This window comes from Mobula birostris, chromosome X, assembly GCF_030028105.1.
Source record: "Mobula birostris isolate sMobBir1 chromosome X, sMobBir1.hap1, whole genome shotgun sequence".
Taxonomy (NCBI): Eukaryota; Metazoa; Chordata; class Chondrichthyes; order Myliobatiformes; family Myliobatidae; genus Mobula; species Mobula birostris.
In genome coordinates this window covers 40,659,396-40,731,484 of record NC_092402.1, presented here as the reverse complement: position 1 = coordinate 40,731,484, position 72,089 = coordinate 40,659,396, and the positions used below count along the sequence as shown (strand labels likewise).

General features: G+C 40.5%; 1 protein-coding gene across 1 annotated transcript; it reads left to right on the top strand.

Annotated features, from left to right (window-relative positions):
- The first annotated feature begins 43,493 nt into the window (after positions 1-43,493).
- Positions 43,494-70,652, top strand: vps25 (vacuolar protein sorting 25 homolog). The gene is made up of 6 exons (XM_072248583.1): positions 43,494-43,584; positions 58,803-58,948; positions 60,680-60,733; positions 61,288-61,376; positions 63,754-63,829; positions 68,256-70,652. The coding sequence occupies exons 1-6, from the start codon at positions 43,538-43,540 to the stop codon at positions 68,366-68,368; spliced, it is 525 nt and encodes a 174-aa protein (XP_072104684.1). The 5' UTR covers positions 43,494-43,537; the 3' UTR covers positions 68,369-70,652.
- Positions 70,653-72,089: the final 1,437 nt, after the last annotated feature.

Sequence of the window (72,089 nt, the reverse complement as noted above, 5' to 3'; positions counted from 1 at the left end):
GGACCATTTTTTGTTAAGATTAGTGAAGAAAGGAATTTTGGTCATGTTCCAACTGGTTAAGTAAATGCAGAACTTGATATGGGACCATAAAACTGTCAAGACATGTGTAGGGTAAGGCCATTATGGAACTTTATCCCTGAGTATATTGCTTTAGGATTGTAATTCACTCTGTAGACATTTAAGAAACCACTGTGGTTCTTATGAAATTTACGATGTCCTAGAAACTATTCAATTAAATTCCAACATTGTTACCTGCTGCTGTCACATATATATTCAATATTTATCGACTTGTGACCAATGTGGCTATCAATTTGCTTTGGTTCTTAAATTCAGCTCAAGTTTCAATTGGAAACTAAAAGAACAAGCCCAGGTTTAAAAAAAAGGAGATTGGAATGCATTTCTAATTATATTTTGACTGAATGGTGTTAATCAAAATTAGTATATTATTTTATTCAAAGGGATAAAATGCATCAATTCCACTGTAACTATAGGCCTTCTACCCAATGCACTATTCAAGCATGAGAGATTTAGTATTTGCATCTGGTGACACTCTTGCCTCTGAGATCAATGTCCGTGGACATCAGCCTTGCTCCAAGAGCTTCAGTGCAAAACTGAGCGGTGACTTCATTGTCACAGGACTCATCTGTCAAATGTAATGCTAAACAAAGTCCCTTTTCTAATCATTCAGGTTCCTGAGAAATATTCATGGTATTATATTATAATCAAACTAGAGCATATCCCTGACTAAGTCTATCCAGGGGAAACAAATCCACTCCTTCTACGCCCATGAAAAATGTAAATACGATTTACCTCCTGTACACCTTTTCCATTGCCAGGTTTCATGAGGGCTTGGAAAAATAGTGGTTAGTGTTGAGTGTGAAACACTGCTAAGCTTTTAACAAGGAATCTCATTACCCGTATTTTGGATGCTGCTTAATAGTCTGTCCACCTCCATTCAAACTAAAAGTGAGTGAACTTCAGGAAGATCGCATTTTGGGCGTTGGATTTTTACAATTGAACTCTTTCCAAGCCCACCAGTTTTCAGATGTTAAGGTACCACATTTTGCACCCAAGTTCTCTTGAATTTATAATGTAAATAAAATCCATTGTAGCTTTCAGAGTATTTTCCATTACATTAAGCTGGCCTCCCATGAAACTCAGGAATAAAGATTTCTGAAATTGTGAAAATGTTTAAATCTCATAGTATTTGAGATTTGAAACAGCATCAGACTTCACTTCATCACTGGATTTTTTTTTTTACTTCCCAGAGCTGTAATAATTTTGATGCAGTTAAGCACTAAAATAAGAAACTGACTTATCCAAGTAATCCTCTACTAAAATTCTATTTGTGCTGCAGGTGAAGGGAATCAGAATCAGCTTTATTATCCCAGACCTGTAAGGCATGAAATTTGTTGTTTTGCGGTAGCAGTACAGTGCAAAAACATAAACAATACTATAAATCGAGGATCCAATGGCAGAAGGATGTACGGATTTTGATGCTTGGCGATTAATACTGAAGGGATGATGGTGTTGAATGCCAAGCTCATGTATTCTGCTGTTGACTGGGTGCTTTAAAGCAGATTGGAGAGCCAGTGAGATTGTTTCCACTGTAGTCCTGTTGTGGCAGCAGGCAAATTTCAGTGAGTCTAGCTCCTTGCTCAGGCTGAAGTTAATTCAAGCCATAAACAACCTCTCAAACAACGTTCCCTCTAATTTTTTACAGCTGCGTGGACCAACCATTGCACTGAGCAGGCGATTTTTACATGGCCTGAAAACTACACAGCACTTCATATGTTTTTTGTAATATGCATTCTATGAATAATTAGAATGAAAATTGAAAGATAACATACTTTTTATTTTATTCATTAATTGAAGTATATAATGAAATACAGTACAACAAAGAAAGACTTTCACATTTCGCAAATTTTTTCTTGTCTGTCATTAATACAAATCCGTTGTATATAAGCACTGTCCAGATTAATTTTGCATCCAGATGAAAGATATGTCTTAATCCTCATTGGATCATCCAAATGTTTCTCTTCTAGTCTGTTCTGGATTCACATTTGATTGAATTCATAAGACTGAATACACACTCGCAGTCAGCGCTAGAAGCTTGAAGTGTTCCATTGATGTCAACAAGAATTCACAGTTCAGCAGACCGGTGGTTTACTAACAATGAGCTACCAACTTCCATTCTGGGTTTATTGTTACAATTTGCAACAGTGTTGTAACTTGAAACACTGACAATGTAAATAAGTTGAAGCTCTAAAATGTTTCAAAGTAAAGGTTGTGGTACATATTATTTAGAAAATTTATGTATTCTATTCATTACATAATTAGAGGATATTTCACAATTATATTAACATAGATTTCAAATTTTATCAGCATAATTTCAAACATATTATTATATAAAAGAAAATTCCAGCTGTGCGGCAACAAAAGCTATGTATGCAGGACTATCTCAGTTACTGCGCCTGCGCAGTTTAGAGGGAAAAGTGCTCTCAAAGTATTTTATCACAGTAGATGTGAGTCATAAATCTCTTCATTAATTTTTGTCTTAATTTAGCATTAATTCTAGCTATGTACACCAAATGGGAGCTACATAGTGTCCCCCACCCTCAAAAAGAGCACCAAATTGAGAAAATTTGCCTTTAAGAGTTTGTCAGGATGGCATTCACACAGAATGCCGCGATAAACCAGGCCATGAAATTATCTGTGGAGATTACAGTAGCTCCGCTGTTGCCTCCAGGTATGGTAAGAAGCATGTCACAACCTTAAAGAAATGTCTCCATTGCAGACAGAGCAGCTCTAGCAAAAGCTGCCACAGGCAGAGGGTAACGTGCAGGGGAGCAGACACACATGCCTTTAGTGTATATACACCCTTCATAGCCACACCCTGGAGTTACTGAGAAAGTTTGATTTCAGTGTGCTCAGAGCAAGAGGCCCCGAGCCACTAGGATGCAGGGGCTTCCTCCTCCGCAGAGATCACAGCAAGCACCTCTATTGTACACAGTTACAGTGAGTCTTGGGAGACCCAGTGATGATGTGTGAAATGTATATTGGAAAATCAGACAGACAGACACAAACAACAGAACACCCATGTCCCAGTACCCACCCTTTCATTTACATCTTTTTGCTGACTTCCTGTACAACTTTTTTTCTTGCTTTAAGCTTTAAATGAAGATTACAGTTGGTGTTACATTATTTATTTTTTAAAAAATCACATTTACAAATGAAACTGGGGAATAGCCAGCCACATCTGGGTAAAATGCATCCCATCATTCCCATCAAAACCATCATTCACTAATGGCAAGACTTCCACTGGAAGTCTCTCTTTTCTAGTCTGAACGATTCCAATAGGACTAATCTGATCATGTTGTATCTATTTAGTTACGGATTTACCCGTGGTACTGACTTCCCCATTAATTCAATACTAAGTTTTGCTCTCAGAAAGATAGAAGAGACTTACATTTTGATGGTAACTTTCATTATTTCTGACATCCCAAAGTACTTGGAAAGCAAAAAAACCACATATGCTGGAGACACTCTGCAGGTCAGGCAGCATCAGCGGAAAGAGATACAGGGTCAATGACCTTTCATCAGAAATGAAAAAGCTAGAAAGATGTGTTATAAATTACAGGGAGAGAGGTAGATGGGAAGACAAAAGGAATGTTTGTGATGAGGTAGAAATCAAGATGGAGCTGTGACACAAGTGTTGTTGGCGTTGCTTAAGGATGGTAAAGGTTTGATACTCTCAGCAGATTGAACTGAATGAGATACAGATAGAGGGGGTAGAATGAGGGCTGTAGGAAAAAAAATAAAAAACGATGCTGGAATTGTGTGCAATTGCTTGAAATCTGAAGTCAGAGAGAACACTAGAGATACTCACCAGACACAGCAGCATATATGGAAAAAGAAAATCTGAGTTAATGATTTGGGTGGGTGATCTTACCTCAGAACTGCCCAGTTCTTACACAAATGGGAAAGGCTGATTATCTGAAATGGTTGAATTCAACCTTGAGTCTGGTGTGCTTGAACATGTTGAGACACATAGTGCACGCCTCAGGATTCAGGTGTGATTAGCAGCATTCAGATTTGATCTGACAAATAGTGTGCTCTTTGCTCTTTATCTACATCTTTTCCTTAACAAAGGATCTTGAAAATTTACATTATACATTTACTCTATCATTCTGTTACACCAGAGGAAGCATAGATTCAAACAGTACACAATAATATCCTCTTCCGAGAAACCTCTGAACAGAGAGCCTATTTCAGTAGTGCCTTGCACGTGAACAATGTGACAATGATTATCTCTTAGAAGAGATACTGGTAAGTATTACTCCACCAGGGATTCTCAGTGGCTCTTCCTCTTGTCCATGCACAATCTCATACATGCTGACCTTAACTTCCTTGTTCAATGCTCGGCTATGTTGCAAGATTTTTACTATATTATATACCTTCCCATAACATTTAAGTACACAGGCTTTGTGCAGCGAAGGGCAGGAGTGTAATTAAATATTCTAATCAGCGTGTAATTAAATATTCTGCCCAGTTCATGATCCTGTGGAACACAGCTACACAGATGGATTAAACAGGCCTTGCCACTCAATAGTTAAATTTTCCAAGGTATAATTATTTGTTTTAACAAGCATTCTGATTCATGGATTGCAGGAAAAGAAAGCTGCGCCCTTGGTTACCCTTTGCTCAACAGATTAAAATAGTTTTCTTTCTGCTTTTTTAAATGTCTCAAGAAAATAATTCAAAGAATTCAATCCACTTAAACCTAATGCAGCTTGGCTCCATGGCAGCAATGATCAGGTCTGAAGTGCAATTGTGAATTGTTTAATTTCCAGTGAAGTGCATCAGTTGAAAAATAAACACATATACTTCTTATTTTTCTAAATTAACAGCGTGAAATAACAAACCAATAATAGGAGTCAATAACTCACCCAAGGCTTGGTGGCAACATATATCAAAGTTTAAATTATTCAATGGATGTAGTATTATTGTGCAGCACTCTGGAGTGGAGTTCATTGAGTAATTCCACTGTCAGTCAAACTCAGTGAGTGCCCTGCTGCCAATATTACTAGTTGATTTTCTGTACATAATTTATGAACAAATGTCCCTTACTGTATTTTCCTCAATAAATTATTGGGAAAAGTTGTTCCAGTTTCTGATCCCTCCACTCTTTGAAAGTACTCCATTTTCTGAGAAAATTACTGTTATTCAATGTAAAATACACTCAGTGGCCTCTTTATTAAGTACCTCCTGTACTTAATAATCTCCAAGAGGTCCACAACCATGTCATGGTTTGGAGGCTTGTGTGCTTCAATGACCTGGAGAGTTATGTTGGCTGGAGTTAAGGCTTCATGATAGGGTCATCCATGCCAAACAGGTCAAAGGGTAGAGGTCAGACTAAGGGTGGTCTACCGGTCCTACAGAGTCAGGGGTTCAGCTCAGAGCTAACAACCCTGACTGGTCAAACAAAACTGTTATGGAAACAGCAATGAAGAATCCTTCTACATCTGTGTGCAATGGTATTCCTGAGTCCTCACCCATGTTCTGCATGGCTGACTGTCGTGAAAACCAAGAGGATGCTACTGGCATGAAGGAAGGCCCTGAACACTGACAGGCAGAGCTGGAGAACCTTCATAGCTGCCCCAAACACCAGCAGGCGTAACAGGCTGAAAGTAAGTAAGTACTTAATAAAGTGGCCACTGAATGTTTGTCCATTGTCTCCTGATGTTGCAGCCCCCTACTTCAAGCTTTGACATGTTGTGCATTCAGAGGTGCTTTTCTGCACACCACTGCTGTAACTTGTGGTTATTTGAGTTACTGTTGCCTTCCTGTCAGCTTGAATCAGTCTGGCCATTCTCCTCTGACCCCTCTCACTAACAAGTGGCTTTCGTCCACAGAACTTCTATTCACAGGGGTGTTTTGATGTTTTACCTTCACCACTCTCTGTAAAAGCTGGAGACTGCTGTGCGTGTAATCCCAGAAGATCAGCAGTTTCTGAGGTATTCAAACCACCCCATCTGGCACCAACAATCATTGTCAAAGTTACTTAGATCACATTTTTCTTTATTCTGATGTTTGGTCTGGACAATAACCGAACCTCTTGCCCATGTCTGCACCAAGTTGCTGCCACACAATTGGCTGATTAGATATTAGCACTAATGAGCAGGTGTACAGGTGTACCTAATAAAGCAGGTGCTGAGTGTAAATCTCTTGCTATCAGTCATACACTCTGTTCCACCTTCAACTGATCAGCTGAAAGATGTTGCCATTATAATCCTATTCAATTTACGACCAAATTATGACCTATCATAGAATCATACGGCGCGGAAACAGGCCTTTCAAACCAACCAGTCCATGATGACCAAGATTCTCATCTAAGCTGTTCCCATTTGCCCATGTTTGACCCAAGTCCCTTGAAACCTTTCCTATCTGTGTACCTGTCCAAATGCCTTTTAAGTGCTGTTAACATCAGTACAACCGAGTGCTCTTTGAGTTAGCATGCTGTATATTCTGCTCAAATGCCTGAGTTTAAATATAGTTCAGACTTGCAGGCTGGGAGCCTCCTTTCTCTGCTGCCTATATCGCATTGCAATGAGGTTGGGTCTTCTTAATCAATAGTGGACCTATAGGACAATATTGTCTCTAAACTGGCTCTGTTGAAATTGTCATCTTTCAAATAAGGTATTAAGACCAAGCCATGTGTCTCCTCCTAAGGGAACATTAATGTTCCCAAGGAATTAACTCAAAGAATAACATAGGCACTATCCTTTGTTTGAGTGCCAGAGTTTCTCCTCCTGGTTTGATTGTCAAAGTTCAACCAGCTAACAATATTTTTAATAATGACTTGCCCAGAAATTGATTCATGTAGTGCCACATTTTGTGTTCTGTGTGAGTCAACTTTAATGAAAATAGAGCATAAAGTAAGACTAGGGATTTTGTATGCAAGACCCAAGATATCAGAACATTTCATACTTCAATCTTCTGTCGATCTGATACACTAATGTGTGCAAGAACCTGATCATGGCGCTTGTAAGGCTGGATTTAGCTTCACTCAGAAGGGTCCTGCCTAAGCAATTCTCAAGCCATGGAGTCCAGTGACAACTAGCTTATCTGAAGTAGGCCCCTGTCAAGTAATTAATCATCCTTCCCCTCCTCTCCCCACAACCCTGCCAGGGAACTATCTCTTGCTATCAAGCCTCACCTAAAGCCCCCTTAGCTATCAACTTGACACCATAACATCCAATCTGCCAACCACATTGCCCCCCATCTATTCAACTCCTTCGCAAGACAAATTTCCAGCATTTGCATTTTTCTCACATTTTGATATTACATTTCATCCTGAAGGAGAAATTATGTCACTGGAAGAAAAGGAACAGGATAATTCACCGCTCAGATTTGAGCTTGGTATATTGGATGTCTTGGTAGATACCATCAGATGCATGACTTTTCAGTTCCTATGCAGTAAGTAGTAAGAGGTCTTGATGGCAAACAGCCACGGAAAGGAAGTTAAGCAGTAATGAAGCCAATGTGAACAATGGCGAATTGGACACACAGAACACTTGGGCCTATACCACACTGGAGATCCCTGGGAGTAACAGTGGAAAGCAGAATGGCTTCAAAACAAATGAATGGCTGTGTGTTCAAAGTATCACCATGAGCAATGGCAGTTGCAAATTGACCAACTATGGGCCAAGGATGTACACTCAGTGGCCACTTTATTAGGTACACCTGCTCATTAATGCAAATATGTAATCAGCCAATTGTGTGGCACAACTCAATGTATAAAAGCATGCAGACATGGTCAAGAAGTTCGGTTGTTGCTCAGAACAAACATTGGAATGGGGAAGAAGTGTGATCCTAGTAACTTTGACCATGGAATGATTGTTGGTGCCAGACAGGGTGGTTTGAGTACCTCAACAACAACTGACCTCCTGGGAGTTTCACACGCAACAGCCTCTAGAATTTACAGAAAATTGTGCCAAAAACAAAAAAAAACATCCAGTGAGTAGCATTTCTATGGGTGAAAACACCTTGTTAATGAGAGAGGTCAGAGGAGAATGGCCAGACTGGTTCAAGTTTATAGGAAGGCAACTATAACACAAATAACCGTGTGCTACAACACTGGTGTGCAGAACAGTATCTCTGAATGCACAATACAGCGAACCTTGAAGTGGATGGGCTACTACAGCTAAAGACCATGAGCATACACTTAGTGATCATTTTATTTGGTACAGAAGGTACCTAATATTGATGCACAGAGATTCGCTCAAAAAAACTGAAGCTGGTCTGGAAAGAGCTGTTTAAAATTGATGCTTCATTTAGACAGATGTTGGGTAAAAGTATAGAGGAATGCTCAAGATATCTACACCGGTGTTGCTTATATCTACAAACAATCAGGTGTAAAACAAAGCTACCATGAGCTTCTACCTGCCCTATCCTCATTGAAGGACCAGTGGAGAAAACGTCTGATAAATTAGAATGGAATTCTAATGAGACAAACCAGAGTGAGTGGCCAATTGTAGTATTAGCTAAAATGGAGAAGATTGTCCAACAATGCAATGATCACAAAGTGACATTGAACCAAGCAGCTGACAACATGCTGTGCGCCCCTTGAAAGTTCAAAGTAAACTTGTTGTCAAAGTATGTTTATGTCCCCATATACTACCTTGAGATTCATTTTCTTGCAAGCAGTCACAGTGGAACAAAGAAATACAATAGAATCAATGAAAAATTACCCACCAAGACTGACAAAACAGTGAATATGCAAATGACAAGCTGCAAGTACAAAAAAAAAGCAAATAATAAGTAAGTAGATAAATAATACTAAGAACACTACTTGTCTACTTCAAAGGATTTATATGTATAGTTGACAGGATTGAAAGTTTTCACCTAACTAGATCTGTCTCATCTGTGAGAAAGGCAAAAATATATGCATATATGCACACATTAATGTGCTAAATACAATTTGTCATTGCAAACACTCAGGTGAACACGAACAAGAAAAGTCAATGGTATTTGACAATTAATACCCATAAGAGTCTTCACTACTGAATAATATTCCTTTATGCTATCAAATTACAACAGAAAATTGCTCACACTCTGATGGAACAAGTATAAGATATGTATCATCTATGCAAGAAAAATAATGTATTAAATAGCCAAAGTACAGAAGTTCTTTTTAATACCAGAGGAAATTTTCAGGAGGCTACCTGAACACAATGTAAAGTTCAAAAAAGCAAATGTGTATTTATCTTGTGCTAAAAATAGGTGCAAACAAATTACATCCAATCAAAGAAAAGGGGAAGCAATTGTGAATTCAGGGACACTGAAAAATTTTGTAGAATCCAAATTAGGCAGGGTACAGTGCAATACTAGATTTTTGCATGATCTTCCAAAAGTATTGATGCCATTCCATACACTTGTTGGTTGCAAACGTATTCAAACAAAGGGAATGAGCACTGCAATAACAGTGTTATCTGGTGCCAATAGCACAGAAGAGAGATTATTATGAACTTGGTTATAGCAATGACATTTCCTCCACAACCTCCATCAACACGGGTACACCACAATGCTGTGTGCTTACCTCCCTGCTCTACTTCCCAAAGTATACCATGCTCTATCAAGCAGTAGTAAATCAAGGCAACTGGACTTGCCGTGTTGTCTTCTCACCACTCATTCAAGGGTAGTAGTAGTAGTCGTCCTCTTCTTCTTTTTCTTCTTCCCAATTTAAAGGTGCATTACCATCACTGGAGTGTGGTGTAAAGAGTTGGAAAATAAAACCCCTACTAGTTCGTTATCAAATGAAAACTAGATTAACCCAAAAAGCCCAATAGATTTTAAATAATGAAAGGCAATATTGTGAATTAAATTAAAATCACTTCCATAACTTAGTAAAGTTTTTAAATGCAAACATTTAACCCCCAAAGCTAGTCGTGCAGTCTGCATTTGCTTTCTTTCACCCTTGGAGAGGCTTCTTCAGTAGTTTTCTGGTTTGTAAACTCTGCGAGTTGTTTAAGGGTATAGCAATCACATGATGGTTTATTAGGAATAGTAGAGGTAATGAGAGGGTCATTAGTCTTATCTTTGCATGAAAGGAGGTGTGAATTGGACTTTGATGATAACAATGTGCACATTTTGGACAGGGAGGACAGGCGGTTTGAAAGACGGATAAAGAAGCCACCTTCGTCAAACTGGAAAACCCATCCCTGAACAGAGTGGGCGCACTACGACACTTCCTATTAGCTATTTACAAAGTAGTCCAAACATCCTTACCCTGGTGTCTCCACAACAGATCACACCTCCATTCATCCAAAGATAAGGCTGATGACCCTCTCATTACCTCAATGACTCTTAACGACCCTCATAGAGTTTATAAGCCGGAAAACTACCCACCATGGATCAGAACTGAAGAGGCCTTTCGGACTGGTGGCAAAACGTCTTCTAGACAACACAGCAAGTCCAGTTGCTTTGATTTACTACTGCTTAGTATACAATGACCTGGATGTCTGAGAATCTCCATAGACATATTCCATACTCTACCATTACTGTTTAGAGATCTACGGATAACTTCCACCAATATTTTTGTCCTTTGCTGTTTCTTAGCTCCACTCGGCTGGGTTTCACTTCTTGTTTTCCTGAGCTATAATTGTTGTTCCCTCTTGCTTTTATGGTACTACTCCTCCTCCCCTTTCATTTGACTATCTCTTCATAAATTCTCACTGTCCTAAAGAGAATGAAGATGTATAGACACTTTGGCCCATCACAATCATGCCGATCTCTTCTCCCGTCTATGCCTACTGCATTTGCCTACATTAGGACCATATCCTTCAATGTCTTTAAAGTATCTGTCCAATAGCCTCTTAACATAATGACTGTGTCCTGAAAATGGATGTTAACTTTAATGTCACCTTAATGGCTGTTAGATCACATTTATACTTTCATTTTAATTAATAACTTGTAACTAATGCTGTACACATTCAGATAAAGAACCTTTGTGTTCTATCATTGTTAACTTGTTTATTGTGACTTGGATTGGAGAATTATTCTATTGTTTGCTCCATTCCTTCCTGACAGTCTTATTATCATTATCCGTTTTACCATCGTGTACAATGCCTTTGTCCTTTCTCTTTAACTTTCCAAGTGTTCCCTTACCTGAACTCTTCCCCAATCATGTTAGTTAAAATCTTATTTACAGCCTAACTGTTTGATTAGCCGGAGCATAGCTTGGAGCTTGATTCAAGATAATGATCTTGAAGAATTCATAAATAATGTACAAGCTGTCAACATTTTGGAGCCAAGCCGGTGAAGTTTTGCAGACTAACAATGAAAACTTTCCAAAGAATACACATTAATTATTGTGAGATGGAAATTGATAACTTTTTATTACTCACAAATTATCATTTGAATTGGATCACATTGAAATATATTGCATTCAGCACGTCCTTTTGACAAATTAACGTGCATTTTCTCATGTGATAGTCTACCAGAAGTACTAGTCCTGAATATGATCCTCAATTCCGTTCACTTCTATCCGAGTGTTCCACAAAACAAAATGACATGAAGCACACCACTTAGTGTACCACATCATCTGGTGTTAAATACTGTAGTACAGTAAGGAAATCTTTGGGAATTGCCAAAGAATTAATTGGAGGCTCAAGTTTAACAATAAGGCATTAATTAGCAAAGTTCTGCTAAATCACAGAATAACGCATTCTAGAATTACTCTGCAGTTGTGTTGTTAATGAATAGAAGACACAGAACATGATTAAACTTAGTTCAGGCAAGCCTCAAGGGGACAGTGGAAGAGAGGCAGTGGAGACAGAAATAAAGTAATGATCTGAGAAATGGGGAGAAAAAGTTCAAATGATAAGATTGAATTTGTGCATTACAGCCACCTGGCAAATCCGACATTCCAGAATGAGATGCTGGAATGATAATTGAAATATGCAGTATAATGACATATCTTGTGAAAACAGAACACTCAACAGTACAGCACAGGCCCTTTCACCCCCAATGTTGTGATGACCTATATGAACCTATTCCACACTCAAATGAACTCTTCCCTCTTACATAGCCCATGAACCTCCATTTTCTCTTTCATCCATGTGACACAATAAGCGATAAAAGTGAAAATGTAGAAGCAAAATATTTAAATTCTAGTAAGGAATATTTAAAAGAACAGTGAAGAGTTGAGTGTTCAAAAGTTCATCCTATGAGGACCGCAGAAGAAAAAAACAACACAAGAGTGCACTGAATTGAGTCAGACAATATCACGTTCTTCAAGCCAAGAAGTGAATACAATGTCACATGCTTCCTTGTGAAGAGCAAAGTGACTCTCACAAAAGCTGTGGCTAGGTTAAATCTGTGAATCACTCTTTCCAAAAAGGGGAAAGCAATTATATAAATGCAAGCCGTATGAGTAAAAGTAAAATCAAGTTAATTTTCATCGCATGATGTGAGTATGGTGTTGGGTCACTGAAGAATTGAATAAATCTGTTCTACAGCCCTTTGTGTCTCACGGAGTCAGAGTCATACAGCACGGAGACAGGCCCTTCAGCCCAAGTAGTCCATGCAAACCAAGATTCCCATCTACATTAGTCCCATTTATCCCATATACCTCTAAATCTTTTCTATCCATATACCTGCAAAGTGTTTTGTCTCATGTCTCCTTATGTTTCTCAACATGCTCAACATTGCTGGGTTTTAAGGTAAGAAATGCGTTAACGTGCACCATGCTCTACAGGATTCAAATGTGTTCAAAGTTACTTTATTATCAAAATACGTATATGTCACCCTGAGGTTCATTTTCTTGTGGGCGTTCACGGTAGAACAAAGAAATACAATAGAATCAATAATAAGCTACAAAGACAGACAAACAACCAATGGGCAAAAGAAGACAAACTGCAAATACAATAAATAAATAAATATTAGTGAGAACATGAGTTGTAGAGTCCTTGAAATTGAGCCCATAGGTTGTGGAATCAGTTCAGAGATGAGGTGAGTGAAGTTATTCATACTGGTTCAGGGGCCTGAAGGTTGAATGTAGGGCTGCTTTCCCAACCTGGGATCCTGGGAGATGGGAGCACAGATCAAAGATTGGATTCTAATGTAAATGGTTCAGTTCTTGAAAGTCTACAAATGCTTATATTTATATAATACCTCTCATATCCCTTTCGGAATGACTCAATATTTGGCAGGCAATGAAAAATGCTATGTGGGAAAGAGAGTTGCCGATTAGTGCTCAGTAGGCTTTCACAAGGAAACAGTGGCCAGGTTAATTTGTAGAAATACTTTTTGAAGGAGAAATATTGACTTCAGTGTCAGAGATAGCATCTGCACTCCGGTGCGAAGTTCATTGTGGAACAACAGGAGGAACAAATGTATGACCACATGATATTGTCCAGTACATGGGGTATTTATTGCAGCTCTCTTGGTGAAAATCACAAGTACAAGAGATTTGGCAGATGTATGTGTGTTTCCCTTGGTGAAAAGGATACGTTGTGGAATTTTAATGATTTATCTCCAATGCCCCAGTTTAAAACATGGAGAACATTATATAGGTTGCTAGGAGCACGTTATGGAAATTCAGATTTGCCAGTAAACCACAGCTGGGATTGTAAAAGACACCTTTATACTTTGCTATTCCACCCTTGGTCCAATATTTCTGTCCCTTCTCTTGCCTTGAATTCTGATGCTCCTAATCTTGTATCTGCATGGGAGTGATGGATTCTGGTGTTTAAATCCAAGGTTCATTTAAAAGTCCAGAATGAGTCATATAACTTGTTTGCTTCGTGATTGTTTTATTGAGTTGATAGAACAAAGAGAATGGGAACAGACAGTAAAGAAGAGAAAGAAACTGAAGAAGTTTAAGATGGCGCTGCTTTGTGTTTAGTTATTTTATACCCATAGAGATAAGAAAAATTCCTTTCAAGTTTATAGATAATAATGAACCAACTAAAAAGTACTTATTCAATACTGCAATACCAAATTAACCAATGAGAAAACACTGACATGAGAAAATCTGCAGACGCTGGAATTCCAAAGGGAACTCAGCAGGCCAGGCAGCATCTATGGAAAAAAGTGAACAGTCGACATTTCAGTGTTTCGATAAACAGTCTAATCTGAGAATTAAACAATTGGATCCAACAAGAGGGAGCCCAAGGCTTGATACTCCTCGGACAGGGAGACGCTGAGGGAATCCAAAATTAAATTTCCTTTGGGCTTGAACATTTGAACAAGCCTGCAACCTGTGCAAAATAAATCTAATGTCTGTCAGTTGGCAAGAAGTAAATCTAATTTCCACCTACCAAGAGGTGACACTAGGGCAGCATCTTGAAGAGGACTGTTTGTAGGCAGCATGGAATCCCAATCAGAGAAGCAGGCTGGTCAATGATCTAAGGACTAGGTTACTCATTAAGATGAAGATTATGAGTGTCTCTTGTTCTGTGGGAACTAGAAATGACCACCGGGACTCTGTGGCTAATATTGTGGAGATAGGGGAGTTGGGGAGGAGCAGTGAGAGTGGGTGGAAGGGTTACTTTGGTAGGTGGTGATGTAGTTCACTCCATTATGGGGAAATGGAAGAACACCTGAACAGAGGAACAAACTCTATGGCACACAGATGTAATTTATCCATCCCAGGGATAAATGCCAAAAATGAGAGGAGATTTCACACTGCCTATTGAAACATCCTACTTGGATCTTTGTTCCAAACCAGTCTGTTATTACATAAAGTCAGCCGAAGAGCTGCAAGAATCTGGCAGTTGTTTGTTGCCGGATATACTAACACCTCTGCCTGTAATTGCCTCCCCTCTTCCCTTCTAAATACTCTTATATGAATGGTAACAAATAGGCAAGCCTATCTATTCTTAGCTTCTTTTAATGGCAAACATCAAAGAAGTCACTGGGAAAGGCACTAAATGCAGCAAAGACAATCCTTTTCAAATGTGCAGCAATAAGATACCAGGTTGACTCACAGAACATCAAGTGGCAGAAGGTTATTGGCGATGAAATAAAGGAAATGACAAAATTGCACATTGCCAGTAGAAAAGAAATGGGCATCTATTTAGAATAAATCAAAACTAAAAGGAGCTCCAGTCTTCCAAAGGGGGGCAAAGGCTTTGGATTTAATTGTCAGCCTTTGCCAAGTGCAGAGGTCAAGAAACTAAAGAGGCCAATACGAAGGAGGAGCTGAAGAACACAGAGAATGGGGCAAGAAATGAAGCTGCAGGTTACCTGAAGATGTATCATCAATGTGAAAGCGGGCATCATTCATAAGTTAGGAATGGATTGTCCATTTCCAATTGCCACCAACTGGAATATATAATTAACAGTCAACCACAGTGGTTCTGCGGGTAGTGCTGCTTCCTCACAGCTCCAATGACCCAGGTTCAGTAATGGCCTCTGGTGCTGTCTGTGTGGAGTTTGCATGTTCTCGCTGCGCCTGCACGGATTTCCTCCGGATCCTTCCTCCCCCGTCCAGAGGTCAGTTAAATGGCTCTTGTAAATTACTGCTAATGTAGGTGGATGTGGGAGAATCAGGGGGGGTTAATGAAAACAGGTTGTAGGGAAATTAGTGGAGGAAGGGGATTGATGGAATCGCTCTGAGAAGGACTTACCTCCTTTCTTCTATATTGTTGAAACATATGAAACACAAAACATTGCTGTTGAATGGAATGATGTGCAAGTCAAAGCGGCTAAAGCTGGTAGATGGTCCTCCTCTGTAAGACATGAATAAACAAAGCCAGTTTATGCAAAAACCTGAAAATTAGATAGACCAGCTTACTAGCTATATTTCAAATTAGCAAGTGCTACGGGGGAATTTGCACCAATGACCCTAAATTGTTAGCCCAAGGTGTTGGGTATTCATGCTGATAATTTAACCACTGCACCACCAACATGATCACTTATGAAATGAAGTTTCCACTAAAAACAGAAGCGTGAAGGAAATAGATGTAGGTACAGGCAACGTGATCTCTTGTGATCGCTTAATTCAACAAGATCATGATTGACCTACAGCTTTACGTTGCTTTCCATCCATTCCATGTCTCCCAATCCCCTTTGTTGCTCAAGAATTTATCAATCTCAGCCCTGAATACAAGGAGAATCCACGACCTATGTTTTTTACTATTTTTATTCAAGGAACTTGGGCTTCCCAGGCCAAGAAGAATTTAATTGCCCACTCATAGGAGGTGTTGGTGAGCAGCTTTCTTGAACAACTACAGTCCATGCTGTTGAGGGGGTCGGGGGTGGTTCCAATGTTTTGACACAGAGACAGCGTGTTCACTTGTCTGTTTTTAGTGTCACCTTAATTTTGCGTGATCAAATAGGATTGTTGGTGGAGGTACAATAGTTAAATTATCAGCATGACTGGAAATTTACAGCCCTTTGAATAATGGATGTTCTCCTCCTCTCAGTCCCAAATGTCCAAACCCTTATCCTGAATACTTACCCCTTGTTCCTGGACTTCCCACTGAGAGGAAATAGCTTCTCAGCACCTATTTAGTCAATCTCCCTCATATGCCTCAATGAGACAACCTCTCTTTTTAAACTCACTGGAGTTTCTTCCACCCCTTTCACTAATCCCAGCAATCAATCTTGTAAATCTTCAGAATCAGAATCAAATTTATTGTCTCTGACATACAGTATGTTCTGAAAGTTGTTGTTTTGTGGCAGCAATACAGTGCAATACATACAAATACTACTGGTTACAATAAAAAATATAAAAAATAAGGAGTGCAAGAAGAGAGCAAACTAGTGAGATAGTGTTCAGAGTTCATAGACCGTTCAGAAATCTGATGGTGAATGGAAAGAAGTTGTTCCTAAAACATTGGGTGTGTGTCTTCAGGCTCCTGTACCTCATCCCTGACGGCAGTAATGAGAAGAGAGCATGCCCTGGATGGCAAACAAATCAAGCCAAGCATGGTATATCTTCCTCAGGTAAAGACGCCAAATAGAATAGGAAGAATTGACCGTTTAAAAATTTTGAAGAAGTAACAAAGAGTGTTGAAGAGGGTAGTGCAATAGAAGTGATTCATATGGACTTCAGTAAGGCTTCTTATGAGCTACCAAATGGGAGGCTGGTCCAAAAGGTTAGGCCTCATGGGATCCTGGTCAAGCAGGTAAATTGCATTCAAAATTGGCATGGCAGTCGTAAACACATAAGATTCTGCAGATGCCAGAAATCCAGAGCAGCACACACAAAATGCTGGAGGAACTCAGCAGGTCAATATTTTAGGATGAGAGTCTTCATCAAGAATGTGGGCCTGATGAAGGGTTTTGGCCTGAAACGTCGACTATTTATTCCTCTCCATAGATGGTGCCTGACCTGCTGAGGTCCTTCAGCATTTTGTGTGCTGCTTTGACATGGCAATCTAGGTAGAGAGAGATGGTGGAAACTTGTTCTTGTGCTTTGTTGCCTGTGATTCGTGGTGATCCACAGGGATCAGTGCTGTTTGTGATAACTTGGATGTGATGGTACGAGAAATGGCAGGTTAGTTTGCAGATGACACAAAGATTGATGAAGTGGTTGATAGTGTTTAGATAGTCTAAGACTATAGGGGGACATTAATGTGTTGGTGAAACATGCTGAGAAATGGCAGGTGGAGTTTAATCTGATAACTCTGAGATGCTGCATTTTGGGAGTATTATTGAGACTGATGAAGCAACTTCTGCAGTGAGAGAAAAAGTTAACACCTTTGGCTAATGACCTTTCAAAGGCATTGTAATTGCAGCTTCTGATTGTGGGAATCCATAGCAAACATTGAAGTTGTAAGGTTGTGTGAGTGCATAATACAAACAGCTAAAGCCTTGTTGAATAATAGTTCAACCCATTCTTTGTGTGAACTCTCCAAAAGAATCATTATTGTCACATGTACCAGGATGGTGTAAACATCACCAATAGCTTGCCTTGGTCCAACTACATCGATACTATGGCCCAGAGAGCACACCAGCTCCTCTACTTCCTCAGAAGGCTAAGGAAATTCAGCATGCCCACACTGACCCTCACCAATTTTTATAGATGCATCACTGAAAGCATCTTATCTGGATGACTCACAGCTCGGTATGGCAACTGCTCTGCTGAAGAACACAAGAAATCGCAAAGAGTTGCGGACATAGTTCAATCAATCGTAGAATCTAGCCTCTCCTCAGTGGACGCTGTCTACAGCCAGTGTTATCAGAGACCTCTCCCACCCCAGACATTCACTCCCCTCCCCCTTTCCATCAGGCAGAAGATACAAAAGATTGAAAATGTGTACCACCAGCCTCATGGACAGCTTCAGCTAGTTGTTATAAGACTCCTGACCAGACCTCACACTCCACCTCCCATGGATTTTCAATAGGTTTGAATAGGTACATTTAATGTCAGAGAAATATATACAATATACATCCTGAAATTCTTTCTCTTCACAAACATCTACAAAAACAGAGGAGTGCCCCAAAGAATGAATGACAGTTAAATGTTAGAACCCCAAATCGCCCCTCCCACACATAAGCAGCATCTCTATGCATGACATGCAAAACTAAGTTTTCCACTTTATCTTGGTACATGTAATAATATTAAAACGATTCCAATATACTACCTGAAGCAACAGTGGAGGCAGGTTTAAAATTTTGTAAAGGAAACTGTTTCTCTCACTTCAGAAGCAGCCCGGTATACCGAGCATTCCCTTTCTCATTTGCAATGACAGACGACAAAAAGTGGGCCGATTTGCCTCTTGCATTGTTACTCAACAAGACATCGGTTGCCAATTTGTTGTTTGTGTTAATAGTCACACAGCCTTGTGCCTTCAGTGCTTGCTATGGATTCCTGCACTCTCACCCATTGTAGTCAAGCTGCAATACAATGCTCTTGAAAGGCCATCAGCCTAAGCTGTTAGTACGAAGGGATGGTCGGCATGGACTCAGTAGATTAAAGGGTTTGTTGTCATTCTCGATTCTACGACTGAAAAAAGATTGCATAAATAAAAGGTACAACTGAAATGGTACTGTAAAACTGTTCAAAGGAATCTCACTGACCTTGTTGAACATTCCATTATAGCTGGGGGGGTTTTTCATCATATTCTGGATAAGTGAACAAGGTGAACCGTGTGGACACTTTGCGGTGTTTCATTTAAATGTGCTGTGACATTAAAATTGAATTTTGCATTTTGGTATAATTCACTTCTAAATAGTGCTGGAGCCCCCTCTAGTGGCCATTTGAATAATGACAGGAAATTCTTCTTGCAAATGGCTGGAACAGCATTTATTTTATTTTTATTCAGAGATTTCAGCAGTGGGAGCAGAGCACAGCGATGAGGTTTCTCGCAGGCCGGCGACGCGTGTTTAAATGGAGAGCTTTGCAGGCATACGGACTCATTCCAATGGCCCAATCAGCAGCGGGAGCAGAGCATAGCAAATTAAATAAAAGTACAGAAGGGACAAATGGGGCGGCCATTGTTGAGAGTAGGCCAGTGGTGAGAGTAGGAGTGTCAGGCTTTGGCTCAAAGGAGGCTTCGGCTTGAAAGGGGTGTTGGCTCTGGGTAACTTTCTGTTAAGGTTTCCTTTTTGTTTCCTCTTACTGTACCTAGTGTAGTAAATGGCCCTTGTGTGTTCTTCATGCCAGTTGTTGGAGTCCTGGGAGACCCAGAGTCTCTCAGGGAACTACATCTGTGTGCAGTGCATCCAGCTGCAGCTCTTTGAAGACCGTGTTAGGGATTTGGAGCAGCAGCTGGAAGATCTTCGGCTTGCATGGGAGAGACAGGAGATAATCGATCAGAGTTACAGGGAAGTAGTCACCCAAAAGTTGCAGGAGGTGAGTAGCTGGGTGACTGTCAGGAGAAATGGAAATGTGAATAGGCAGTTAGCTCAGAGCACCCCTGTGGCCATTCCATGTAATAATAAGTACACAATTTTGGATACTGTTGTGGGGGATGACCTCCCAGGGGAATGCCATGGAAAATGGGTTACTGGCACTGAGCATCGGTCCATGGTGCAGAAGGGAAAGAGGGAGAAGAGGGGAGCAAGTGGTAGTGATGGGGGACTCGACAGTCAGGGGAACAGACAGGAGATTCTGTGGACGTGAATGGGACACCAAATGGTATGTTGCTTCCCAGGTGCCAGGGTCAGGAATGTCTCGGATTATGTCCAATGCATTTGCTAGGTAGAAAGCTGAGAAGCAGGATCTCCAGGGTAGTAATTTCTGGATTGCTTCCTGTGCCAAGAGCCAGTGAGGGTAGAAACAGGATGATTTGGCAGATGAATGCATGGCTGAGAAGCTGGTGTAGGAGGCAGGGTTTCAGGTTCTAGGATCGTTGGGATCTCACCTGGGGGAGGAATGACCAGTACAAAAGTGACAGGTTGCAAGGGGAAGCAATATTCTCGTGGGCAGGTTTGTTAGAGCTGTTGGGGAGGGTTTAAACTAATTTGGCAGGAGGGTGGGAACCAGAGTGAAGGGACTCAGAATAGGACGGATGGTAAAAAAGTAAAGATAGCGTGCAATCAGATTGTCAGGAAGGGCAGGTAGGTGATGGGACATAGTTGCAGCCAACAGACTGTATCAAAACATTAGAGATGCAAAATCAAAAAAGGGTAGCAAGTACAGTACTCAAAAGTGTTATATCTCAATGCGTGTAGTATAAGAAATAAGGTGGATGATCTTGTTGCAATATTACAGATTGTTGCATATGACATTGTAGCCATCACTGAATAGTGGCTGAAGGATGGTTGTAGTTGGGAGCTGAATGTCCAAGGTTCCACGTTATATCGGAGGGATAGGAAGGTAGGCAGAGGGGGTGGTGTGGCTCTGGTAAAGAATAGCATCAAATCAGTAGAAAGATGTGATGTATGATTGGAAGATGTTGAAACCTTGTGGGTTGAGTTAAGAAACTGCAAGGGTGAAAGGGCCCTGATGGCCATTATAAACAGGCCAGTAGCTGGCATGTGGACCACAGATTACAGCGGGAAATAGAAAAGGTGAGTCAAAAGGGCAATATTGTGATAACCATGGGAGATTTCAACATGCAGGTCGATTGGGAAAATCAGGTTGGTAGTGGATCTCAAGAGAGTAAGTTTATTAAATGCCTACAAGATGGCTTTTTAGAGCAGTTTTTCATTGAGCCTGCTAGGGGATCAGCTATACTGGATTAGGTGTTATGTAATGAACCAGACGCCATTAGGGAGCCTAAGGTAAAAAAAAAACCCTAAAGAGACAGTGATCACAATATGATTGAGTTCAACAAAATTTGATAGGGAGAAAGTAAAGTCTGACATAGCAGTGTTTCAGTGGCATTCAGGAAAATACAGTGTTATGAGAGAGGAGTTGGTCAAATTAAATTGGAAGGAGATGCTGGCAGGGATGTTAGCAAAGCAGCAATGGCATGAGTTTCTGGGAAAAATGAGGAAGGTGCAGGATAGATGTATTCCAAAAATGACAAAATACTCAAATGGCAAAATAGTACAACCCTGGCTGATGAGGGAAGTCAAAGCTATGCAAAAGCAAAAGAAAGGGCATACAAGAAAGCAAAAATTAGCAGGAAGTTAGACAATTGGGAAGCTTTTAAAAACCTACAGAGAGCAACTAAAAGAATCATTAGGTGGGAAAAGATGAAATATAAAAGCGAGCTAGCAAACAATATCAAGATGGATAGTAAAATCTTTTTCAAGTATGTAAAAAAAATAAAAGAGAGATGAGAGTGGATATAGGACCGCTAGAAAATGAGGCAGGAGAAATAATAACAGGGGACAAGGAGATGGCAGATGAACTAAATGAGTATTTTACATCAGTCTTCACTTTGGAAGACACTAGCAGTGTGCCAGATGTTGTAGTGTGTGAAGGAAGAGAAGTGGGTGCAGTTACTGTTACAAGAGAGAAGGTGCTCAAAAAACTGAATGACCTAAAAGTACATAAGTCACCCGGACTAGGTGAACTGCACCCTAGGGTTCTGATAGAGGTAGCAGTGGAGATTGTGGAGGCATTAGTAATGATCTTTCGAAAATCATTGGACTCTAGGATGGTGCCAGAGGACTGGAAAATTGCAAATGTCAGCCCACTCTTTACGAAAGGAAGAAGGCAGCAGAAAGGAAATTATAGACCAGTTAGCCTGACCTCAGTGGTTGGGAAGATGTTGGAGTCATTGTTAAGGATGAGGTGATGGAGTACTTGGTGACACAGACAAGATAGGACAAAGTCAGTATGGTTTGCTTAAGGGAACATCTTGCCTGACTAACCTGTTAGAATTCTTTGAGGAGATTACAAGTAGTATAGGTAAAAGGGATGTAGTGGATGTTGTATATTTGGACTTTCAGAAGGCCTTTGACAAGGTGTCACACATGAAGCTGCTTACCAAGTTAAGAGCCCATGGAAGGCTACTGGCATGGTTAGAGCATTGGCTGATTTGTAGGAGGCAGTGAGTGGGAATAAAAGGATCCTTTTCTGGTTGGCTGCCAGCAACTAGTGGTGCTCCACAGGGGTTGGTGTTGGGACCACTTCTTTTTATGCTGTATATAAATGATTTAGATGATGGAATAGGTGGCTTTGTTGCCAAGTTTGCAGATGATATGAAGATTGGTGGAGGGGCAGGTAGCATTGAGGAAACAGATAGGCTGCAGAAGGGCTTAGACAGATTAGGAGAATGGGCAAGAAAGTGGCAAATGAAATACAATGTTGGAAATTGTATGGTCATGCACTTGGGTAGTAGAAATAAATGTACAGATTATTTTCTAAGTGGAGAGAAAATCCAAAAATCTGAGATGCAAAGGGACTTGGGAGTCCTTTTGCAGAACACCCTAAAGGTTAACTTGTAGGTAGAGATGGTGGTGAGGAAGGTAAATGCAAAGTTAGCATTCATTTCAAGAGGTCTAGAATACAAGAGCAGGGATGTGATGCTGAGGCTTTATAAGGCATTGGTGAGGCCTCACCTTGAGTATTGTGAACAGTTTTGGGCTCCTCCTCTAAGAAAAGATGTGCTGGCATTGGAGAGTGTTCAGAGGAGGTTCACCAGGATGATTCCTGGAATGAAAGGGCTATCATATGAGGAACGTATGATGGCTCTGGATCTGTACTCGCTGGAATTTAGAAGGTGAGGGGGATCTCATTGAAACCTTTCGAATGTTGAAAGGCCTAGACAGAGTAGATGTGGAAAGGATGTTTCCCATGGTGGGACAAGAGGGGACAGCCTCAGGATAGAGGGGCATCCATTTAAAACAGAGATGTTGAGAAATTTCTTTAGTCAGAGGGTAGTGAATTTGTGGAACTTATTACCACAGGCAGCTGTGGAGGCCAGGTCGTTGGGTGTATTTAAGGCAGAAATTGATAGGTTCTTGATTGGACACAGCATCAAAGGTTACAGGGAGAAGGCTGGGGAGTGGGGCTGAGAAGGGGAAAAAAGAATCAACCATGATTGAATGGCAGAGCAAACTCGATGGGCCAAATGGCCTAATTCTGCTCCTGTTTTATGGCCTGTAACGAAACGGGCCCTTCCAGCCCACCGAGTCACACTGCCCAGCAATCCACCGATTTAACCCTCGCCTAATCACAGGACAATTTACAATGACCAATTAACCTACTAACCGGTATGTCTTTAGACTGTGGGAGGAAACTGGAGCACCTGGAGGAAACTCACACACACACACACACACACACACACACACACACACACACATACACGGGAAGAATGTACAAACTTCCTTATAGAGTACGCTGGAATTGAACTCTGAACTCAGACGCCCCAAGCTGTAATAGTGTTGCCCTAACCACTAATCTACCAAACTAAACCCAATAAATTAGGTTCAGGATCCATGGGTCATTTGTGAGAAGAAGTTTACCTTAATAGAATATTATTCAAGAACTGGATGTGATGATATAATCCACTTCTGATCTGAATTATCACATCCACTGGCGAAGGAGAGGTTAATTCATTAAGTTCTACCGTTCTTAACAAGGCCTTTAGAGTATTTCATCAATATCCCATGCCTCTCAAAGTCCACTGTACATTTATCATCAAAGTATACAAATGACTTTGACTGCCAAGGCAACCTCCTGTCTTCTTTTAGCCCTCCAGATTTCCTTCCTAAGTATTTTCGTGCACTTTTTATACTCCTCAAGCACCTTATTTACTCCCTGTTTCCTATACATGTCATACAACTCTCTCTTCTTCTTTATCAGAGTTGCAATATCCCTTGAGAACCAAGGTTCCTTATTCCTATTCACTTTGCCTTTAATCCTGACAGGAACATACAAGCTCTGCACTCTCAAAATTTCTCCTTTGAAGGCTTCCCACTTACCAATCACATCCTTGCCAGAGAACAACCTGTCCCAATCCACGCTTTTTAGATCCTTTCTCATTTCTTCAAATTTGGCCTTCTTCCAGTTCAGAACCTCAACCCTAGGACCAGATCTATCTTTATGGATTCTTACATATCTACACAGATGGTGCAAAAGATCCAGTGACAGGTTATCAGTGTTTCTGTTTATCTTCCAAAGTTTCAGCTGACTATTAAGAAAAGATTATCAGACTAAGTATCAGTATTCACATCCAAGATGGTTGCTATCATTTTAGCCTTGGAATGGGTTGAAGAAGTACGTCCTGATTATGTGCTTCTGTACTCTGATTCATTCTCAGTTTTGACGTTGTATTGAAATAGAAATTTCAAATCGTAGGCCAGGCATTCTCCTTGAGATCGGACAACATCTGTTGAGGCTGCAGGGCCTAGGCCTGCGTATGCATTTCATATGGGTCCCTGCCCATGTTGGGGTTGAAGGAAACGAGGTGGAAGACATTCTTGCCAAGAAATCACTTAAAATTAAGGATATATATGAAGTACTGCCTTTGAACAAGGGGAGATGAAAGCCATAATCAAAAAGTTTATTCAATCACTGCGACAACAAAGTTGGGATCAGGAAAAGAAAGGATGGTGTTTATATATAATAAGAGAATGATGGAAACTGTACTGGGAAATGGGTATGAAAGGAAAGAAGAAATTATACTTGCATGTTTACATATTGGATGTACAAGGGTGAATAATTCCTTGTTCAGAATTAATATGCATGATACTGGCATCTGTAGGGAGTGTACTTGTCAAGAAACGGTTTTGCATATTTTGTTTGAATGCTGTTCCTATGAGGTGCAGAGGAAACATCTAATTGCTAAATTGAGATCTTTGGGACAAACACAATTTTACATGGAAAGTTTGTTAGAATACCGATGCCATCATAATGTATATAAGTGAGTATTTGACTTTCTGAAAAGCATTAGACTTTTGGAAATTATTTGAGGTTTCTTTGAGGGGTGGAACTTAGTGGGTATATTTCCTGTCTCTTTGCTCCACACTCCAACTCCGCAGGTGGCGGTAATGTTGGTCTGTCAACCGCCATTAAACGTTACAAGAAGAAGAAGTGTCTTCAGTCGGAAACGTCGACCCCGTTTCTCCTCCTACAGATGTGGTCTGACCTGCTGAGTATTTTCAGCATTTTCTGTTTGTATTTTTATTTTTTATTTCATCTTGTGTGCATTAACTGGCCACATGGGCCAAGACCATTTTGGATCTTGTTCAGAATTGTCCATGTCCTTCACGGGAGCCTTACTGTTTGGTTTTAAATGAGTTCCTTGCACCAGAGAATGCCTCTTTGAAATCCAGGCTGTATTCCTTCATCTTCACTGCTGAAATGCTTAAAAGGCATTTGGACAGGTACTTAGATGGGAAAGGCATAAGGCGAACATAATGCAGGCAAATGGAACTAGGACAGATAGGCATCACTGTCAGCATGGACGATATGGACAGAAAGGGCCTGTTTCTCTGCTGTGTGACTCTATGATCAATGAATCTCTGACACATAAATGGTAGAAAAAAACTCCCATGCAGTAAGTTGATGGATCAGTGGGTGAAAGTCGACCTCCTTCTGTGTGTGTTGTAGTATTTCACTGGATGTGAGAGTGGGACAACGAACATCAGCACCATTGGCCATTAAGTTGGGATTGACTTTCATTATAACTACCCTTTGGTAACAGAATTGTTTTTTCTCTTACAAGCTAAAATAAACACAAGAGACTCTGCAGACGTTGGAATCTTGAGCAACACTCACAAAATGCTGGAGCTCAGCAAGTCAAGCAGCATCGATGGAAAGAAATAAATAGCCTACGTTTCAGGCCAAGACCCTTCATCAGGACTGGAAAGGAAGGGGCAGAAGCCAGAATAAGAAGGTGGGGGGGGGGGGAAGGAGTGCAAGCTGGTAGGTGATAGGTGAGACTTGGTGAAGCAGAAAGTGGGTGTTTGAGGAAGAGGGGATGAAGTAAGGAGATAGGTGGAAGAGGTAAAGGGCAGAAGAGGAAGGAATCATAGAGAAGGACAGTGGACCATGAAATAAAGGGAAGGAGGAGGGAACCAGAGTGAGATGGTGGGCAGGTGAGGAGAAGAAAAGGGGTGAGAAGGTAACTAGAATAAGGAATGGAAAAAGAGAGCATGGAAAAAGACTTTTTTTTTTACGGTAGCTACCCATTTCAATTCAAATTCCCATTCTGATATGTTTGTCCATGGCCTCCTCTACTGCTATGATGAGGCCAAACTCAGTTTGAAGGAGCAACACCTGATATTCCGTCTGGGTAGCCTCCAACCTGATGGCATGAACATCGATTTCTCCGTGCCAAGGACAAACATATCAAAATAGGAATTCAAATTGAAATGGGTAGCCACCCGGAAAAATCTCTGCATCCATCCCCTATTCTGGCTACCTTCCTTCCAGCTTCTTATTCTGGTTTCTGCCCCCTTCCTTTCCTGTCCTCATGAAGAGCTTCGTCTAAAACATCAACTGTTTGTTCCCTTCCATCGATGTTGCCCGACCTGCTGAGTTCCTCCAGCATTTTGTGTGTGTGTGTTTCTCTTACAAGCTGCATTGTTTTTATTTGGGTCAATCCCCATTTAGTTTGTCTACTTAAGCCATTTATGGAGTATTAAATTTGCTTCCAGAAGCCTTTACTGAAGACCACCAAAAAGTGTAAGTGTGGGGAACACCTTCATCCTTGGTTACACTGGACCTTTGTTGTTTTAGGCATGTCCAGGATTACTCATTTGAAGAGTCTTAAAGTTGTGGGTCAAGGTATGAGAGTGGGGAGGGGACTGGGTAAAAAGGAAGGAAAAGCACAGAGAATCACAGTAGTACCTGAGCCGACTTCTTCTGTGACCACGCAGATGGGACTATTAAGGCCGAGCTATCAGCAAAGACAGAGTTGAAACATGATTACACTTGGTGAAGTGCTTAAAGAAGATGCATGATTTGCAAATCCGTCTATATACATGTAGAGTTAACATGTTTAATGGTTAAGGAAGTGGGGTGACCTGTGACGCTTGATGTGAATGACCGTAAGGAGAGTAAAATAGTGACAAATTTCAAAAATCAAGTCTTTTTCTTTCCCTTTGCAAAAAGAAGAATAGTTGATATGAAAGCAGAACCTTTTTAAGATGCATGCCAATGAACATCAGTATTTTTGTAAGGATGAATAGAAATGAAGATGTAACAGTGTTATAACTGATAATATAGGTAATATGTAGCAGGCAAATTATGAAAGTTAAACCACTTCACAGATCCACTGATAAATATTAACTGTATAATGCACTTTCACTGGGGTTCCACAAAAGTAACTGCAAATCTTTTAATATTTATTCTCAGATTATTCACTATTGCAATACTAGCACTTCTCAGTAATTTGAGCTCAGTATCAACTATCTTTTGTTAATATTTGACAAGCTTGTTTTGATGGAGTCACATGCTACTGGAATCATAGCTCCTTGTTAAATAGAAACTACTGGAGATTTTACCTCGCTGTATGGAGAGCAGTGTAAAATCCTGTTCTTTATTTTTCAAGTTCCTTATTTAAACTCTTAATGAGCAAGATTGTCACATGAAATGGAAGGCACTGTTATACACTCAGTGGCCACTTTATTAGGTACACCTGTACACCTGCTCGTTAATTCAAATATCTAATCAGCCAATCATGTGACAGCAACTTAATGCAAAAAAGCATGCAGATATGGTTAAGAGGTTCATTTGTTCAGACCAAACATCAGAATGAGGAAGAAGTATGATCTAAGTGACTTTGATCGTGGATTGAGTGTTGGTGCCAGGTGGGGTGGTTTGAGTAGCTCAGAGACTGCTGATCTCCTGCAATTTTCTTGCACAACAATCTCTAGACTTTACTGAGAATGTGCAAAAAACAAAAGAACATCCAGCTGAGCGGCAGTTCTGTGGACAAAAATTCCTTGTTAATGGGAAGGGTCAGAGAAGACTGGCCAGGCTGGTTCAAGCTGACAGGAAATCAATGGTAATTCAAATAATCGCGATACAACAGTGGTGTGCAGAACGTGAGAAATAGGAGCAGGAGTAGGCCATCTGGCCCATTGAGCCTGGTGCGCCATTCAATAAGATCATAGGCTGATCTGGCCATCTCCACCTACCTGTCTTTTCCACATAACCTTTAATTCCCCTACTATGCAGTACTACTGCAGTTGTACAAGGCCTTGGTGAGACCACACCTGGAGTATTGTGTGCAGTTTTGGTCCCCTAATCTGAGGAAAGACATTCTTGCCATAGAGGGAGTACAAAGAAGGTTCACCAGATTGATTCCTGGGATGGCAGGACTTTCATATGAAGAAAGACTGGATGAACTGGGCTTGTACTCGTTGGAATTTAGAAGATTGAGGGGGGATCTGATTGAAACGTATAAAATCCTAAAGGGATTGGACAGGCTAGATGTAGGAAGATTGTTCCCGATGTTGAGGAAGTCCAGAACGAGGGGTCACAGTTTGAGGATAAAGGGGAAGCCTTTTAGTACCGAGATGAGGAAAAACTTCTTCACACAGAGAGTGGTGAATCTGTGGAATTCTCTGCCACAGGAAACAGTTGAGGCCAGTTCATTGGCTATATTTAAGAGGGAGTTAGATATGGCGCTTGTGGCTAAAGGAATCAGGGGGTATGGAGAGAAGGTAGGTACCGGGTTCTGAGTTGGATGATCAGCCATGATCGTACTGAATGGCAGTGCAGGCTCAAAGGGCCGAATGGCCTACTCCTGCACCTATTTTCTATGTTTCTATGTTTCTATGCAAAAAAAGAGTATCTGAGCACCTTGAAATTCAATAACTTCCACCACCTCCAACGGGATCCCACCACTAAGCACATCTTTCCCTCCCTCCCTCCCCCCCCCCCAGCTTTCCGCAGGGATCGCTCCCTACGCGACTCCCTTGTCCATTCATCCCCCCCATCCCTCCCCACCGATCTCCCTCCTGACACTTATCCTTGTAAGCGGAACAAGTGCTACACATGCCCTTACACTTCCTCCCTCACTACCATTCAGGGCCCTAGACAATCCTTCCAGGTGAGGCGACACTTCACCTGTGAGTCGGCTGGGGTGATATACTGAGTCCGGTGCTCCCAATGCGGCCTTCTATATATTGGCGAGACCCGACGCAGACTGGGAGATTGTTTCGCTGAAGACCTACGCTCTGTCTGCCAGAGAAAGCAGGATCTCCCAGTGGCCACACATTTTAATTCCACGTCTCATTCCCATTCTGATATGTCCATCCACGGCCTCCTCTACTGTAAAGATGAAGCCACACTCAGGTTGGAGGAACAACACCTTATATTCCGTCTGGGTAGCCTCCAACCTGATGGCATGAACATTGACTTCTCAAACTTCTGTTAATGCCCCACCTCCCCTTCATACCCCATCCGTTATTTATTTATATACACACATTCTTTATCTCTCTCTCCTTTTTCTCCCTCTGTCCCTCTCACTATACCCCTTGCCCATCCTCTGGGTTCCCCCCCCTCCCCTTGTCTTTCTCCCCGGACCTCCTGTCCCATGATCCTCTCATATCCCCTTTTGCCAATCACCTGTCCAGCTCTTGGCTCCATCCCTCCCCCTCCTGTCTTCTCCTATCATTTTGGATCTCCCCCTCCCCCTCCAACTTTCAAATCTCTTACTAACTCTTCCTTCAGTTAGTCCTGACGAAGGGTCTCGGCCCGAAACATCAACTGTACCTTTTCCTAGAGATGCTGCCTGGCCTGCTGCGTTCACCAGCAACTTTGATGTGTGTTGCCTGAACCTTGAAATTGATGGGTTACAGGAGCAGAAGACCATGGACGTACATTCAGTGGCTACTTTATTAGGTGCAGGGTGCAGGAGGTACCTACAATAAGTGGCCACTGGGTGTATAACGTGTCAAAATTAAAACACAAGAAATAAAAGCAGGAGAAAGTCATTTGACCTCCCAAGCCCACTCTGCCACTCTGCCCTTCAATAAGCTCATGGCTGATCTTAGGGCAGCACGTTGGTACAGCCAGATGCTAGATTCAATCCTGACCTTGTATGGTGTTTCTGATTCTTCCTATGACCAGAAGAGTTTCTTCTAGCTGCTCTGGTTTCCTGACACACGCAGTTCATAATATCCAATCTCACATGCTCTCATTTTGTTGAATTACCACCTGTGTGGCACCTTATTTAAGGCCCTCTGAACGTCCAAATACATGATATCTTCTGCTCTGCCATTTACAACATCAAAGAACTTGGAATCAGAATCAGGTTTAATATCACTGACATATGTTGTAAAATTTTGTTGTTTTATGGCAACAGTACATTACAATACCTAATTTTTAAACTATAAATTGCAATAAGAAATACATATAAAATATTAAATTAAGTGTGTAGTGCAAAAAGAGAGCACAAAAATATTGAGGTAGTGTTCATGGGTTCATTGTTCATTTAGGAATCGGATGGCAGAGGGGAAGAAGCTGTTCCTGAATCACTGAGTGTGGGACTTCAAGCTCCTGTACCTCCTCCTTGATGGTAACATGAGAAAAGGGCATAGCTTGCATGATGGAGGTCCCTAATGATGGATGCCGTCTTTTTGAGACATCGCCTTTTGAAGGTGTCCTTGATGCTGGGGAGGCTCGTGCCCATGATGGGACTGGCTAAGTTTACAACTTTCTGCAGCTTTCTCTGATCCTGTGCAGTGGCCCCTCCATGCCAGGTGGTGATGCAACCAGTTAGAAGGCCTTCCATGTAGAAAATGGCGAGTATTTGGTGACATACCAATTCTCCTCAAACTCCTAATGAAATACAGCCGTTGCTGTGCCTTCTGTAAAATTGCATCATTATGTTGGACCCAGGGTAGATTTCCAGAGATATTGACACCCAGGAACTTGAAATTGCTCACACTCTCCACTTCTGATCCCTCTATTAGGGCTGGTGTGTGTTCCCCCGTTTTACTCTTTCTGAAGTCCGCAATCAATTCCTTGCTCTTACTGACGTTGAATGCAAGATTGTTGTTCTGACAGCACTCAACCTGCTGACTCTTGTGTGCCTCTTCGTCACCATCTGAAATTCTGCCAACAGTAGTTGTGTCATCGACAAATTTATAGATGGTGTTTGAGCTGTGCCTAACCACACAGTCATGGAGGTAGAGAGAGTAGAGACTATGGTCTCTAGGAGAGTTTCCAGATATAAGCCACCAACGTCAGGCAAAATGATCTGCCTTTCCCTGATTTCCCTCTCCCATCAAGTAGAGTTACATTTCCTGCCCTCTAATCTACAGGAAACATGCCAGAATCCATGCAAGTTTGGAAGGTGGCAACCTTCCTCTCACTATCCACCTCTTTCAAACCTTTGGGATGCAGATAATTAAACCCAAAGGAATTAATGGCTTTTATTCCCTTTAATTTCTCCAGTACTACTTTTTCATTACTATTGATTTCTTTCATCTCCTCCTTTACTTCAGGTTTAACCATCTTCACAAGTTCCGGAAGGTTTACCATGTCTTCTTCCATGAAGAAAAACTTAAAGTATTTGATTTACTGCTTACCATTTCCTTATTCCTCAGTCTAGAAGGGATCCACATTAACTCTTAATAATCTTTTGTTTTTCACATACCTTTGGAAGCTTTATCAGTCTGTTTTTATGGTATTCTCATATTCAACACTCACGTTACCTATCAACTTCTTGATTCACCTTTGCTGAAAAATTATTTATAGAGAATCTAAAGGGGATCTTCTTCACTCAAGTCAGAAACGTGCAGGTTCAATTGCAACATTTATGAGGTTTGGATAAATATGTCGATGGGTGTATGGAAGGCTAGGGTCCAGGTGCACGTCAATGGGACCAGTCAGAATAACAGATGGGCTGAAGGGCCTGTTACTGTGCTGTACTGCTCTATGACTCTATTTCCTTCTAATCCATCTGCTGCCCGCTCTTTTTGATGACAACACATTTTTGTTTGATCTAATGCCCTCTTCATCTTTTCTTCTTACTATTGTTTTCCTGTTGGTGGTTTGTGTCTTAAAAAGAGTGTGTATTTTTTTGGAAATTCTTGGCTAGTTCTTGAAATATTAGCCACTCTAATCACTTTTAATGTCAATTCCAACCCATTAAAGTTACTCACACCTCATCCCTAGATCTTTTGCTTCGTTCAGACTTCTTCTGACTTTTATTGGCAGTTGGCAGTCCAATTTAAAGGTGCATTACCACCACCAACTAGACTGGAGTGTGGTGTAGAGAAATGGGAAATAAAACCCCGAGTAGTTCTTTACCAAATGAAAACTAAATTACCCCAAAAATCCTTATAGATTGTAGGTAATGAAAGACAATATTGTGAATTAAACTCACTTCCATAATTTAGTGAAGTGTTTAAATGAAAACATTTAACCCCCAAAGCTAGTCGTGCAGTCTGCGTTTGCTTTCTTACAACCTTATACGCTTCACATTGTAGAAGAATATGTTCAACTGCTTCATAATGATGACAAAACCTACACACCCCTTTGTTCAGACTTAAGGCACTGGTCTTAGATTAAACCATATCACTTTAAATCTGTTATAACATTCCAAAATTTTATAATCATTCTTTCTTAATGTTCCCTAAATACAGGTTTATGACTTAACCTTTCTTGTTGGACAATGTTGAATCTAAAAATAGCCTGATCACTTGTTACTTTATCAACATACTGAGCAGGTGCAAACTGTTGATTCATAAACAGATAAGACTAGAAATACAGAGATCTATCGGAGTTTTTTAATATCTCTTCTTTGAAGAGTGTATTTTTGACAGATTTTCACATTGATGTTAAATTGAGATGAGGGTTCAGTGTTTACTGACAGAAATGATTTCCTTGTCATTATTTAGCACTATCATCCCCTGGTGCTAACACCAGCAAAGCACTATCAAGTCCATAGTTCCCTCAAAGTTGCTGTGCAAGTTGATTGGGTATTTACAAAGGTGATTGGTGTGCTGGCCTTCATTAGTCAGGGAATTGAGTTCAAGAGCTGTGAGGTAATGTTGCAGCTCTATAAAAATCTGGTTAGACCATACGTAGAGTATTGTGTTTATAAATTAAGTGTTCAAGTTCTTTCATTTTCAATAAGAATTTCCACTAACATCTCCGTCTCCTGTTGACTCTACGCGCCCTCTTGTGGCCAGCATGATTTATTTATGAACATATTTCATAACATATTTTCAGGTGGTTTTGAAAGAATTATTTTTTGCTAAGTGGGTAAATTCATCTGGATTGGACTTTAGGAACTCAACAATTCATAACCATATTTAAGAAAAAACATTGTTGGACTTACAAAATAACATGACTCTGGATACAAATACTGTTTAAAACTTTTTGGATCTAAGTGCATTTCAACTGTTGATTTTATACGGGACTCCTATTAGTCAGAAACCGTAGTCTGGAACAAAGATAAGCAGGAAAGAAGGATGTGATTCCTAGTGAGTGAACAATGAGGATTTACAGTGAAAGATGATGAGATGTTTGAAGGCTAAGAAGCCAAGGGCATCAGAGACATAAATGACAATTGGGTTGCTTCCATTCAGTGTGCGTTCTACCATAAGATTCATTCACCATAGGACTCTTAGTTGTTTTCTGCTACCCAGTGTGGGAGAACAAAGGAGTCTAAAGGGAGAAATTATGTTCTTGATATTTATTGCTTACTTTTTTTTTCTTTTTGTATTTGCACAGTTAGTTGTCTTTTGCACACTGGTTGTTTGTCTGTCCTGTTGGGTGCGGTCTTTCATTGATTCTGTTCTGTTTCTTGTATCTACTGAGAATGCCCACAAGAAAAAAATTAATCTCAGGGTTGTATATAGTGACATACACTGTATTACCTTGATAATAAATGCACTTTGATGTTTGAAAGGAGCTCTGGCAATATTCAGTCATAGGACATAGCTATTGGTGAAGGGACTAGTACTTAATGGCCTGATTACTGGACTCAATCTCTTCTGAAGGTTCACAAACTGCTGGAGGAACTCAGCAGACCAAGCAGCACCAATGGAAAAGAGTAAACAGTCAACATTTCCGGCTGAGACCCTTCATCAGCACTACGTTGTTGCTTGGATTTCCAGCATCTGCTGAGCTTCTCGTCTTCCGAAGGTTACTCAAGGGAGAAGTAAGAGTGAACCATGCTGCTGTTGGTCAGAATCAAATCAGGTTTAATATCACTGGCATATGTCGTGAAATTTTAAATAGGTAGTGCAAAAAAAGTAGTGAGGTTGTGTTCATGGGTTCAATGTCCATTCAAAAATCTGATTGCAGAGGGGAATAAGCTGTTCCTGAATCAATCAGTGTGTGCCTTCAGGCTTCTGTACCTTTTTCCTGATGGTAGCAATGAGCAGAGGGCATGTCCTCAGCGATGCGGGTCCTTGATGATGGATGCCGTCTTTTTGTCTGCCTGAAAGATACTTCTGAATCTGATGTTTTGTCTTGCAATAACCTGGTAGCTTTTGATGTTAGTTTTTTTTAAACTGCAGAATAACTTACTTGAATTTAAATTCCCCAGTGACCATAATAGAACTTGAACTAATGTGTTCAGGTCTGGATAGAAACTAAATTATTGTTCCCCAGTTGTCGTCATGGCTATCCCTCGAGGTCGAGGATGATGGTCTTCATTCTGAAGAAGTGGCCCACAGAGTGGAGACGCCTGTGCGTGTATTTGTTTAACGTGTACTTGGTGTTGCACTCCAAGAAGCACATGATACTTCACAAATCAACCAACTGATCCCAGTGGCATGGAAACCACGACGATTGGAGCTGATGGATTTGTTGCAGCCTTCATCCGCCTTCACAGCCGTTGAGTTCGAAGTAACTTCGTCCGCCTGTTCCACCACTGAGGTCTTGGTTGGATTATTCTTTGTCAGGGACTTCACCCTCGACCTTACCGCCATGGGTGACCCTACCAGGAGCATAGCTCCAGACGGCATTGCTCTCGGGATCACAGGACCACACAAGCTTCTCCACCACGACAAGGTGACAATCTATGGAGAAGGTTCCCCAGTACCCCCTACAGTCACCTTGTTTGTATTTCTACTTAAATTATCAAATAAAAATTCTCACATAATCAAAGAAGGTAAGTTTAGTGTAGGAAAGTGGTGACATGGTAAAAGGTGAGCTATATTTTTAATTGAAAACTAGGGTAGCTGTGATGGGCAGAATGGACTGCATTTGTTTCTGTTCCTTATGCCACAAGCTACCCATCAATCACTGCAGCACTCTCATCTGAAAATAAATAAATAGATTTGCATTTCTGGATTGTGATGGAAGTGTGAGCCAGTTCCATCACTAGGGCATCAGATCTGGTTACACTTATGATTATTTTGAGTTTGCAATGTTTGTTATTTTCCAAAGTAGCAGTTTGTATATTACATGCATGTTCTGCACATCTCTTCAAATACTGGCGTCTATTATACAAACGTTTGTAAATATTCTAGATTATCTTTTTCAATTCTATTCTATAGATTGAGAGGTGCCTGAATTTGAATTTTGTTGCAAAAATAAATTAGAAGAAAACAAATCCCAGAATGTTAATGAGTCATAGAGATTTTCAGCTCGGAGGTCATCTGTTTCATCATGCCCACGTCAATCGAAAATGGTCTTTAGATTCATTCTACTTTGCAATCAGAGTTCATTGCATTGCGGGTGTTTAACCTGATTGTTTTGAAGTAGGAAGTGTATTTATCCCTTTGCTTCAAAGAGGAAGTTCAAGAACCCCACTGCTCATTGAGCGATTTTTTTTCTTAATTCATCACTAATCCTTTTACCAATTACTTAAGTCTGGCTACTAATTTCTCTGTTACAAACACAAGAGCATAAAACTAGAAAGCAGCAGGTCTAGGCAACCTGGCCCTTTGAGTTTTTCCTCATCATTTACTCAGAATCAGGTTAATTATCACCAGCATGTGACATGAAATTTGTTAACTTAGCAGCAGCAGTTCAAAGCAATACATAATCTAGAAGAAGAAAAAGTGAATAATAATAAAGTAAATCAATTACAGTATATGTATATTGAATTGATTAAAAATTGTGCAAAAAACAGAAATAATATATATTTTAAAAGTGAGGTAGTGTTCAAGGGTTCAATGTCCATTTAGGAATCGGACAGCAGAGGGGAAGAAGCAACACTCACAACACGCTGGAGGAACTCAGCAGGTCGGGCAGCATCCGTGGAAAAGATCGGTTGACGTTTCGGGCCGGAACCCAGAAGTTGTTCCTGAATCACTGAGTGTGTGCCTTCAGGCTTCTGTACCTCCTACCTGATGGTAACAGTGAGAAAAGGGCATGCCCTGGGTGCTGGAGGTCCTTAATAACGGACACTGCCTTTCTGAGATACCGTTCCCTAACGATGTCCTGAGTACTTTGTAGGCTAGTACCCAAGATGGAGCTGACTAGATTTACAACCCTCTGCAGCTTCTTTCTGTCCTGTGCAGTAGCCCCTCCATACCAGACAGTGATGCAGCCTGTCAGAATGCTCTCCATGGTACAACTATAGAAGTTTTTGAGTGTATTTGTTGACATGCCAAATCTCTTCAAACTCCTAATAAAGTATAGCCGCTGCCTTGCCTTCTTTATAGCTACATCGATTATGCTTGGACCTGGTTAGAACCTTGACACCCAGGAACTTGAAGCTGCTCACTCTCTCCACTTCTGCTCCCTCTATGAGGATTGGTATGTGTTCCTTCGTCTTACCCTTCCTGAAGTCCACAGTCAGCTCTTTGGTCTTACTGACGTTGAGTGCCAGGTTGTTGCTGCGGCACCACTCCACTAGTTGGCATATCTCACTCCTGTACGCCCTCTCATCACTACCTGAGATTCTACCAACAATGGTTGCATTGTCAGCAAATTTGTAGATGGTATTCGAGCTATGCCTAGCCACACAGTCACGTGTATACAGAGAGTAGAGCGGTGGGTTAAGCACACACCCCTGAGGTGCGCCAGTGTTGATCGTCAGCGAGGAGGACATGTTATCACCAATCCGCACAGACTGTGGTTTTCTGGTTAGGAAGTCGAGGATCCAATTGCAGAGGGAGGTACAGAGGCTCAGGTACTGCAACTTCTCAATCAGGATTGTGGGAATGATAGTATTAAATGCTGAGCTATAGTCGATGAACAGCATCCTGACATAGGTGCTTGTGTTTTCCAGGTGGTCTAAAGCCATGTGGAGAGCCATTGAGATTGCGTCTGCCATTGACCTATTGTAGCGATAGGCAAATTGCAATGGGTCCAGGTCCTTGCTGAGGCAGGAGTTCAGTCTAGTCATAACCAACCTCTCAAAGCATTTCATCGCTGTCGATGTGAGTGCTACTGGGCGATAGTCATTAAGGCAGCCCACATTATTCTTCTTAGGCACCGTTACAATTGTTGCCTTTTTGAAGCAAGTGGGAACTTCCACCCATAGCAGTGAGATGTTGAAAATGTCCTTGAATACTCCCACTAGTTGGCTGGCACAGGTTTTCAGAGTCTTACCAGGTAATCCATTGGGACCTTCCACCTTGCGAGGGTTCACTCTCTTTAAAGGCAGCCTAAAATTGGCCTTTGAGACAGAGATCACAGGGTCATCAGGTGTAGCGGGGATCCTCACAGCTGTAGTTGTATTCTCCCTTTCAAAGCGGGTGTAGAAGGCATTGAGTTCATCTGGTAGTGAAGCATCGCTGCCATTCATGCTATTGGGTTTCGCTTTGTAGGAAGTTATGTCTTGCAAACCCTGCCAGCGTTGTCATACATCCGATGTCGCCTCCAACCTCGTTCGAAATTGTCTCTTCGCCCTTGTAATAGCCCTCCACAAATCAAACCTGGTTTTCCGGTACAGGCCTGGGTCATCAGACTTGAATGCCACAGATCTAGCCTTCAGCAGATGACGTACCTCCTGGTTCATCCATGGCTTTTAGTTTGGAAATATGCAGTAAGTGTTTGTAGCCACACACTCGTCCACACAGGTTTTAATGAACACAGGTTTATTTATGAACATGACTCAGATCTCAACTCTGTCTGTGCTAATTTCACCAATTCCTCTAAACCCAACATTTTCGATCTTTCAAAACTTTGTTCATCTCTTTAAATACCTGCAATGATCTAATCTCTATAACTCTCCAGGAGAGAGAATTCAAAAGAATCACCAGGGGAAATTACAAACGTTTGTAGTTGTTGCTGTTTACACTGCCTAGGCCTTTCCCAATTTGAATCACCACAATTAAATGTCCCTATTTCTCTCAAGTTCAGAGAAAACAACTCTAGCCTGGACCACCTCACTTTATGTAATCTCCTGGTATTGGAAATAACCTCATTAATCTCTTCTACACCATCAAGATCTCCTTCCGCTTCTGTGTATCAGCCAATAGGAGAAAGGAATCAGAATCAGGTTTAATAGCAGCAGCATATGTCGTGAAATTTGTTGTTATTTGGCAGCAGTACATTACAATACATAATAAAAACTGTGAATTACAGTAAATGTATATATGTTAAAATGAAATAAGTAGTGCAAAATAAAAATGTAGTGAGGCAATGTTCATGGGTTCGATGTTCATTCATAAATCTAATGGTGGAGAGGAAGAACTGTTCCTGAATCATCGATTGTCTTCGGGCCTCTGTACCAACCCCCGATGATAGCAATGAGAAGAGGGCATGTCCTGGAGTGATGGGGGTCCTTAATGAAGGATGTTGCCTTTTTGAGGCATCACTCCTTGAAGATGTCCTGGATGCTGGGGAAGCTAGTGCCCATGATGGAGCTGACTGAGTTTACAACTTTCTGCAGATTATTTCGATCCCGTGCAGTGCCCCACAACCCTCCTCCCCTCCATACCATACAAGTAACATTATCTAATGACATTGCTACCTTCGGGGTTCTGTGAAACATGAACCTCCACAGTTCTCAGGATCCATGTATGAATGGATCGGTAACACTTGAAGTTGTGTCAAGTATCACGTGATCACTAATAATGAGTCAAATTAGAAATCGTGGAACTGCGTTCACATTTAAAAAGTATTGTTTTAAAATTAGGCAGCCCAATCTTACTTCATTCAAGATGATAGCAAGCATCAATGTCGAGATTATTCCTTATATTTTTATTCCACTAATTGTGGCCAGTCTTGCAGTTAATCCATGAATGCCTTGATGCTTCTCTCCTCCTCCGACAGTTCTCACAAAAATATATTTCGTCATTCATTGCCTTTAATTCTCTTTCTTAAACAACAAATATTTACAGAACAGAAACAGGCCATTCTTCCCATTTGATTGATACTGAAATTTAGTCTGCAAACAATATTTCCACACTTCATTTAACCACATCAGCACATTGTTTTATTCCTTTCTTCCTCACATCCTAAACTGAAATAACTGCACCTTTACCATTCCCCCACCACATAGTTTATATGGTGGGGAATTCCACATTTTAATTGTTCTTTGGGTATTGGTAGTTCTTTAGAGTTCTCCGTGAACTTATGAGTAGCCGCGTGTAAGATGCTATCAGACATCCCACCCTGCAAAAAACTCATTTCGGGAGGTAGCACCATCAATTTGTGGGAGACTCCTGGAACTTCCGGAAGGGGTGGGATGTCTGCAATAGAGTAGCTCCTTAGCAGCTAGCCAGCTAGTTTAAATAACGTTAGCTATGCTAATAAATGAATGACACCTGTTAAACTCACCTCAGCATGCCTTTTACATTTTAACCCACCATGGGCAATAGAAAAGTCACTGTTGCAAACAGTGCAGCGAGCAACACAGTCATTATTTTTGACCCCTATTAGGCAGGGGTACACGTTAGTGTAGTCTGGGGTGACGTACGTTTTATATTTTCTTTTTCTGGAACACTCTGCCATGGCGCTTTCTCTCTCTTGTGGTCGCTCTCTCGCTCTCGCGCTCACTCTCTCTCTTGTGGTCGCTCTCACGCGCTCCCTCACTGGCAAAAAAATTGATTTCCGGGACATTGTATGTAATTTGCGGGCATCAGGGAGCCACTATTAATATGCGGGAGACTCCCAGAACTTCCGGGAGAGGTGGGATGTCTGTGCTATGTAAGGATGGTACAAGTTTAAGCAATAAACAGGATGTAACCAAAACAGGACAAGCTCATTGTAGGCCTACGGAGATGAGATGGAAGAGCTCGAGTCCTGGTGCTGGGCAAATAACATCTTCCTCACTGTCGACAAGACAAAGGAGATGGTTATTGACTTCAAGAGAACTCATACCACTCACACCTCCCTTTATATCAGCAGCACAGCGGTGGAAACTGTGACCAGTTTCAAACTCCCGGGAGTGCTCGTCTCGCACAACCTCTCATGGTCCCAGAACACATCCTACACAATCATGAGAGCTCACCAATCCCACTACTTTCTGAGGAGGCTGAAGAGAGCTAGACTATGCACATTAATACTCAGGATCTTCTACAGATGTGCATCACTGCATGGTACGGAACCTGCACTGCAGCGGACGGGAACGCTCCACAACGGGAAGTCAAAACTGCCCAGTCCATCACCAGCACCAGCCTACCCACTGTCGAGAGCATATGTACAGAAAGGTGCTGGAAAAAATTCCAGCAATATCATGAAGGATTCCACCCACCCTGCTCATGGACTGCTTGACCCACTCACCTTAGGGAGGAGGCTACATAGCATCCACACCAGGACCACCAGACTCCAAAACAGTTACTTTCCCCAAGCAGCAAGGCTGATCAACACCTGCACCCCACCACACCACCAACCACCATCACTTTATCATTTCCTGTCAGTCACATTATGTACAAACACTCCTGAATCGGATCTGGAGTAACAATTATTTTGTTCTTTACACTTGTATATTAGAAAAGACAATAAACAATCTTGAATAAATGATATATAACCATATAACAATTACAGCACGGAAACAAGCCATCTCGGCCCTTCTAGTCCGTGCCGAGCGCTTACTCTCACCTAGTCCCACTGACCTGCACTCAGCCCATAACCCTCCATTCCATTCCTTTCCTGTCCATATACCTATCCAGTTTAACTTTAAATGACAATATCGAACCTGCCTCAACCACCTCTACTGGAAGCTCGTTCCACACTCAAGGAGGCTTCAACTTTCAAAGTAAATTACTTCATTTCTTATTACCAATTAGAAGTTTGGTAAACAAAAGTAATCAGGATATAGAGTTTTAAAAAAATCAAACACGTAAAGATACGACAGGTCTTTTCAAAAAAAATCAGATTAAAAATGCATTGACAACATGGAAATTAATGGATAGTAGGCTTTATGGAAAATACTGCAGCTGAAAGGTTTTTGGATGTTCTATTTTGATGCTTTAGAGCAATTACCAATTTGCAGTAATCTTGACCAAACATGAGCACTGTCAAAATGGATGAATCAAATAAATATACCAGAGAAATCAAAAGATGTTACCGTGGAAAAAATACTAGGTGACACACTATTTTCTGCCAGTTTATTAGATAATTTCTTCTGCTTCTATCTAAATCATATTTATTTGATTTCTGCAATTTTTTTTAACAAACGAAACGTACTATACTTTTGAGAAGTCACTTACAGATGCCCTTCCAGTCTGCAAAAATTTCGATTATATTAATTTGCACTTGGAATTCTGGTGTATGTCACTTACAGATGCCCTTCCAGTCTGCAAAAATTTCGATTATATTAATTTGCACTTGGAATTCTGGTGTATATTCTGGAAATTATAGCTGTGGTTCTTGACATCCAAATGAAAAAAAACACACAGGAATCAGTTACATTTTGATATACTTACTGGTATTTTAAGCTACATTTGGATATTTGTCAACTACAGGTTTCAAACCTGTAGTTGCCATGGTCAGATTTAAACAAACAAAAAAAAATAAGTACTAGAGAAAGGCGGCAAGGCTCGATTTCTTCTTTTTTTTTAAATGTAGCTCTGCAGTTATTCTGAAAATAAGCAAAAGGAACACTATTTTCAGACTAAAGCATTCTTCCGACATTAAGACTATCATACTCTTTTTTTCTCATTTTCATTCCTATATAAATAAGAGGCCCATGAAGTGTAGCATTATACTGTTAGCAGAACAGTACCAAGCATTCAGCTCTAATTAAAGAAGCCCTCATAGGATAAACCCCCCTTTCTAATTTTATATTAAGGGACTGACACCAAATTGTAAGAGCATCATACTTGTTTTATTGTTCAAAACCTCAATGGTGGAGTCCAAAATGTAGTAATCAACAATACATGACGCCCCCTCTAGTCATAACCTGAATAAATTAGTTAACAAGTGGCTTTCAAGCATCTATTTCTATAATATAAAAACCACAAGACAAAGGAACAGAATTAGGTCACTTAGCCCATTGAGTCAACTTCGCCATTCGACCAAGACTTATTTATATTCCCTTACAACCATGTTCTCCTACAATCTTCCCATAATCTTTGGCACCATTACTTATCAATATCCATTTTAAAATACCCAATGGCTTGGCCTCTACAGCCATTTGTAGCAATGAATTCCACAGATTCATCACCCTCCAGCTAAATAAATTCCTCTGCATCTCTACTCTAAAGAGATGTTCTTCTCGAAATTCCTCCGCATTTCTGTTCTAGAGGGATATCCTTCTATTCTGAGGCGGTGCCCTCTGATCCTAGACTCCCCCACTATTAGAAACACCCTCTCCATATTTACTCTATCTAGGCCTTTCAACATTGAGTTGGATTCAATGAGATTCCCTTTTCATTCTTCTAAACACCAGTCAGTGCAGGCCCAAAGTCTTCAAATACTCATCATATATTAACCCTTTCATTTCCGGGATCATTCTCGTAAACATTCTCCAAACCCTCCCCCCAATGACTAACCAAGAACTCAAAAAGTGTGACATGGAATAATTTATTTAGAAAAAGAATGGTTTCATGCCGCATATCTAATTATATGTTGACCCATCAGTCCTTTAAGTCTGCTGTGGACTGGCAAGCTGTTTACTCCTAAAAAATACACAATTGATTTAAATAAAATAGTGAATGCTAAAAGACCAAAATTAAAATTATTGCAAAAACACGGCAAAAATTGACTACATATTTAAATCTGTTTCAATTCTTATTTCCAACACTTATTGATTTTGATTCCCTGCAAAAATAAGGCAGTGTGAAACGAAAGCGAGAGTTCAGAGTTAGATTTGCTGAGGTCTGTGCGCGGTAGGAACTGTTTGATGTGGGATATTTTGACAGCGTTCGCTGGTGCAGGGGGAACAGGAAGACAGTAGCGCCACCGGTTGCGGCCTCCGCCATGAGTTTTGAGTGGCCCTGGCAATATAACTTCCCTCCTTTCTACACGTAAGTCGTATTTGATTCGCTTTTCACGTGGGAGATGTGGAATAAAGCAAATGAACTGAACAAGAGACCGAGGTCGGATGGATAGGCGCTTCTCGCGGAGATCGTCACGGAGGAAGTTGTCAATAGGGAACGAGGAAGAGTCGCCTCCCTGACTCTTCCCACCTGTTTCTCACCACTTTGTGAGCCAAGACCTGAACCCAGAAGAGTCTACCTTTGTGGACACTTCAGCTCTCCCAATTGCCACCTTATTTCAAACCCTCCCAAAATCCAGCCATCACCTTGCAGCAAGCTCCCTAGCCCAGACGTATTCCTTTCCCTGGGCCCAGGGTACCTTTTTACATGCAACGAACGTATCTCTTCCAACAATTTAGAAATGCAAACAGCTTATCAGTCTGTATAACTTACCCTGTTCCCTTATTATTTAAATACCGCACCTCTGAAACGAGGCGGTTGCTCTCCAGTCTTGACCAATCAGCCTACTTCCAATCTTAGGATGCACCCTTCCCTGCCTTGGCTTGTATGGGATAGAGGAACACTTTGTGTGTTTTCATCTCCTGAAACCAGGTTTGTCAAACTTCTGTCCCAGATTCTTTCTCTAACCCAAGAGATACAGGGCAACCATCCTCTCCTTTGATGCAAGAATATTCCTAGCTCCCTGGTACCAAGCCTATCCACCCACTTCCCGAATCCAGGTACTGTATTGGAGAAAAGTAATTTCATTCTGATCATTAGAGAAAATGCAGACAAGTTTTTATTAATATTCCTCACAATACAAAGTCGCCATATATGAAAGTTGCTTGTTGTGGAAAGCAAGTCTATTGCACCAATACAGAGATACTTCTTGATTTTCTTTAAGCAGGAGGGTGAAATATTCTGCAATAGCTGTCAAGGACCATGTGACATCATTTAAAAGGATAGTGCCTGTTAGCACCCTGCATTGTAAGTGTCGTAAAGTGCTCGGGTGTTTCAGAGATTATGGAGCAATTATTTCTAAATGTTCATGAGACGGTGATGATAAGCTGCATTTTTTGATGACTACAGGTTCCGAGGTGAAAATATACCTAAAGTACCATTTTGCAGGGAATTCCAGGACTTGGACCCAGCAAAGATACTGTACATGGATGGTGATTCAAGTCTGGATGGTGATTCAAGTCAGAATAGTGCAAAAGCAGAAAGGAGAATTGCATCTTGTGTGTTCTGTGCAGTAGTTGCCTTTGCAGAAGAGGGAGAACTGTTCAGGAACTGGTAGAGCACATGTAACCAAAGTGAATTTCCTCACTTTCCTGCAGAGATGTAATGAACAGCTACTGTGCACTACACAAGCTGCCATTTTGATGCTAGATTAACTACCTGGAAATTAAATGGTATCCGATGTCCAAGTCATTGGGTGCTGCTGAATTGGCCTTAAATGAGTGAAGAACATTCTTTACCTATTAAGCCGATTCAAGGTGTCCAACCAAAAGTCAGATAGTCAGGGTTTGCATCCAGGTCCAGAGAGAGCCACTTGGTGTTGAGAATCAAAGTTGGGGAGTGGAGAACAAGTGGTGATAAGAGCCTGTGATTAAAGTTAGGGGCTAGGGTAAAGGTGGTCATCTCACCTGTTGATCAGGGAGCGGGATCATATCAGGTAACTGATGGATTGAAAGTTGGGAATTGGTTGGTGAGTGGGGTTGGGCTGGTGATTCAGGTGATCATTTAACTGAGGGGTAGATTGATGGGATATCTGGAAGAAAATCCACTCAGCACATAACTTCAAAGAGATCTCACTTGACTGGAGATCCCAGCAACCACCGGGCTCCTGCATTGGCAGTTCAACTTCTGTTCCTACAAAAGCAGGCCTCACGTGTGTGTTGGGAGCCGGTTTTGCACCCTTGACTTACAGATAGTATGGTTCATTGCATTGAGAATAAAAATGCCAAGTGCAGCATCCAGATGTGAATGGCATGCCATTCGATGCCAGTGTTCATGTCCAGGCATCTTCCTGTGTTAGGCATTAGAGGAAAGCAAATGTCAGACTTCACAGATCATACTGTAATAACCTGATTTTCCTTTAAGTTTATTGCTTACAGAAATTGAATCACATAGCACAGAAAAAATGTGTCTTGATAACTTAATTTCCAGCATAAATATTGAGGTTAGAACAAGCAGTCAGGCTGTTTTAACCGGATGGTGCTGGGATTCTTGATTGTTGTCGACTCAGCCAGATGCGTGAAGAATATTCTGACATGTTCCTGATTTGCACCTTTGTCAATAAAAGGAAGGCTTTAGGCAGTGAAGAGATGAGTTACTTGATGAGAGGGTGCAGGGGTGATTTACCAGGAAACTTGCCTGGACTGGAGGACATGTTAGGAGCACAGAGTAAGTGAGCTCGGGCTTTTCTCTTTGGAGCAAAGGAGTGTGAGAAATATCTTGATAGAGGTGTACAAGATGACAAGAGGAATAGATCGAGCAGATATCCGGAGACTTTTTCCTAGGGTGAGATGGTCAATACAAGGGGGTATAATTTTAACCTGATTGGCCTCGCTATTTAAGAAAGGAAAGAGAGCATCCACTTAAGGTGAGATGGGGTCATTTCAAGGGAGATGTGAGGAGTAAGTTTTTTTACACGGAGAATGGTGAGTGCGTGGAATATGCTACTTGGGTGGTGGTAGAGGCAGATACTAAGAGACAATTGGATAGACCTTAACATCTGAGGGCGCATCCTGTTGAATTTTTACTCAGCCATCATTGAGTGTGTTGTGACCACATTTGGTTTCCTGCCTCCTTCTCCCTCTCCAAGTCCAGGTTACAACGAGTGGTCCACTCAGCGGAGAAGATCATTGGCTGACAGCGACCAACATTAGAAGACCTGTTCACCGTCGGAGCAAAGAAAAGAACTGAAAAAATTACTGCTGATTCTACCCACCCTCGCAGTCACTATTCATAAAATTGCCATCAGGGAAACCCTACAAGTCCATCACCACCAGGACTGCACATCATCTCCAAAGCTTCTTTCCTGCAGCTATCCAGCTTCTCAACAAAATCTATTCAGGTGGTCAACCTAACTGAACCTGCACAGCATCCGCCAAGTGGTCTTTGTTTTTCTCCTTAGAAACACAGAAAACATACAGCACAATACAGGCCCTTTGGCCCACAAAGCTGTACTGAGCATGTCCCTACCTAAGAACTACCTAGGCTTTACCCATCGCCCTCTATTTTTCTAAGCTCCATGTAGCTATCCAGGAGCCTCTTAAAAGACCCTATCGTTTCCACTGCCGCTGGCAGCCCATTCCACACACTCACCACTCTCTGTGTAAAAAAAACTTACCCCTGACATCTCCTCTGTACCTACTTCCAAGCAGCTTAAAACTGTGCCCTCTCATGCTAGCCATTTCAGCCCTGGGAAAAAGCCTCTGACTATCCACACGATCAATGCCTCTCATTATCTTGTACACCTCAATCAGGTCACCCCTCATCCTCCGTCGCTCCAAGGAGAAAAGGCCGAGTTCACTCAACCTATTCTCATAAGGCATGTTCCCCAATCCAGGCAACATCCTTGTAAATCTCCTCTGCACCCTTTCTGTGGTTTTCACGCCCTTCCTGTAGTGAGGCAACCAGAATTGAGCAGAGTATCCTTGTTCTGTGGATAATTATTTAATCTGTTCGTATGTTGACATTCATTTAAGTATGGTTATTGTCATTTGCGCATGTGACTGTTCTGCTAATTGTTGATTGCTTATGACTGCGCTATTGACTTTTAAATTGTTGATTGCTATTGTGCTGTCAGTTATGGTATTGTCCTGTGTTTTATGCTTAGAACCGAACTACAGTCAATTCTGGTATGTTTCACATACTGGCTATGAAGTGATTCTGATTGTAATTGTATAGAAATGGAAGGATATGGACATTATGTAGGCAGAAGAGATTAGTTTAATTGCCCATTTGATTGCTAATTTAATTGGGTCGGCATAACATTGGTGGGCCAAAGAGCCTGTTCCTTTGTTGTACTGTTCACTAACCTACGTTCTCAATAAAAAATTATTGGAAGTAGTTCGGGGGTGGTATACTAGACTGACCCTTGAATTAACAGGTAGTCTTATGAAGAAAGGCTGAATAGGCTAGGCTTATATTCATGGAGTTTAAAAAAGTGAGGGGTGACTTGATTGAGACATAAAACCCTGAGGAGGCTTGACTGAGTGGATGTTTCGTGTTGTGGGAGAATCTAGAACGATTCAAGAAGAGGTACTCTCAAAGTCAGAAATACGACCATTCTTTTCTGCACTTTGAGAATTTGGCATTTTGTTTTGAAAGAACAGTAGAAGCAGAGCCTTTGAATATTTTAAAGGCAAAGTTGGATAAATTCTTGATAAGCAAAAATGTGGATGAGCTGGTCAGGTTACAATCAGATCAGCCATCAACTTATTGAATGAAGTACAAAGCAGATTCAAGGGGCCAAATGATTTACCATCTCTCCTAATTTGTTTGTTTTGTTCTGAACAATTTTCTGTTTACGGCATTGATTGTACCAGCTGAGTGAACAGTACATTGGAGATGTTGATTAATCATCTCATACATTGAGGTTATAGAAGCATGAAAGTATGTCATAACCTTTGTCTAAAAACTGCACAAATAAACCCTTTAACCAAAAGGCAATGTTTATATTTGAAATCATTAACCCTCCAAGGCATTGGTGAGACCCACTGTAAATTGGGGGACTGTTCTGTTGAGTACCTCCACACCATCCGCCAAAAGCGGAATTTGCCGGTGGCCAACCATTTTAATTCCTGTTCCCATTCCCGTTCCGATATGTTGGTCCATGGCCTTCTCTTCTGCCACGATGAGGCCGCTGTCAGGTTGGAGGAGCAACACTTCATATTTTGTCTGGGGAGCCTCCAACCTCATGGCATGGATGTCAATTTCTCCTTCCAGTAATACATTTTTTCCTTCTCCCTTCCATCTCCTATTTCACACTCTGGCCTCTTACCTCTTCTCACCTGTCTGTCACCTCCCCCTGAGTCCCCTCCTTCTTCCCTTTCTCCTATGGTCCACTCTTCTCTCCTATCAGATTCTTTCTTATCCAGCCCTTTACCTTTCCCACCCACCTGGCTTCACCCATCAACTTCTAGCTAGTCTTCCTTCCGCTCCCCCAACTTTTTTATTCTGGCGTCTTCCCCCTTCCTTCTCAATCCTGAAAAAGGGTGTCAGCCTGAAGCATCGACTGTTTGTCCATTTCCATAGATGCTGCCTGACCTGTTGAGTTCCTCCAACATTTTGTGTGTGTTGCTTGACATTACATGGGACATACAGCACAGAAGGCGGTTTTTTGCCAAAGCAGGCCACACTAACATTTACGCTCCGCTCAAGCCTCTTATCATTGTTCCTCAAGGAGTCATAGAGCATTGAGCTCTTCAGCCCAACCGATCCATGCTGACCAAGATGCCCGTTAAATTAGTCCTGTTCGGTCCATATCCCTCTAACTTCCTGTCCACGTGCTTGTCCAGTTGCCTTTTAAATGTTGTTAATGTACCACATCACATTAACACATCAACCACATCTTCTGGCAGTTCATTCCATATACGGACCACCCTCAGGGTGAAAAAGTTGCCCCATAAGTTCTTATTAAATCTCTCTCCTCTCACCTTAAACCAGGGTTTCCCAATCTGCTTAATGTTATTGGTCTATGGCATAAAAGAGGTTGGGAACCCCTGTCTTAAACCTATACACTCTAGTTCTTGATTCCCTAACCCTGGGGAAAAAGACTCACTCTATCCATGCTCCTTGTGTTTTTATACACCTCTGTAAGATCACCCCTCATTCTAATATGCACCAATGAATAATGTCCCAGCCTGCGAATCCTTTTCTATAACTTAGTCTCTCAAGTCCTGGCAACATCCTCATAACTTTTTTTCTGCACTTTTTCCTTATGTAATTCTTGTTTTCCTTTCTCTCTAACACGTTTGTCTGTTGTTACCATAATACAAAGTCAAAAATCATTTATTATCAAAGTACAGATATGTTACCATACATTACTTTGAGATTTTTTTCCTACATGCATTTACAGGAAAATAAAGAAACTGTACATAAAGACTGACAACCGATGTGCAAAAAAGACAAATTGTGCAAATAAAAAAATACTGAGAATCTGAGTTGTAAAGGGATCTTGAAAGTGAGTCAGAAGGTCGTAGAATTTGTTCAGAGTCGTGGTGATTGAAGTTAACCATGCTGATTTAGGAGCCTGATGGTTGTAGGGTAATAATTGTTCCTGAACCTGTTGGTATAGGACCTAAGGCTCCTGTACCTCCATCCCGATGGTAGGAGTGAGAAGAGAACATGGTCTGGATGGTGGGGGTCTTTGATGAGGGATGTTGCTTTCTAGTGGCAACACTCTATGTAAATATGCTCAGTGGTGGAGAGGAATTTGCCTGTGATGGACTGGGCTGTATCCACCACTTTCTGTGGTCTTTGCCATTCCTGGTGTTTTCATACCAGGCAGTGATGCAGCCAGATAGGATACTCTCCACTGTGCATTTATAGAAACTTGTCGAAACTTTTTGATGAAATGCTGGATCTATACAAACTTCTAAGAAAGTAGAGTTACTATTGTGATTAATTACTGTAACAGTTACTGATGCTCTCCATCTCCATTCCCCGAATGAGGATTAGCCCTTGGCCCTCCAGCTTCTTCCTCTTGTAGTTCCTTTTCAGTATTTTTATTGATTTTGATTTCTATATATAGAAGAATACAGAGTTCAAGAGAATACATATTATGAAACAAAAGACAAAATATAATAATACCAAATACAGTATATTGAATCACATTAACGAACTCCTTACTCTATATTCATATGGATTAGATTAGTTCGTATATTAGAATATAAACAATTTTATTAAGAAAAATAAAGATCTACACCCACTACCAAAGCCGAAGCTGTTTGGGGAAAAAAAGAAAAAAGAAACATATCAGATAATAAAATATACTGTTAACCAACTTCTGTACTTTAACAAGTCAAAGATTATGAAAATAACTTAAAAACAGCCCCTACAAATTTTGAAAATCTTGGTTAGATTCAAAAATTGAACAACAGATATTTTCTAAATTTAGGCATGCCATAACATCCCATAATCACTGAGCATGATTAGGCAGAACAGCATCCTTCCGTTTAAACAAAAGCACCCTCCTAGCCATAAGAGAGATAAAATCCAGAAAATGCAAATCAGATGTCTTCAAGATGATATCTTTCCTTCCAACAACACCAAATAGGGCAGTCAAAGGATGAGACTTAAAATTTACTTTAAAGAGTACAGAAAAAGTTTAGAATGCTTCCTTCCAATATTTTCCAAGACTTGGGCACGTCCAAAACATATGAATAAGTGAAGCTTATTCATATGTTACACCTATCACAGTAGGGAGATATATCCATGTAAAAACGAGATAATTTACCCGTGGTCATATAAGCCCTATGAACCACTTTAAATTGTAGGAGGGAATGACGAGCACATAACGATGAAGTAGTAACCAATTTAAAAATCTCATTCCAAGTTTCTTCTGAAATTGAGGTCTGTAAATCTTGTTCCCAAAGATTTTTGATCTTGTCTAAAGAATCATTTCTCATTCCCAACAACATATTTAGATTAGGTTAGATTATGAGGACATCTAAGTCCTCTTTTATTGTCATTTAGAAATGCATGCATGAAGAAATGATACTATGTTCCTCCAGTATGATATCACAGAAACACAGGACAGACCAAAACTAAAACTGACAAAAACCACAAAATTATAACATATAGTTACAACAGTGCAAAGCAATACCATAATTTGATAAAGAGCAGACCATGGGCACGGTAAAAAAAAAAGTCTCAAAGTCCCGATAGCCCAACATCTCACGCAGACGGTAGAAGGGAGACACTCTCCCTGCCATGAACCTCCAGCACCACAAACTTGCCGATGCAGCACCCTGGAAGCACCCGACCACAGCTGACTCTGAGTCTGTCCGAAAACTTCGAGCCTCCGACACTGAGCGCCATCTCTGCCGAGCGCTTTGACCCTGCCCCGGCCGCTGAGCAGCAAGCAAAGCCGAGGACTTGGGGCCTTCCCCTCCCGAGATTCTGGATCACACAGTAGCAGCCGCAGCGAAACAGGCATCTCAGAAGTTTCACCAGATGTTCCTCCGTGCTCTCACGTCTGTCTCCATCAAATCAGGATTGTGCACAGCACCCTGTTGGACAGATAACAGATATTCATCACCGGAGTGGCCGCTGCACGCTGTGTCACGTCGCCATCTTCTCCTTAGGATATTGGATTATCAGGTTCTTTTTATATAGTTTAATAAAGTAAGAAATTTTTCTTTAAATAGGTATTTATAATTAGTAATTGTTACACCCAAATAAGTGAATTGGTTTCTTACAGTTTTAAAAGGGTGATTAATATCAGTTAATACCAAATTATTCAAAGGAAAAAGTTCGCTCTTGTGTAGGTTCAGTTTATATCCAGAAAATTGACTAAAACAAGATAGTAAAGAAAGCACAGAAGGTAATGAGGTTTCGACAGACATTAGAAATGTAAAGCAATAAATCATCCGCATAAAGTGAAACTTTGTGGATAGTACCCTTCCATAAAATACCAATGATATCCTTAGATTCTCGAAAAGCAATAGCTAGAAGTTCTGAAGCCAGGTCAAAGAGCAAAGGACTCAAAGGGCAACCATGTCTGGTTCCACGTTGAAGTTTGAATGGTTTAGAATTCTGAGAATTAGTAAGAACCCGAGCAAAAGGGGATAAATACAGTAGTTTAATCCATTGAATAAAGTTGGACCCAAAATTAAATTTTTCTAAAATTTTAAATAAATAATGCATTCAACCCGATCAAAAGCCTTCTCAGCGTCTAATGGTATCACACACTCCGATATCTCCTTAGAAGGAGAATAAATAACATTTAATAATCGACAAATATTAAAATGAGAATATCAATTTTTAATAAAGCTAGTCTGATCGTCAGAAATGACAGATGGTAGGATATTTTCCATCCTACGGGCCAGAACTTTAGATAAAATTTTAGCATCAACAGTAAGTAAAGAAATTGGTCTATATGAAGAACATTCAGTTGGGTTCTTATTCTTTTTAAGGATAAGTGAAATAGAAGCTTCGTAAAAGGATTGCGGTAACCTACCTAACTTCAGAGAGTCTGAAAAAACTGAACATAAATGGAGTATGAGCAAAGAGGAAAAAGCGGTATAAAATTCTCCAGAAAATCCATCAGGACCTGGAGCTTTCCCTGAATGCAACAAACGTATAGCTTCAGCTATTTCTTCGTGAGAAATACATTGATCCAACTGCTTTCAGTCATCGACAGAAAGCGTAGGGATATTTATTTGGTCTAAAAAGTTATCCATTACAGTATTATCTTTAAGAAGATCAGAGCTATAAAGTTTAGAATAAAATTCTCTAAAAGTATCACCTATTTCTAAATGATCAGTTGTCCTAGTACTGTTAGCTTTATAAATTTCTTTAATCTGTCGTTTAGCACTAAAAGTTTTAATTTGGATAGCCAATAATTTACCTGTTTTATCCCCATGGATATAAAATTGTCTTTTATCCTTTAAAAGTTGAGTTTCAATAGGGTATGTTAATAAAAAATCATGTTTAGCTTTAATTTCAACCCGTCTTTTATATACAGCAGGAGCTGAGGTCAAAGCATAATCTTCATCTAATTGTTTCAGCTGATTGGCTCCTCTTGTAGTCGATAAATCAACCCTTTCGTTTTGCTGACATTGAATGAGGAGTGGTTGTTGTGGCACCATTCAACCAGATTTTCGATTTTCTATATGCTGATTCTTCACTACCTTTAATTCAGACAACAGTGGTATCATCATCGTCAACAATACATCAGTATTATTCCCTTCAAGCATTTCCCCTTAAAACAATTCCAGTGGCAGTAGTTGCATTCCCAGCTGAGATAAATAAGTTTCTTCTTGAGTCCTCTGTTGGCTTTCTTAGAACCCTCTGTTGTAACATGAACTGGAAGAAAAATCTGCTGCCAGCCTGGCTCCATAACAGCAATGCATCAAAGATGTGCAGCTAAGGAAAGTAATCATTCTCGGAACATTTGATTATATTCTTGACGACTTATGTAGCATTGCATTGAATGGCCATTAGTCTCACTTATAAACTATTATTGCAACACTTGATGACATTCTGTGTAACTTCCTATTATTGCAACACTTGATGATATTCTGTGTAACTTCCTTAGGGGTTTGCAAAGATCGGCATGACATCTAAAACTTTGACAAACTTCTATAGATGTGCAGTGGAGAATATATTGACTGGCTGCATCACAGCCTGGTGTGGAAGCACCAATGCTCTTGAATGGAAAATCCTGCAAAAAATACTGGATACAGCCCAGTCCATCACAGGCAAAGCCCTCTCAACCATTGAGCACATCTACATAGAGCATTGTTGCTGGAAAGCGGCATCCATCATCAAAGAACCCCACCACCCAGAACATTCTCTCTTCTCGCTGCTGCCATCAGGAAGAAGATACAGGATCCTCAGAACCCACACCACTAGGTTCAGGAACAGTTATTACCCCTCAACCATCAGGTTGTTGAACCAGTGGGGATAACTTCACTCAACTCCACTTGCCCCATCACTGAACTGTTCCCACAACCTTTGGGCTCACTTTCAATGACTCGTCATCTCATATTCTTGATATTTATTGTCTGTTTATTTATCATTATTATTTCTTTCTTTTTGTATTTGCACAGTTTGTTGTCTTTTGCACACTGGTTGAATGACCAATTGGTGTGGTCTTTCATTGATTCTGTTATGGCTTTTTTTATTTATTATAGATTTATTGAGTATTCCCGGAAGAAAATGAATCTCAGGGTTGTATATGGTGACATATGTATACTTTGATAATAAATTTACTTTGAACTTTGAAAGCAGTATTTCTGTCTTAAACTTGCAATTCACAGCCTTGAATTATATGCACTTTCTTGTTTTCCCTGATGCATCTGATGAAAAGAAACTAAAAACAGCATCATTTCATTCATTTTCTCAGTTGTGATCCAGTTGAGAAGCACTGTCAAGTTTGAATCTGAGGTTTGTACATTCAAGGCTAATTTAAAAGCTTAAGCCCAAAACTGTACGTTTACACTTTTTTAGAGTACCAAAAGCAGGTTGCATTGTCAAAAGTTGTTTTTTTTATGTGAAAAGTTAAAACTGATCTCTTAAGTAGCCTTGTAGTTGGTTTCCTGGGTGATTATTTATCCAGTTATTACTCCACTGCTTTTCGAAGAGGTGCTATGTGAAAATTGACTGCTATGTGTTTTATATTATAAGAGTGTCTACAAAAGATACTCATTGGGAGAAGCATTATTTATATCATGCTGAGGTTGAGAAAGGCACAAAATAAATACAAGCCTGAAGCTGATTGGTAGATGTGAGAACAGTTCCTGATCAATCTCATTTCATGATGTTGGACAGGAAATACTGGTTAATCCTGTCATCAGCCTTGCAAATTTCGCCAGAACAACAGGAAGGAGCCTTTATAATGATGGAAAATATCCCAAGGTGCTTCACAAAAGACAAAAAATTGACACAACTTGAATAAATTGGGACAAATAAATAAAAACTCAAGCAATGCAGTATTTTATTGAATGTCTTAGAAGAAGAAATAGAGTGAGACAAAGAGATTGAGTAAGAAAATTCCGGATCTTGGAGCTGACAAACCAGAAGGCATGAGTGCCACTAGTGAGGTGGACATACAGTACTGTACAAAAGTCTTAGGCACGTAAATATAGCGAGGGTGCTTAAGACTTTTGTACAATACTATAACAATTTTATGTAAACACAAACACACACAACACGCTGGAGGAACTCAGCAGGTCGGGCAGCATCAGTGTAAAAGATCGGTCGACGTTTCGGGCCAGAACCCTTCGTCGGGACTGTAGAGGGAAGGGGCAGAGGCCCTATAAAGAAGGTGGGGGGAGGGTGGGAAGGAGAGGGCTGGTTTTATGTATTGTACTGTACCGCTGCCACACAAAAAAACAAATTTCATGACATATGTGAGTGATGATAAACCTGATTCTGATATGGGTCTGTGTTGTGGACTGAGAGTGGGAAGAGGGCACAGAGAAGGGGATCATGGTTGGGAAAAGAGAAAGGGAGAGGGGAGGGAACAGGAAGCACCAGAGAGATGGTCTGTAATGGTCAATAAAGTAATCATGTGGAATCTAAGTATGTTGCCTGGTGTCTCAGGGCTGGGTGTGTCTGCACCTGCGCCACCCCCTGGCCCTGGCACTCCTCCTCTGCCACCTGTCCCAAAATCCTGCCGCAGCGTTCCACCCTCACCATTCCCAACATCCTTTGCTCCCGCCAGATTTACAAACTCGCTCTCCGCTCTACATTGATATATACCTAAGACTTTTGCATAGTACTGCAGTAGGGTATGAACATAAATCCTTCATTTTATTTTGGTTGCCGGAAGAATGGCTTTAAACTGGAGATAATGCAAGGGGCAAAGCCATAGAGCTGTCTGAGAATGACAGCTAATGGTTGTACTTGTACTTAATCCAGGTATTGCTGTAGCCCAGTGACATTTCCAACTAGAGTGAGGTTTACTGTCACTGAATTCTATGGCATAAAGTCAGTTCTTTTGTAGCAGCAGTACAATGTAAAGGTGTAAAATTACTATGAATTACAAAATAAATAGTGCAAAAAAAGGAATAATGAGGCAATGTTCATGGTTTCAATCTAGAGCCCATGCTGCTTATAACTGAGTGCCCAGTGAGCACAGAATTGGGTATGTTTGCAGACAAGTAGTCTGCCACCATTATCTCACCTCTCACAATAGAATGATTCTCCGGGGGGGGAATAACAAAAGAATACAGAGTTGAACAGTGGAATATTTTTCATTGTTGTGTTCCTTCCCCTTTGTGTTTTCCACCATTTTGTGGTTGAGGAATGAGGCAAGGTGAAAGAGAGACAAATGAAGAGCCCTACAGACACCTACAAATAAATCTTTGTGATTAGACAATTCATGCTTGTTTAACCATGCTTAGACTTGGGAAAGACTCTTCAAGCAGAATGGCATGATATTTTGGGGGTGGGAGGCGGTGATGTAACTAATGAAGCCTCACTGGCCGTTTGTCTCAGTTATTGGGAAGTATAACTTAATCGTTTAAATAGAGACTAAAAGAAACAAAAGTCCAAAGGTTAACCACAAACGTCAGTGGATGTTAATTTTGCCATTCACTGTCACCAGAAATGATTGCTGCTTGGAGAAGGGATACTAAATATAGAATGATTAATACAAAAAAGAATGAACTTGTGGATATTGGACACACTTTCCCAGTGCTGTCAAAGATTAGCAGAAAATTTAAGCAAAACTATCAATTCTTTACAGCAGACGCAGCATCTATGTAAATATAATAGGGAGCAAAGTACTTTTTCGATTGTACGTATTTCTGAGAGACTGCACAACATCTTTTAATCTCCTATTTAATGTTTTTTTGTGAATTTATTTGTGGGCAAACTCTCAGTCATAAGGTAAATGGTGAAGTTAATAGAAATCCAGATTTCTGATTACTGACATGCTTGCTGTAAGGCAAGAACAGGAGAATTGCATGGCTTTTTCCTTCCCTTACAAAGAGTCATTTAAACTATGGATAAATACAAGAGCTACAGAAATGAGGTCATAGGGTATAGTTGTTTTACTGACTGTCTTACCAAGTATTATTAATAGCGATGTTCCACAAAGCAATCAGTCCTTTTCCATTTAATCTATTCCCGATTGAAAGATTGTTCAACCAAGTTGAAAATTTACAGAGATTCAAACATATATTTAAGATGTGAAAGTTTGAGTAGGTAAATTGGATTTAATTTCACACTATAAGCACAGGACAAAGGACATTGAAGCTAATTTTAGAATGATTTGAGAGTATAATGTTAGTTGTTAGACAGCTTTGCATGAAATGGAATGTGGATATGTGAATGCAGAGTAGGCCTCTATGTGATCAATAGCTGGAAAAATACAGAAGCAAACATTGGCAGTTGAGCCTGTGTATGGAATACTTGAGGAATAACGGAAAGAATTTCTTAAACTATTATAGTCACTTAGCAAAGAATTGGCTCTTTGGCCAACGGTGTCCATGTTGACCATCAAGTATCCATCTTTTCTAACCCATTACCAGTACTTCATCTGTAGACTACTTTTTTTTAGATGCTTAAATGTTGTAAGCATTTGTCAGTAATACCTTTTCAAGCAGTGTGTTCCAAGCTCCAACCATCCTATGGGTGAAAAGGTTCTTTTTCAGACCACTCTAAACCTTGTATCCTTATCCTAAACGTATGCTCTCTAACTTTAGATACCTCTGTTATGGGGAAAGTTTCTGCTATCTACCCTGTCTAAGCCGAGGTCCCCTCTTATCCTTCTTCAGTCCCAAGAAAAATAAAGCCAGCCTATCCAGTCTTCTGTCATATAATGCGTAGGCTCAAAACATAAATGTAACAATTAATGGCATGTGCAGTACTCCAGCTATGGCAAATCTAATGTTTTATAAGGTGTATCATAACCTCTCTGCTCTTGTATTCTTTGGTCTGGATAATGAAGGCCAATAAGGGATTTTAGGATGCTGCCTTCATTATGTTGTCATAAATGAAATTCTCCATTCCAGAAATACTCCAAAGCTTGCTTATGTTTTTGAGCCTATGCATTAATCCAATACTTATTCACTTGTTAGATACATGCTAGAACACTAACGTCACACTTACCTTTCAAAATTAAACATCTGAAGGTGCGACACACCTAATAAACTTATAACTAGTTTAAAGCAGTTAAAATCCTGATGAGGTCTTGGAATATAATAACTATTAATCTTGCAGCAGTGTTGTTATTGACTGAGCAGTGTATTTATGTATGAAGATATTTAATCAGATAAGTACCCATCTCAATATATACTTGCATTAAATGTGAGGAATAAGGATTAACTTGAGTCCTACACTCCTATCTACATGTTTCAGTATTACAATTGCACCAATATTGATACACTGGGGAGTCAACTTGTATTAGAATTTGCAATTGCTGTTCTATTACTTTGACAAAATGTCAAAACGTTTCACGCGTGTACGTTGGTTTGCTGATACATTTATCACTATAAGGCCAAGTAATGAGTAGTTTTTAGAATAACCTACTAACTAAAAACATTTTCTTACCCACATAATTCTGTGTTTTTTATTGCCAGACTACAACCAAATGTTAACACACAGCGTAAGCAACTAGCAGCATGGTGCTCACTGGTGCTCTCTTATCTACGCTATCACAAGCTTTACACTATTGATGTATTGGAGGCCCAAGAAAGCCCACTATTCAACAATAAGAAGATCCAAAGTATCCTTTTGCTAATCTACATTATACAGTAAATTTAGTGTTTAGATTTAGTGTTTGTCAGTACAGTGGATTCAGATGTGGTGTTTATTAATATGCATTATACAGTAGATTTAGTATTTTGTTGTATTTCACCTATCAAAGTTAGGTTTCATAGATGTTTGAAATTTTATGGAATTGTACATGGCTACCATTTGTGCTATCTTTCTAAAAGAATTGTTCATCTTCTGCAGCAACCTTGACTCAGTTGGTTGCACTTTCTGTTCTGAGTCTGAAGGTTATGGGTCCAAAACTGCCCTCAGGAGTTCAAGCACAAAAATCTAAGCTAACACTCCACTGTCATACTGAAGGAAGACACAGGATTGAAATAAGCTGCAGAGAGTTGTAAACTTAGCCATTTCCATCATGAGCATTGGCCTCCATAGTATCCAGGACATCTTCAAGGAGCGATACCTCAAAAAGGTGGCGTCCGTCATGAACGACCCCCAACACCCGGGTCATGCCATGTTTTCAGTGTTACTATCAGGAAGGAAGTACAGGAGCTTGAAGGTGCCTTTACTTCCTGAGGAAGCTAAGGAAATTTGGCCTGTCCCCTAAAACCCTCACTAATCTTTATAGATGCACCATAGAAAGCATTCTTCCAGGGTGCATCACAACCTGGTATGGAAGTTGTCCTGTCCAAGACCGGAAGAAGCTGCAGAAGATCGTGAACACATCCAGCACATCACACAAACCAATCTTCCGTCTGTGGACTCACTTTACACCACACGCTGTCAGAGCAGTGCTGCCAGGATAATCAAGGACACGACCCACCTAGCCAACACACTTTCCGTCCCTCTTCCCTCCGGAAGAAGGCTCAGGAGCTTGAAGACTCATGTGGCCAGATTTGGGAACAGCTTCTTTCCAACTGTGATAAGACTGCTGAACAGATCCTGACCCGGATCTGGGCCGTACCCTCCAAATATCCGGACCTGCCTCTCGATTTTTTTTGCACTACCTTACTTTCCCTTTTCTATTTCCTATTTACGATTTATAATTTAAATTTTTAATATTTACTATTGATTTGTACTCCAGGGAGCATGAAGAGCAGAATCAAATATCGCTGTGATGATTGTACGCTCTAGTATCAATTGTTGAGTGACAATAAAGTATAAGGTATATGCATTGATTCAGGAATAGCTTCTTCCCTCTGCAATCTGAATGGACATTGAACCCATGAACACTACCTCACTACTTTTTCATTTTTTCTCTCATTTTGAGTTACTTATTTAATTTAACTATTTAATATTTATACTTACTATAATTCAGTCTTTTTTCTCTTATTATGTATCACATTGTACTGCTGCTGCAAAGACAACAAATTTCACAACATATGCCAGTTATATTAAACCTGTTTCTGATTCTGACTACTGTACTATAGAGATGCTGTCCAAAAAGCCTTTGAATTGGGGTGCTTGAATTGTTCTGTAAAGGATGTAAAAGAACCTGTGGAGCTCTTTCAAGAAAGATTTAGGTATTATCCCTGCTGAAATAGCCAATAATTATCCTTTAAACAGTCTATCTGCTCATTATTCCTTTGCATATTTCTTATGTGTTGCTTGCCACATTTCCCATATTCTAGCACTACACACTTCAAAAGTACTTCATTGTTAATAGAATGCCTTAATCATTGTAGATGGGATATAGTCAAGAAAAATTGCAAAATAAAGCATTTTCCCTAACTTCAGTTTGAAGGGAAGTTTCCCTTAGAAGCTATCCAAGTTGTATTAGAAGAACTCCGGAAAAAAGGTTAGTAGACTGCGTTATTCATTCTTCTCAGAAATTGAGACGAGATTTTTTTTCCCTTCAAAAAAAAAATTAAATAAAGTTAGAATAAAATACTTCTTTGTGTGTTGCATTCCTATCTTTATGTATAAACTTAATAATTACCTCAGCTGCTCACTGCCCTCCTGCTGGTTTAGTAAGTATACAAATCACATGCTATATTACTGGCTCACGCAGAGTAAGGTTTATGTTGTGATAGCTGATCTCAGCAAAGACTGAAACAAGATATTTGTGACCCAGAGCAAATGCTATCTGGCCTGAGAGTTTTCTAACATTTTTAATTTCATATTTACAGCATCTGCAGTTTATTTTGATTTTCAGATTCCCCTAAGATTGTTTTGGTTAAGTAACCCATCATGAAGAAATAGGCAAATACTGGATGTTTAAATTTTGATATGATGATTGAATAGTTGACAAAAAAACAGAATTTTCTTTTCCTGCTTATGTGCTGAATTTGGTTTTGGGGAATATGTAGCTTAAGGTTTATGGACTGTATCTCCATTTGTTTTTACTCTCAGGAAACTTAGAATGGATTGATAAAAATAAAACTCGCTGTCTCATTATGTGGAGGAGACCAGAAGAATGGGGAAAACTTGTGTATCAGTGGGTAAGAAGTAGCTTGCTGACTACACTACTTCAGACACTACAGTTAATATCCTGGAGGGTTGTAAAATTAATTCTCTGTATTAATATTTTTATTTGATGCATTTATTTTGGCAGGCTGATAATGTTAAAAGGTAGATCTTTCTAAACAGCAACTGTTTGGAACAAAGAGAAGCTCATCACATTTTCCCCTTCTTGAAACTAAATTTCCAAAAAAAAAAACAAAAGAATAGCAATGAAAGTGTTGTACTTTAAAAAAAAAACAATCAGTACCTTAAATATTCAATAGCCTGCCTATATATTCAAAAGGCTTGGTAGTAGGTTGTTTCCACCCTTTCAAATAGTATGAATGACGCAATTAAAGACTCCATGCTTTAGGATGCAAGAGTCCAACTGAAAGCAGTTCATTCATAAACTCATCATAACCAGCCAAATAGACTTGCTGCACATGTCACTAAGAGGCTACCAAGATGTATGTTAAATAGAAATATCATTCTGGTGAAGTGAGACTGCATCTAACAGACATCTGACCCCAGTGTATTTTGATGCTGATTACATACAAAGCAGCGGTCCCCAGCCACCAGGCCGCATGTGCTACTGGGCCGCGAGGAAACGATATGAGTCAGCTGCACCTTTCCTCATTCCCTGTCACGCACTGTTGAACTTCAACATAGGGTTGCCAACTGTCCCGTATTTGCCGGGACATCCGGTATATTGGGCTAAGTTGGTTTGTCCCATACGGGACCGCCCTTGTCCCGTATTTCCCCCGCTAAGGTAGAGTGTTCCTATGAAACCTTTCGTGCCGAAATGGCATAAAGCGAAGAAGCAATTACCATTAATTTATATGGGAAAAAATTTTGAGTGTTCCCAGACCTAAAAAATAACCTACCAAATAACACATTAAACCTAAAATAACACTAACATATAGTAAAAGCAGGAATGATATGATAAATACACAGCCTATATAAAGTAGAAATAATGTGTGTACAGTACAGTCGGAAAGATTAAGCCAAAACCGATTTGTGGAAAAAAATCGGCACGTACGTGCATGCGCACGTCACATATGTGCACGTCACGCATGCGCACAGGTGCCCCGCGCAAGGCTTCGTGATCATGGTAGTCTTCCTCGGGGTAAACACAAGTGTCCTGGGATTTGACTGCTACTTTTGTCCCTTATTTGGGAGTGAGAAAGTTGGCAACCCTAACTGTAGGAGACATGTTGAGGTGAGTTTAACCCTACTTGAACACCCCGCCCTCCCAGTCGGCCGGTCCGCAAGAATATTGTCAATATTAAACCGGTCCGCGGTGCCAAAAAGGTTGGGGACCCCTGATATAAAGAAAATCCAAAAATAGATTTCATCAAAGCTACCCTGAGTTCAGCAAACAAACGAGTTGTTCATGTAGTATTATTTATGAAGTAAGGTGGCATAGTAGCGTGGTGGTTGACATAACACTATTACAGTGCCTGTGACCTGGGTTCAATTTCTGCCACTGTCTGTACATTCTCCCTGTGATCATATGCATTTCCTCTGGGTGCTTCAGTTTCCTCCCACATTCCAAAGAGGTACGGGTTAGTAGGTTAGTTGGTCGCATGATGTACTTGAGCCGGGCAGGCTTATTTGGCTGGAAGGGCCTGTTACCATGTTATATTTCAAATGCAAAAATAAAATTTCTGTGTCAAAGACTTAATGCTGTTGAAAGCAATTGTTTTGTAATTTACTGTGTACAGTAATTTAGTTAAAAGTGCAGCACGTCTTAATCCAAAAGTGGAATTTAGAATGTAGGTAATATCATAGCATTTGTATAGTATATTGTATCAATTGTCTAATATTTAACATAGAATTTGCTTTGGCATTAATTCACATAATTAATTTCATTGAAGTGCAACCACTGTCCTATAAGAATGAAAAAAATGAAACAGGCCATTCAGCCCTTTATGCCTGTCCCAAATTTTAATTGATCCCAGTTGATTTGATTAAAGGAAGCAGGTTGTGCATTGCTGGATTTCACAATTGTCAATGAGATTTGTATAGCATCATTACCTCAATCACCAAGGAATTCCCAGGACTTTATAGACTTAGGATATTAGCCATTCACCAGATAATGTCACCTGAAGCTGGTATGTGTCTGAATGTTTGGGCTGTCGTTGATAACTGGATGCTAATCAAATCTCAAATATTTATCTATTTTGTGTAGAGCTGATTTTTATCAGTCTTTCAATTATTTCAAATTTAATGGCAATCCAATACAGTAATGGGGTAAGGTAACTTAAAATTTAGGGCTAATTAGCTTGATTATCTGTGCCTAAACCCAATGCATAGAACTATTCATTTTTAAATTTTATCTATTGCATGTCAATATCTGATATTAATATCCTGCAGGTTTCAAAGAATGGCTTGACAAACTCTGTATTTACATTTTATGAACTCTCCAATGGTGATGACACAGTAGGTGAAGGTAAGATGGACTTATAATTACCTGCTGTTAAGTTAGCTTAGGAACCAAGAGGCTAATTGGCATCATGTTCATTTGTTTATTGCTATTTTAAACTGTTTATATCCTTCTATTGTATTGAGTCGCAATGTTATCACTTTTCTGTGAAGCCTTTTCCACTGATAACACAGAGGTGTATTTTATGTCTGCCTAACAGTCTGGTTTCTCTGATAAAAACAATCTCGTAACCACCTAAACACAAGAAAGTCTGCAGATGCTGGAAATTCAAGCAACACACACAAAATGCTGGTAAAACACAGCAGGCCAGGCAGCACCTATAGGAGGAAGTACAGTCGACGTTTCGGGCCAAGACCCTTCATCAGGACTAACTGAAAGAAGAGATAGTAAGAGATTTGAAAGGGGGAGGGGGAGATCCAAAATGATAGGAGAAGATGGGAGGGGGAGGGATGGAGCTAAGAGCTGGACAGTTGATTGGCAAAAGAGAAACAAAGCTGGAGACACGGGAGAAAGAAAGGGGGAGGGGAGTACCAGAGGAAGATGGCAAGCAGGCAAGGAGTGATTGTGAGAGGGAAAGAGAGAGAGAAAAAGGGGGGGGGGGAATAATAAATGAATAAATTAAATGGGGGATGGAGTAAGAAGGGGAGGAGGGGCATTAGCGGAAGTTAGAGAAATCAATGTTCATGCCATCAGGTTGGAGGCTACCCAGACAGAATATAAGGTGTTATTCCTCCAACCTGAGTGTGGCTTCATCTTTACAGTAGAGGAGGCCGTGGATAGACATATCAGAATGGGAATGGGACGTAGAATTAAAATATGTGGCCACTGGGAGATCCTGCTTTCTCTGTCAGACAGAGCGTAGGTGTTCAGCGAAACGATCTCCCAGTCTGCATCGGGTCTCGCCAATATATAGAAAGCCACATCGGGAGCACCGGACACAGTATATCACAGCAGCCGACTCACAGATGAAGTGTCACCTCACCTGGAAGGACTGTCTGGGGCCCTGAATATTGGTGAGGGAGGAAGTGTAAGGGCAGGTTTAGCACTTGTTCCGCTTACAAGGATAAGTGCCAGGAGGGAGATCAGTGGGGAGGGATGGGGGGGAACGAATGAACAAGGGAGTCACGTAGGGAGCAATCCCTGTGGAAAGCAGAAAGGGGGAGGGAGGGAAAGATGTGCTTGGTGGTGGGATCCCGTTGGAGGTGGCGGAAGTTACAGAGAATTATATGTTGGACCCAGAGGCTGGTGGGGTGGTAGGTGAGGACAAGGGGAACCCTATCCCTCGTGGGGTACCAGGAGGATGGGGTGAGAGCAGATGTGCGTGAAATAGGAGAGATGCGTTTGAGAGCAGAGTTGATCGTGGAGGAAGGGAAGCCTCTTTCTTTAAAAAAGGAAGATACCTCCTTCGTCCTGGAATGAAAAGCCTCATCCTGAGAGCAGATGCGGCAGAGATGGAGGAATTGCGAGAAGGAGATGGCATCTTTGCAAGTGACAAGGTGGGAAGAGGAATAGTCCAGGTAGCTGTGAGAGTCCATGGGCTTATAGTAGACATCAGTAGATAAGCTGTCTCCAAAGATAGAGACAGAAAGGTCAAGAAAGGGGAGGGAGGTGCCGGAAATGGACCAGGTAAACTTGAGGGCAGGGTGAAAGTTGGAGGCAAAGTTAATGGAGTCAACGAGCTCAGCGTGCATGCAGGAAGCAGCACCAATGCAGTCATCGATGTAGCGAAGGAAAAGTGGGGGACAGATATAGGCTTGGAACATGGACAGGTCCACGTAGCCAACAAAAAGGCAGGCATAGCTAGGACCCATACGGGTGCCCATGGCTACACCTTTGGTTTGGAGGAAGTGGGAAGAGCCAAAGGAGAAATTATTAAGAGTAAGGACTAATTCCGCTAGATGGAGCAGAGTGGTGGTAGAGGGGAACTGATTATGTCTGAAATCCAAAAAAAAGCGGAGAGCTTTGAGACCTTCCTGGTGGGGGATGGAGGTATATAGGGACTGGACATCCATGGTGAAAATAAGGCGGTGGGGGCCAGGGAACTTAAAATCATTGAAAAAATTCAGAGCGTGAGAAGTGTCACGAACATAGGTAGGAAGGGATTGAACGAGGGGGGATAAAACAGTGTCGAGGTATGCAGAAATGAGTTCGGTGGGACAGGAGCAAGCTGAAACAATGGGTCTACCTGGACAGGCAGGTTTGTGGATCTTGGGTAGGAGGTAGAAACGGGAAGTGCCGGGTGTGGGAACTATAAGGTTGGTAGCAGTGAATGGGAGATCCCCTGAGTGGATAAAGTTGGTGATGGTGTGGGAAACAATGGCCTGGTGCTCCTTAGTGGGGTCATGATCGAGGGGTAAATAAGAGGAGGTATCCGCGAGTTGTCGCTGTACCTCAGCAAGGTAGAGGTCAGTACGCCAGACTACAACAGCACCCCCCTTATCGGCGGGTTTTATAGTAAGGTTAGGATTAGTGCGGAGGGAGTTGAGAGCAGAGCGTTCCGAAGGAGTGAGGTTGGAATGGGAACAAGGTGCGGTGAAGTTGAGATGGTTGATGTCCCGTCGGCAGTTAGCGATAAAGAGATCCAGGGCAGGCAGAAGACCAGAGCGGGGTGTCCATGAAGAGGAGAAGGGGTCATCGGTGGGGGTGGAAGAGTCCTTGCCGAAGAAGTAGGCTCAAAGACGGAGCTGGTGGAAGAGGAGTTCAGTGTCATGGCGCACACGGAACTCGCTGAGGTGTGGGTGAAGGGGGTCAAAGGTAAGACCCTTACTGAGGACGGAGCACTCTGCCTCAGAGAGTGGAAGGTTGGGGGTGGGGGGTGGTAAAGACCCGACACGAATGGGAGCTGGGATCAGAGGGGGAGGGAGGCTGGTGGTGTCAGTGGAGGGGGGGGGTTTGGGGTGAGAGGAAGATGGAGCCTCTGAGGGCCCAGGAGCTGATGACGGGATCTGAGGGAGATGGGTGTAACCACCTATTTGAGTATAAATAACCTTTGCCATTATACTGATCAAAGCACTAGTCAGTTAGTTCAAAATGTGCAGTTCTCATTTCATATATGTATCCTATTACACTTAGCTTTAAAGCCATGTTGCCTTGGTACAATGAAGAAAAGAGATTGTTTCTTCTGGTTCCTCAATTCCTACCAAATTTAGAATCACCTAGAATCTGTGGTGCAAGAGGAGACTTTGGCCCATTTCACTAACATTGACTAGAATTCAATTCTCTCCCTGTCCTTATATTCTTTTCTAATCTTTATCCACACAATTATGTATTGTGCTTTTTAAATTATGTTAGTTTGCATAACTCGATTAACCTTTATTCATCTAGTCTGCAAGGAAGCGTTTTAGCACTTGCCCACCTCCTATGCTCCCTTATCAGTTCATCAACCAGGTAAACACACTTACAACTTAAAAAAAGGATGCAACATTGAGACTTTGTAAAGCACTGGTGAGGCCTCACTTGGAATCTTATGAGCAGTTTTGGGCCCCTTATCTTAGAAAGGATGTACTGAAACTGGAGAGGGTTCAAAGGAGGCTCCCAAAAATGATTCCAGGATTGAATGGCTTGTCATATGAGAAGCATTTGATGGCTCTGGCCCTGTACTTACCAGAATTCAGAAGAATGAAGGATGACCTCTTTGAATCCTATCGAATAGTAAAAGGCCTTGATAGACTGGATGGGGAGAGGATGTTTCCTATGGTGGAAGACTCCTAAGACCAGAGGACATAGCCTGAGAATAGAGGAGCATCCTTTTAGAATGGAAATGAGGAGGAATGTCTTTAGCCAGAGAGTGGTGAATCTGTGGAATTCATTGTCATGGGCAACTGTGGAGGCCAAGTCTTTATGTATATTTAAGGCAGAGGTTGATAGATTCTTGATTGGTCAGGGCATGAAGGGATACGGGAAGAAGGTAGGAGATTGGGGTTGAAAGGAAAATTGAATCAGCCATGATGAAATGACGGAGCAGATTCAATGGGCCAAATGACCTAATTCTGCTCTTATATCTTATGGTCTTACAATTACAACTCAAAGACAATCCACCTGCATTCTTTCAGCTTTTTCTATCTTCCAAAATTTAATGTTTGAGAATACTGTACTGCAAAATGAAATAATTTTAAGCAAAACATGTCAGTCTTCCGTTCATGATGACAAATGATGAAATCTGACCTAAAGAAGGAAAATACACAACAGGCAATTTAGTGACTGAGACTAGTAAGTTTCTATGTGTGTGTCCAAAGAGTGTCACGCTGCCAAGGAATGGTCTCCTGCCATTTTCCATCAAGTATTGGTGAGCCTGCTCTACCTTCCAAGGAATTCATGTCGCAACGTTCTCCAATATGTGCTCAGAGCAACTGGTTAATTTCCATAGAATTGTATTATTTAGATTGCAATGATGTCACTGCTAAAAGCCATGACTGTGTTCTGTCCTTGCTAGAGTTCCATGGTTTGGAAGAATGGCTTCTGCTACGGGCACTGCAAGCTCTACAGTCTGAGCGAAAAGCAGAGATTATCACCCTTGCTGACAGTAAAGGGGTCAAGTTCTTCTGATGCTACCCATGTTGGTCTGACCTGCTGCTGGAGACTCATACAGAAATCAAAGCATTATCAATGAAAATAAATTCAAGACCCCAAAAGAAATTATATTGAACTTCAGATCTCCAGATATCACTGTTGCACCATTGACTTGATTGTAATGCACAATCTGGCTACCTGAAACTGCAATCTCCTTTTCATTCTTCAGCTAAGCTTAAAGCAATTATGGCTTCAAGTACTGAATACTCTGTCCTGTTCTATGTGTTGACAGAAGAAAAAAAAGACTCAAAAATGCACCATTACAAGTCAGTACAGGCTCAGAGTTAAGAGATGAGAAACAAGTCTATGGTGTATTGCAAACCCACAATAATGTTACCTACTTCCTTTAGTTATGATTATGCTGGCTTAAAGACAAATTAAACTGATAATATGATGTGCGGATGCCTCTCAAGCTCTTCTTGATATAACTCCAAAAAGCCTGTCAGCATGTCCAGAGATTAGTTTGTTAATTTTTCCTTCAGCCCCCGGATCTATCTTGGAAAAGGCATTTTCTTATTGTCTGTGTCTTAAAGCATTAGACAGTGGAAAACCCTCTGTCGATATTGGGAATCACGTGAGTTTTTATGACTTCCAGCCTGAATAAAAAGCAAATGTTATATGAATATGAAATATCAACAGCTCCGTTAAGGGAATACAAACCTCATGAAGGTACAAAATGTAATGTGCAAGTTTGATAGTGCCAGGGTATTCAGTTTCCATCCTGGGCCCAGTTGCGTACTTGAGTTGGACAGAGTTAAAATTTTGCAGTTAGCTAGAGTACTAAAAATATGAAAGAGCATACTTCAGCAGCAAATTTGAATTCTCAGTTATTTTATGATCAGCTGCACTGTGATGGCTGATTTGGGTAGCACAGTTGCCACACCTTTTTGAATCAATAAACCTTAAACTTTATTTTCATTTAAAATCAGTACTGAGATAATTAAATGTATCTCTATTTGAAAAATGTAATCAAAGCGTTTTCTTTTTAATGCAAATAGTTATGTTCTGATTAGCATGAACAGTCATTTATCATTAACTGCAAAGAATTTTCAACCTTTCGCATTTATTGTTACTATTGCATACTTGAAATCCTGTCAGTCAAATGAAAAATTAATATTATTTGCTGAATTTGAAGAACATTTTTCCTGTCCCAGAACACACAAGTTAACTAGTTCAATTTCCCTACTCGATTACATGAGTTTACTTCAGGTGTCAAATCACCAGAGCTTCCTATCCAATAAACAGGCTTCCAGGTCAAGTGTAGATCGTAGTTCATGGTTCGATCAACTTTAGGGTATTGTGTTTGGTTTCACTAGAGTAAGGACCAAAACTTTCCTTGAATCGGTGAACTTGGAGCAAGAGGGCGTTATCTTCAAATTTGAGCTGGAAAAGTGAGGGAAAAGATCAGAAGGTGCATTACGTAAAGGGAAGTGAAAATCTGGAACATTTTTGTATCTGTTTTCAAGAATTCTGGAAATCAACAGATGCTTATTAATGATAGCAAGGAATAGTGGTTGCTAAAGAATAAATATTAAAAGGATCAAGCATGATCAGATTGAAAGAATGCAACTGGTTTAAGGAGTTAACTGGCCTGCATTGGTGGATCTTTTTCCATTCAATTACATTTACAATAAATATGTTTTGTATTTGTATTCTAAGTAGGCTTGACAGTTTTTTTTGGGAAGACCTATGTTTATTCACTTGTGGAATATAGATATGCTAATAAGGCCAGTATTTATTGCCCATCCCTAATTACACTTGCAAAGTTAGTGGTGAATTACTGTTAAAGCGCTTATGAGTAAAGATACTGCTGTGTTGCTGTTGACGGGGGAGTTCCAGGATTTTTAACCCAGTAGTGATGAGGAATGGTGTTAAATTTCCAAGTCGGGATGGTGTGTTTACTTTGGAGGGAAAAATGCAGGTGCTGGTATCGCTATTGTACTTCTAGGTGGTAGATGTTCCAGATTTTGAAAGTGCTATCAAAGAAGTTCTGCATTTGATTTAATTGATAGCCTTTTGAACATGATGAAAATGTGTTAGAAGTATCTACTGATTAAAAATGGATAGAAAATATATGTCAGTTTATTGCAGGTTATAGAACAGAAACAGCAACCCTTACTAATTCAACACGATGACAATATTGAAATCTTGTTTTAAGTAGGTGTTTTTTTCTTGTAAACTGCCTCCCCAAAACGGACTTTGTTTATATTGGACTTCTGGTTTAGTTATTTTTAAATAAAGCATTTTTCTTTCATATATGTTTAATGGAGTCAGAGTGAGTGATTTGTCAATAAGCCTAGCATATAATTGCTAATCATGAGTTAAATAAAAACAGATTGGAAAAGATTAAGGAGGAAAATAAAGACGATGGAAGTGAAAGACTTACAGAAGAGTAAATTAAAATCAGCTTTTCATTGGACAGAAAAATCTAATAAGAAAATGTACTAGTCGCCTAAGTGGCAAGGTTTGAACTTTGTAGAGTATATCCAGAAACCAAAAGTATGTGCAAACAAACTTAAAATTCTGTGTTTTTTATCTGATATTTACAAGTATGAGATGTTTGAACAAACTTCGATTCAAAAGATGAAAGTAGGTCATGTCAAAATGGTACTGCATGTGATGATCCAGATGCATATGATTCATGCCTTGTGTCCAAAATTATTTGCCCCCAACATCAATATAAATTAACATTTAAAAGGATGCTGCAGAATCATAAGTTATGAAAGAATTATAGATGCAACCATGGAAGAAATACAACATTGGTAATTACTGTACTTGCATATCATGAGACCAATTATCCCAATATATCTTTGTTACTATTCAACTTCAGTAATCTAATACCAACTAATATCACTCAATTTAAAATGATGTTATAATCTCTACTGCAAATGTCTGTCTCAGCTCTAAACCAGAAGTTTGTAGGTTCAGGGCAAACTCCATCATTTAAGTTTACACTTCAGTATAGCACTGAAAAAAACATCTTTTAAATGTGATCTCAGGCCCCATCTGTACAGCAGTTGATCAGAGAAAATCCCCAAGTAGTCACAAAAAGGAATAGGGAAATCTGGTTTCTAGGCCTACATTTATCCCTATCTCTAAAAGAAGAGTAACTTTTTATTTTGTTAGTATGTTGTCCGTTACTTTTGTCTGCTTTAGGATTATCAGTTTGACACTGAAATACCTAGGGATCTTTAAGTTCTTTTCCTTTTTCCAGAACTACTTCCTTCTATTTTTATTTTTTTGGTCATGACTATATACCCATGCTCCTTTGTTAATATTTCTACTAACTCTATCTCTACAATGTCTCCCATCCACTACATAATGTACTGGTTGGGCACAGGAGTACATTCAGCCAGAGACTCATTCCACCGAGATGCAACACAGAGCGTCATAGGAAGTCATTCCTGCCTGTGGCCATCAAACTTTACAACTCCTCCCTTGGAGGGTCAGACACCCTGAGCTGATAGGCTGGTCCTGGACTTATTTCCTGGCATGATTTACATATTACTATTTAACTATTTATGGTTTTATTACTATTTATTTATCTATGGTGCAACTGTAACGAAAACCAATTTCCCCCGGGATCAATAAAGTATGACTATGACTAACTGATGAGATGATGTTTTTCATAACTAGACATTAATTCCTTTCTTTGTATTGACTCTTATTTCAAGTATGTTACAGCCATGGAAAGTGT

Coding starts and splice junctions, on each gene's coding strand:
- vps25 (XM_072248583.1), top strand. CDS start 43,538: ATGAGTTTTGAGTGGCCCTGGCAATATAACTTCCCTCCTTTCTACAC. Junction 43,585..58,802: donor AACTTCCCTCCTTTCTACAC/GTAAGTCGTATT, acceptor TTTTATTGCCAG/ACTACAACCAAATGTTAACA. Junction 63,830..68,255: donor TGATGACACAGTAGGTGAAG/GTAAGATGGACT, acceptor TGTCCTTGCTAG/AGTTCCATGGTTTGGAAGAA.